This window comes from Acinonyx jubatus, chromosome A2, assembly GCF_027475565.1.
Source record: "Acinonyx jubatus isolate Ajub_Pintada_27869175 chromosome A2, VMU_Ajub_asm_v1.0, whole genome shotgun sequence".
Taxonomy (NCBI): Eukaryota; Metazoa; Chordata; class Mammalia; order Carnivora; family Felidae; genus Acinonyx; species Acinonyx jubatus.
The window spans coordinates 139,889,912-139,962,000 of NC_069383.1; the positions used below are offsets into that span (position 1 = coordinate 139,889,912).

At 43.9% G+C, this 72,089-nt stretch overlaps 1 protein-coding gene across 3 annotated transcripts; it reads right to left on the reverse strand.

Moving 5' to 3' along the window:
- Positions 1-4,522: 4,522 nt before the first annotated feature.
- ABHD6 (abhydrolase domain containing 6, acylglycerol lipase) lies at positions 4,523-58,612 on the reverse strand. 3 transcript variants are annotated; one of them, XM_053219171.1, is made up of 10 exons: positions 58,212-58,612; positions 45,647-45,711; positions 38,302-38,453; positions 25,043-25,199; positions 22,514-22,627; positions 20,943-21,075; positions 17,144-17,301; positions 13,292-13,346; positions 12,977-13,077; positions 4,523-5,662 (listed from the first exon to the last, which is right to left on the reverse strand). In XM_053219171.1, exons 3-10 carry the CDS (start codon positions 38,418-38,420, stop codon positions 5,486-5,488), a joined length of 1,014 nt encoding a protein of 337 aa, XP_053075146.1. In that variant the 5' UTR covers positions 38,421-38,453; positions 45,647-45,711; positions 58,212-58,612; the 3' UTR covers positions 4,523-5,485. The 3 variants fall into 3 exon arrangements, with proteins under 3 accessions (XP_053075146.1, XP_053075145.1, XP_053075147.1); XM_053219170.1 differs by having other exon boundaries at positions 58,202-58,611; XM_053219172.1 differs by lacking the exon at positions 58,212-58,612 and adding an exon at positions 51,886-53,313.
- Between the last annotated feature and the right edge of the window lie 13,477 nt (positions 58,613-72,089).

The window sequence follows — 72,089 nt, forward strand, 5'->3', positions numbered from 1 at the left end:
AGCAATGAAGGAAAGGTTCCTCCAGGAGCCAAGGGAGGGGAGCCTTCCTGCTGCTGAAAGGAGTCATCTGATATCCTCTCCCTGACTAGGCTAACAACGGTCACACAAGACCCTCATTCCATCATAGGCAACCCCAGGCCCACATCCTGGTGACTTCCAGTCCAGAGAGCAGCAACGCTGGGCCCCAGAGCCCCAGGGGAGCTGGGGGTACAGAACAGCAGCCCTGCACCGTCACCCTCTGGCTCTGACCTCAGCAGGTAATTTGAGGACATCTCTGCTGCCCCATCTGTGACCACTCCCACCTCCTCTCTACTTTTTCACCTTCTTTCCAGGATGGAGGGTTTGTATGAACATCATCCAACTTTGGGGTGGATGGGAGTGAGGAGAGAAGCCACTGGTGAGAAAGCCCAGTCTGTATGGCTAAAGGAGTGATGCTAGAAGATATACAAGATGAGAGATCAGAAGAGCCAGGCTCCCAACTGTCAGGGGAGAGTGTATCTCTTTGTGCCTGCCTGCATGTGTGAAAGAGACAGACAGACAGATATGAGACAAATAAAGTGATGAAACACATGGGGGTGGGAGGTGGGGGAGGATAGGAGGAGAGACAGAGACAAAGAGTTAAAAAACAAACAAACCAAAACTACCAAACCTGGCCGAAGAGTATTTCAGCAAACATTTTTGGAATAGACCCAGTGAATTGCCACTTTTAATAAAACATTTCTCAATCTAAGACAGGAAGTCCCAAAAGCGGAAAGCTGGTATATGTGGATGTTAAAATTTATATCCATCATCTCAGAACAATGTTAATTAACCAACTGATGAATTGTCCAGAGATCAATATCTAGGGCTTGGAAAGTTAAATGAGGAACCTTAAGTCAGTATTTATGTTTAATTAAAACCTAAAAATTATCTGAAGAGAGTGCGAAAGCCCTGGCTGGTATGAAGTCCAGGGAGTTGACCTTACCTTTCAAAGGGAGCCTGAACTGGTCCCAGGCAGAGCCTCGGGGCTGCCTCTGGAGTGGCAGCTAGGAGCAGAGCTACATCAATCGCCTGCTTTCCAAGCCTGACCCCAAGGGACAACAAACAATCAGAGGAGACTTCTCCCGTCCAGAAAACTGCTTTGGGCAAACAACACTGATGAACATTTCCAGTATGGCAGAGGGAAGGGGGTGTCAGCAAGAGGGAGTGAGTCCTTCCAGGGAGGGCATGACACCAGTCCTGGTTCTAAAAGAGACAGGGAGGAGATGAGCAGGTTGTCCCTTGAGGCACCCTTTGATGCCGCAATGTAAGTAAGCTTGTTTGCTGCCTGGCAGGAGGCTGGGCAATGGGATATACTTAACTATTTGCTGAGTGAACAACTGGGTCATCTTCCTCAGCAGGAGCCCCAGGTGTGGCCTCAGTGATCTGTGGCTGAAGCTGTCACACAGTCTTAGTTCAGGTGAGCCAACACGGCCCCAGGCTCTACTGGAAGTTGGGCCAGAGCTCCTGCCTGAACCAGTAAAAGCATAGTCACCTTCAATCATAAACCAAGAGGCTTCTCTATCTGTGTGGCCTCGGGCAAGATTCTTCACCTCTTAGTGCCTCAGTTTCCTGGCTATACAATGGGCACAAGTTATAAGTACCTTTTAGGGGTGTGTGAAAGCTTGATAAAGTGATTTATGGAAAATACTTGGGAGAGCACCTGGTGCAGTCTTCCAGCTGGCCTGACCTACCTTATAATCTCCCTGTACTTTCTGGGAACTTCCTTTGGACAATGCAACAGATAAGGTCCTCTGGGATGGGGAATACTCACTGGGGTTCATATGGAAGGCAGACGATGGGCAGCACCATCAAACTGATGTGTTTCTTGCATCAGTCTCTCCTGACGCTGCCTCTGTGCTGTACAAGAAGCCAGACTGATGGCAAATTGAGTCCTAACCATGGCCTCTCCCTCAGCTTCCTCGATGCCTGCCCAGCAGGATCCAGCCCTGAGGGACCCACGCCAGACAGTGGGATGTAGAGCCTGCTTGTGATTCCTGGGGCTTTCCGTCGTCATTTCAGAAGCTTCTGGCAGTCTTTCAGGCAAGGCTGTGATGAGTAACCCTTTTCTTCTTTCCAAAACTCTCATTAAAGGCACCCACCACAATGCCCAGTGGGCTGTGGCTTGGGGGGCAAGCAGCAAGTTCTTCATAATCGCAAAGGCAAAAAGTCGGGTGCAAAGGGGAGCTGTGCTTTTCTGCTTTTGAGGCCTCCTAACATGGTGGGGCCAGAACTGCAGGCCCAGAGGAGAACCGTGAAAACCCACTTTTTAGGTTTGTCCAAATGACTCTTTCATATGCTCCGCTCAGGACTCCCAGTGGATGCTTCCCAGTGACAGCGAGGGAGGTGGGAGCTGCATCCCACTGCAGACCCTGCCCACCATCCTCTTGGTGGGATGGACAGTACGGATGACCCCACTGAAGCAATTCTGGATGTGATCCTTAGCTGCCATCCACCCAGGGCATAACAATTCCTGCACCAATAGCGTTTCCCATCTGCAGTACTCACTCCAGGCCTGGGGCTTCTTCAGCTACCCCAGGCACCTCCCCTCATCACGCAAACCCATCCAGACTAACCCCTTCCCCCGGGACTGCACCAAGTTCAGAATTCTTGGTGAATATGAAAGATTGGAATTGGCAGCATGTCTAAGATCTACTTTCTTTTCTATGTCATTGAATTTTGCTCTCACTTGTATTATTTCTATTTTTTTTCTAGGCTTATTTTTGATTTCTTTTTATGACTTCTTTTAAAGATTTTATTTTTATTTTTGTTATTTTTTAAATTGTCTTAGTGTGAGTGGGGGAGAGGGCAGAGGGGGGGAGAGAGAGAGAGAGAGAGAGAGAGAGAGAGAGAGAGAGAGAATTTCAAGCAGTTTCCACACTTAGCACAGAGCTTCATGCAGGGTTTGATCCCATGACTCTGGGATCATGACCTGAGCTGAAATCAAGAGTCAGATGCTCAAATGACTGAGCCACCCAGGCACCCCAAGATTTTATTTCTGCCCCCGACTCAGGAAGTCCCCCTTAAAATTTCTTGCAGGGCTGGTTTAGTGGTCACAAACTCCTTTAATTTTTGTTTGTCTAGGAACCTTTTAATCTCTCCTTCTGTTTTGAATGACAGCCTTGCTGGATAAAGAATTCTTGGCTGCATATTTTTTCGATTTAGCACATTAAATATATCCTGCCACTCCTTTCTGGCCTGCCAAGTTTCTGTGGATGGGTCTGCTGCAAACCTTTTCCCTTGTATCTTAAGAACTTTTTTCCCCTTGCTGCTTTCATGATTCTTTCCTTGCCTGAGTACTTTGTGAATTTGACTATGATATGCCTTGTTGATGGTCAGTTTTTATTGAATCTTATGGGACTCCTCCGTGCTTCCTGGATTTTGATGTCTGTGTCCTTCCCCAGTTTAGGAAAGTTTTCCACTATGATTTGGTCACATAACCCTTCTACCCCTTTTTCTCTCTCTTCATCTTCTGGGACCCCTATGATTCTGATGTTTTTCCTTTTTAATGAGTCACTGATTTCTCTAATTCTTTAAAAAATTTTTTTAACATTTATTCATTTTTGAGAGACAGAGAGAGAGCATGAGCGGGAAAGGGGCAGAGAGAGGGAAACACAGAATCTGAAGCAGGCTCCAGGCTCTGAGCTGTCAGCACAGAGCCCGATGCAGGGCTCAAAGTCACAGACCGTGAAATCGTGACCTGAGCCGAAGTCGGACGCTCAACCGACTGAGCCACCCAGGCGCCCCTGATTTCTCTAATTCTTAAATCATGCTCTTTTGCCTTAGTCTCTGAACACTTTCCTCTGAACACTGCCGTTAGCTGCAGCCCACAGGTCTGACACATCACATTTTCATATCTTCTTTTTTTTAAGATCTGTGTTCCACTCTTCTCAATAAATTAAAATATTCAGACCAAGTCCTGCATTCCAACTTAAACTATGAAGTTCATCTCACTTTATTTCTAGAACTACTTGGCTGCAGACTCTCTGTAAATAGATTCAGAAGAATGAAGCTCCAAGGATTTTAAGGGCTCCTAAGTGCAACAGACAAGTGTCACAAGGAACAGTTTGATGACTCTTGTCTTTTGTTTCTGATATACAATTTCAGCTGAATAAAACTTGTAGAGGTGCCTGGGTGGCTCAGTTGGTTGGGTGTCTGACTTCGGCTTGGGTCATGATCTCGTGGTCTGTTAGTTTGAGCCCCGCATCAGGCTCTGTGCTGACAGCTCAGAGCCTGGAGCCTGCTTCGGATTCTGTGTCTTCCTCTCTCTCTTCCCCTCCCCCACTCGTTCTCTTTCTCTCTGTCTCAAAAATAAATGAACAATAAAAAATTTTGAATAAAAATTGCAAATAAGACTTAAAAGAAAACTAATAACCCATCCAAACCAGGCTTTCCAATGCCTTAGAATAAGCCTCAAAACAAACAAAACAAAACGCCCTTTTTAAAATTGACACGAAATCTGCCAACACTGCACTTAAATAGGAGCTTAGGAATGGAAACTGTGTGCATGTTGCTGATCTAGATTTATTAAATTTATGTCATGTCATTGTGATCACTTTTACAGCTGTTTAGACTTATTTTCAATCACATTACTGTTCACAGAATTCACAGAATTCATTAACAAACTAGTATTTTACACCCAAGGGTCTTCAGTAGCACAGCAAGATAGACACGAGGCCCACGAGGTGCTTTTGTGTGATTATTTAGATACAGATGTCTAGAACATTATTGCTTTATTAGTCCTATTTTTAAAAATAATAAGTTATTCCCAGGAAACCCACCCTGCCGGGTGCTCTTCGCACTATGACTGTTCTAGGCTTCCTGGTGATGGAGCTGACATGTGGGGGCCCATCAAACCACCCACCTGTGTTCCCCACTGCTCTGGCAGGTGGGAGGGCTGGCAGCAGTGGAAACACACCCCTCCTCGCATGTTAATGTTTTTCATAGCTTGCTGTTTCCCTCCCTGATCTTGCAGCTGATGAACTGCATTCATATAGGGGTCTCTAACATAAAACTTAAACTAGACATAGACAAGAGGGGCTCAGCAAATGGAGACTAATGCTCCTAAAACAGCCACTGACCATGCAGGGGAGGATGTTGAAGCAACAGAAAAACCTCGAGTCTCAGTCTGTGAGGGATGTTTTGAAAGAAAACGGTCTCGGTGATTAGGGTCCAAGGCAGCCGCTTTGCAACATGAACTTGAAGACTTCTGGGTAGATTTCATGGCTGGGTTTTCTTAATTTTGTTCCATGTGAGTTTCTACATTGTGAAAAATATCTTGGAGATCTGCTCGTGGCTCCCGAAGCTCTGTGGATCTGTCGAGACTGGGGATAGGGGACTGGCTTCCTCAGGGACGCTGGCTCTCTGACCGCGTTTGGGGCAGGATCCCTGAGAAGTGGTGGCCGCGTCAGATTTTGGAGATGGGGGCAGATGCTCAGTGCCAAATGCAGGCTGCGGTCGTGGGGCCTCAGTCCAGCTTCTTGTTGTTGCTTGTGTTGTGCACAGAAGCTAAGAAGTCGACAATGAGCTTGGCTGTCTTCCGGGGCCTCTCCATCACCACTGAGTGCCCACAGTTTTCCAGAAGTTCCACCTGGCAGTTGGCAATCGACTTGGCCAGCATGTCTGCCCCAGACACGTCGAGCACCTGTAGGCAGGACGAGAGAGGAAACCAGATAGAAAAGACTCAGATGCCTGAGTACACGCTTTCGGGGAACGGAATGCCACCTGAAGCCTGGCAGGGGTGATTTGTGGGATCAAGTCACTTCGGTGTTGGGGCTTGTGCCCTCTGACAGATATGACTGCATGCCTCACGTTTTCTTCTGCAATTTGGTGCTAGGAGTTGTGTCACTGCCAGCATTACTAAAGTGGAAATACACAGCCCCTGCCTGGTCTGGTAGGGAAGCCAGACTGGTCAGCAGGCGAGGGTTCTGTTGGGGGAGCATCCTGGGAGCTGAGAGTGCACAAGGGAGAAGGATTCATGGATGATGCGGGACAGGGGGGCACATCATGGCAAGAGCAGGAGACGGCAGTTAGCTTGGTGCTGAGACACAGCACGCAGGGAGTGGGGAGTGCATGGTGGAGAGATGGGGTAGGGAAGAGGGGCCTGTTCCCCCACCCATGGTTGGGGCTCAGGCCTCCATCTGACAGCAGTGGGTGTCTGCGGGGCTATGTTAGGGATGGACATGATCAGTCCAGCTGTGGGAAAGACACATAAACAAGATGCAAGAGGTGAATGCTAATTATCCCAAGCTGGAGATGGGGGAATAGTATCTCTTTGAAGGTCTTCTGGGGGTCCCCAGAGCTGTGTGACTGAAGGCCTTGAAGTTTGTGAATAACGGGGAACGCTCTTCTGATATGAAAGCCACCACTCTCCAGGGCTGACCCTTTCCCAATAAGGCATTTAATTTCATTGTTGCCCTAGGTTACCTGGCCATTTACACCAATCCAGTGTTTCCTCCCCAACACCCTATGTAGTCTCAGATTTGCATTCGTTCCCTTTCATGGCTTTCACCTTCGACTCATCCCACACAAGAGGACTCCTCCCCTCATCCTCAACACAAAAGCAGGACCCACAACAAACTCAAGTGCTGTCTGTTTTCTTTTTTCCTTAAAAATTTTTTTTAATACTTATTTTTTTTTTGAAAGAGAGAGACAGAGTGCAAGCTGGGGAGGGGTAGAGAGAGGGAGACACAGAATCTGAAGCAGGCTCCAGGCTCTGAGCTGTCAGCACAGAGCCGGATGCGGGGCTTGAACCCACAGACTGCGAGATCATGACCTGAGCCAAAGTTGACCCTCAACCAACTGAGCCACCAAGGTTCCCCAAGTGCCTTCTGTTTTTGAGCTTCATTTTCATCAGTCCAGACCATTAGAACCAAGATTTTCCACCCAGGAAGTGGAGCAAGAAGCATCCCTCAGCCAAGGCACAGAGCACAGCAAAGTACCCCCGGGGCCACAAATAGGAGCAGCTAATGGGGAGCTTAGTGAGGGGGGCACCCTGCAGAGGAATCAGACACCTCTGTCTTCCCCTCACTCACAGGTAAGGCTGCCGTGGCACCTGTCTGAGCAGAAATAAAGTCCAGATTCTGTGGAAATGCAAGTGGACTCAACTAGTCAAAGTATGAAAAAGTAGAAACTCCCAACTGAATATCCTACAGAGAGCTCAAAAATACCCACATGAGCCTCTAGCTTTGACCCTGTTATGCTGGCCAAATCCAGCATTCCCTACGGTCACTCAGAGGTACATGCAATAACAGCTGTGTGGACCCTCATGCACGTCTACGGGAACCACACCAGCTGTTTCTTAGGCAAGACATTCATATAGATGGTCAAACAATCTTCCTCCATCCCATTTCAGGCCAAGGCCAAAATTAGGGTGAAGAAAGTGAGGCACTGGCCTTGGGCACAAAACCTAAGCAGGCTCCAAAAAACTCAGTCATCAATATGGAGATTATTATTATTATTATTATTTTTTTAATTTAGATTATTACTTTTTTAAGTAAGCTCCAGGTGGAGCCCAACGTGGGGCTCGAACTCAAGACCCTGAGATCAAGAGTTGGATGCTTAACCAACTGAGCCACTCAGGTGCCCCAAGATAAAGATTATTTTAATGCAGTATTTAAAACAAACATTAATGCAAAAAGATCCATCATGAATAAAATATAAAAATTATAAAGATAGGATCTAACCTTAGTTTGAGCCCTGTCAGGCATGATAATGTAAGTAGACCATAAGCTGCTGGAGGGTAGGATCTGTCTTGGTCCCTGCTATATTCCCAGGGTCTAATATGGTGTCAGGCACATACTAGGTGCTCAATATAAATCTGTTAGCTGACTTAAATGCATAGGCAGTCAGTTAGTGGGTTTGTCCCTTTGCTAGTTTATTTACTTTTTTTTTAAATAAGGCATCTTTTTTTTTTAAGTTTATTTATTTATTTTGAGAGAGCCAGAGAGAGGAGAGTGCTAGCAGGGGAGGGGCAGAGAGAGAGGAAGAATCCCAAGCAGGCTCTGTGCTGTCAGCTCAAACCCACGAAACTGTGAGATCATGACCTGAGTCAAGATCAAGAGTCAGATGCTTAACCAGCTGAGTCACCCAGGTGCCCCTATTTACTTTCTAACTTGCTCACTCATTCACTGTGTACTCTGGGTCTCCTGCATACCAGGCACTGTGCTAGCAGGATGAAGGGACATGAATAGTAATAAACCTTGTGTATTTCCACAAGGCCCTCCCACTCTGTGGGACTGAACACAGAGGGGAAATACTTAAACTGCTGTGCAGAAATCCTCTCAGGTTTAGTTGTGCAGGCTGTATACTGGCCAAATCCAGGGGGCATGACTGACATAAACAACAATGTGCATAGCTCCCTGCAGTCTACAGTACAGCAGCTAAGGAACCTACAGGGGTCCAAAGAACAGGGAGACTGCATTCAGCCTGGAAGGGGCTGGCCAGTGACACCAAATGTTGATGATAGAGCAGGAAAAGAGCCAGATGCTTGGGAAGCAAAAGGCTATGAAATAAAGGGCCCCTAAAGCCTTTGCTATTTGGATTCTGCCCTGGGGATGGTCCATAGAACACACAGAAGATCTGATTGTATTTATAGCAGGCCCATGGAACGTTATGCTCTTTTTTCAGAACAAAATGGACTCCAGAGTCCTGGAAGAAATTCTGGACCCTAGCCAGAGGCCAACTATCACAGGCAAAGGACATGAGTAATAAACAACTTATTTTTGTGTAACTGGAGAAAGATCACCCTCATATGTATTCACTTAAGCCTCACATTCACCCTAGTAGAAGAGAAACACAGGATTTGGAGTGGCTGAGTGGCTTGCTCAAGGTCACGGGCCAATACAGGGCAAAGGCAGGGCTGGAACCTAGACTTTGTCTAAGCCCAGCAACCTGGTTTCTGCATTGTCCCCTTGTTGGTCCCTGAGAGCCCCAAATAACCTTTGGGGTTTCTAGAATGAAGAAAGGCCTTCATTGTTCTAACTTGATTCTGATTGAATAAGCCCCTGCTGGCCTACTCTGTGTCCTGCTTCTCCCCTCAGATGTACACAAAGCTTCTTTTAGTCCTTTGGCTGCTGCAGAAGAGATCATGTGAGCCCTCCCTCCTCTCCATGCCCACCTCCCTGCACTATACATCCTTGACACGCCTGGCCGATCTGGGATAGCTGCACACTGATGCTATCACCGCTCCCTCCCCCCATGTGCTGGGCACACAGTCCTGGCTTCTCCTTCCAGGAGACCATCCTGACCTTAGAAAGGCTCCATTTCTGGGGCGCCTGGGTGACTCAATAGGTTGAGCATCCAACTTCAGCTCAGGTCATGATCTCGCGGTTCATGAGTTTGAGCCCCGTGTCAGGCTCTGTGCTGACAGCTCAGAGCCTGGAGCCTGCTTCGGATTCTGTGTCCCCCTCTCTCTCCACCCCAGCCCTGCTTGTGCTCTCTCTCTGTCTTTCAAAACTGAATAAACATTAAAAAAATTAAAAAAAAAAAAAAAAGAAAGGCTCCATTTCTCATTGCCTCCTCTTCCTTTACATTTTAGAACAACTCTGAGTTAAGATACAATTTCTAAAGAACAGTTGCAAACAAAAAACATAAATCAGTATGGAGGCTCTATTATCGCTTGTGTCCCCCCTAAAATTCATATCTTGAAGTACCAACTGCCAATCCTTCAAAAGGTGACTTTATTTGAAAATAGGGTTGTTGCAAATGTAATTAGTTAAGATGAGGTCATACAAGTGCAGGGTGGACCCCTCACTCAATATGATTGGCCCCCTTACAAAAATTTAAACAGAGACACACAGGTATAGGGAGAATGCCATGTGAGGATGAAGGCTGACAGCAGGGTGAGATATCTATTAGCCAAGGAACACAAAGATTGCCAGCATCCACCAGAAGCTGGGGAAGAGGCATGGTACAGATTCTCCCTGACAGCTCCCAGGAGGAACCAAATTGCTGACAACTTGAACTTGGACTACTAGCTTCTAGAACCCTAAGATAGTCAATTTCTATTGTTTAGGCCACCCAGTTTGTGGTACTTTGTTATGACTATCCCAGCAAACTAATACAGAGCCATCTAATAAAACCTATTAAAACGTTATTATTAAAAAAAAAATTTTTTTTAAAGTAAGCTCTATACCCAACGTGGGGCTTAAACTCACAACCCCGACTTCAAGAGTTGCATGTTCTACCGACTGATCCAGTCAGGCACTCCTAACACCTATTAAAATTTTAAAAAGCACTTGCCTTTTGACCCAGTGGGTCCACACCAAAGAATTCACACTTTGCGTATGCTCTCACACTCCACAAACTCATACCTGTACTGATGTTCACTGAGGTACTGTTTAATAGCAAACAACTAGAAATTATCTAAATGACCATTAGTAGGGCACTAATTATATACACTGTGGCAGAGCCATAAAATGGAGTACTATGCAGCTGTTACAAGAATCACGTAGGGGCACCTGGGTGGCTCAGGCAGTACGTGTCTGACTCTTGATTTCCACTCAGATCATGATCTCACCGTTCACAAGATCAAGCCCTGTGTTGGGTTCAGTGCCGACAGGGCAGAGCCTGCTTGGGATTCTTTCTCTGCATCTCTCTCTCTGCCCTTCCCCCCACTCACTCTCTCCCTCAAAATAAATACATAAACTTAAAGAAGAAAAAGAAAAGGGGTGTGTAGGTGGCTCAGATGGTTGAGTATCTGACTTCAGCTCAGGTCACGATCTCACAACTTGTAGGTTCAAGCCCCACAGTGGGCTCTGCCCTGACAGCACAGAGCCTGCTTCAGATCCTCTGTCTCCATCTCGCTGCCCCTTTCCTGCGCATTCTCTCTCTCTCTCTCTCTCTCTCTCTCTCTCTCAAAAACAAACAAACATTAAAAAAAAGAAGAAGAATGTAAACTTTGCTTGGGGCAAGAATCATTCACAGATGGTAAATCTGGGGGGGTGGGGGGAATGTTTGATGAGGAACAGGATATTTCAAAGTGTCTCCAACAGACTCCTTATCAGTTGCAAGGAGAGAAACAGTAACTCTACAATGAAGAAATGAGACATCTTAACCAGGAAATCAACATTAACATCATGAGGATGGGCAGAAGGACACTGTGTGTCCGAGATGTGAAATCTTACCATGCATGAGCTATTCCAGTGGTGATACAAAACCTGAGTTTAATCATGAGGAAACAGCAAAGTCAAATTAAGGAACATTTCATAAAATAACTGACCTATACTTTTCAAATATCTCAATGCCATGAATGACAGAGTAGGGTATCGGTCCATAATAAAGGAGACTGCAGAGACATGACATTTAATATGTGATCCTGGATTAGATCCTAGTTCAGGGAAGCAAGAGAAGGAGAAGGATTCCATATAGGACCTTGTTGAAACAGCTGATGAATTTGAAATATGGATGGTAGATTAGACAAAGGCATCGCATCAGTGTTAAAATTCCTGAATGTGGGGAGCCCGGGTGGCTCAGTCGGTTAAGCATCTGATTTCAGCTCAGGTCATGATCTCACAATTCATGGGTTTGGGCCCCACATTGAACTTTGTGCTGACAGCACTGAGCCTGCTTCGAATTCTCTGTCTCCCTCTCTCTCTGCCTACCCCCCCCCCCCACTTTGTTCTCTCTCTCTCTCTCTCAAAAATAAATAAACTTTTTAAAAAATTAAGAAAAAAAAGCAGGATTTAACCACTGGTCTTATCATTTTTGTGTGTGTATAGAAAAACTTATTACTTAAATACATGAATAAAAGTCAGGAAAATAAAAAAATATATATTAAAAAATAGAGCAGTACATCTGTGTGGGCTGGTATGAAATGATTTCCAAGATACATAAATTCCTACATATATGAAATAATAATGTGCAAAACAGTGCATATAGCATGTGTGAACAACTTACAGATAAAACTTATCTATGTATGTATATGTATGCTTAGCATAGCAGTAAGTAAATAATGGTCCGCTGCCTGTTTTGGAAATAAAGGTTCATTGGAACTCTGCCAGGTCACTTGTCTGCATATTGTCTATGGCTGCTTTTGCACAACAGCAGAGCTCAGTAGTCGCGACAGAGATAGTCACAACTAAGTAAAAAATGTTTGCTGCTGTCAATATCTGCCTAAGAAAATTTAAGAAATAAATGTAACACAGTAAGAACTGCCTCAAGGAAATGGGAATTGGAATGTGGGATGGAAAAGAGATCAAATTTTCATCAGAAACCTTTTGGTATTCTTTTTTTAATGTTTGTTTATTTTTGAGAGAGAGAGAACATGCGCGTGTGCGTGGGGGAGAGGTAGAGAGAGCGAGAGGGACAGAAGATCCGAAGTGGGCTCTACACTGAGAGTAGAGAGCCCAATGAAGGGCTAGAAGTCCTGAACCACAAGATCATGACTTGAACCAAAGTTGGACACTTAACAGACTGAGCCACCCAGGTGCCTCTACCTTTTTGTACTCTTTAAAGTTTTTTGTAGGGGTGCCTGGGTGGCTCAGTCGGTGAAGTGGCCGACTTCGGCTCAGGCCATGATCTCGCGGTCCGTGAGTTCTAGCCCCGCGTCAGGCTCTGTGCTGACAGCTCAGAACCTGGAGCCTGCTTCAGATTCTGTGTCTCCCTCTCTCTGACCCTTCCCTGTTCATGCTCTGTCTCTCCCTGTCTCAAAAATAAATAAACGTTAAAAAAAAAAAATTAAAAAAAATAAAGTTTTTTGTACTATGAGGCTACATGGCTTTGATAAAAGTAATCTGTAAAAATGATTTTAAATTGCCTTTCATTTTAAAAGATCAATGTCATTGCTCTCAACTCAGAGAATGACATCCCTCATAAATATCAGCACCTGACCCAGGCGTGTTCCATCTCTTGCTGGTATCAGAAACCAGCCGATGAGGCTCACTTTTTAAATGACCTCTTGTTTTTCCTCAAAGACCAGTGCAACTGGCACAGGTGGCCCCAGGGACACACTACATACCTGGTCTTGTTTTCCCCAAATGATCTGCGTTGGGACCTTGATCTTGTCCATGTTCTGATGGAGGGAGTATCTTGACTTCTCACTGACGATTTCCAAAAACACTTCAGAAAAGGAAAACAAAGTGAGCACACGCTGGGTACCCACTGCAGAGTTCAGGGACAGGCATTGAGTCCAGGCCACCACTTTCTGTGGCCCCAGAAAACTATCAAAGGGGCCCCAGAAAACTATCCAAGTCTCAGAAATGTAAACTAGAAGAGCCAGCCACCCATAAAGCTTCATTTGTCATGAGCAAAAAGCTTAAACAGCACTACTTACGCTTTCGGTAGAAGTTGTTATGAGGGATTCGGACGTCAACAAGGCCTTGCAGGATCTACAGAGAAGTGACCCATAGTTAGAAGGCAGGAGATAATTTGTTTCCTTGGGCCCCCCAGGGCTCTGGGACAGTGAAGGAAATAAAGTCCAGCAATTTACAGCATTGGCATTGTCAAGGTTTTAAGGCCTGGTCCTCCAAATTCCCACAATGTAGTATGCATTGTAATTGACTCAGGGTCATATGATGCTTTTTCCTTTGTAATTAAGGAGGAACGTGGGTAGTACTGGGAAGCCAAAGCATGTAAAAAACACCTGAGATGGGGTCACAGCCACTTCATCTTGAGATTTTCTGCTAAGCTTAAAACACAATCTGGCTGGAGATAATATCAAATAACTGTTTAATAATATCCACATGCAGAACAAGGTCTATTAAAAAAAATTAAACTATTGGGGTTGATGAGCCTCTTGAACAATAAAGAGATAAACTACTGAGAAAATTCTGGGAAGGGTTCCATAGTCCTTTGCTTATTATTCAATGTTATCTTTGTCTTCCTTGCAGAGGGCTGGAGAAGGCTGCAGCCAATGTGGGCAGGCCAGATCTCCTGGACCCGGAATCCTGACCCAGAGACATGCTATGGGCAGAAGGAACACAGTCCTCCTCTTCCTCATGCCTCAGGAGTTGAAGTAGAGTACAGTCTTCACATTAGCACTGGCACTCATCTACCTGGGAATGGTTCAGGCCCCTTAAATGACTCTATGGAGTCCTGTGTGCTGACTGAAGTGGGAACATCCAGCCAGAACTGCTCTAAACCAACCGTCTGGAGCATGACTAGAACCTGACCATTCTGGAAGTGGAAGCCTAGAGGTGAGACCAATGGCAAGCTGTCCAACACACTGTCTCAGCATCAGCCATTTTCTTTGCTCTACTATTGTCTTGCCCCCATGTATCTATCCATCTTGCATCCTCCACCCATCCACCTGCTCTACCCATTCTGCCACCCATCCACCTATCTTGCATCTCTGACTCATCCGTGCATATATCTATCCGTGCATCCACCTACCCCGCATGTACCCATTCGTCCAACCTCCATCCCTGCTTCATGCAGATATCCGTCCAACCACCCTGCATCTCTGGATCATACACCAATATATCCATCTATCCTGCATCCACCCATCCAACCACCTTCCATCCCTGCATTCTCCAGGCAGCCTCCCATCCATCCATCCTGCACTTTTAATCACCTAAGCATATACAGGCGTCAATTCATGTGTCCATCTACTCCTCTGCATCTACTCACATGTCCATAATCCATCTCTGCATTGTCCGGGCATCTTCCCGTCCTCTGGCCCACCCAATCTATACCCAGGACCTATTTGATGCAAGCACTGTGCTAAAGGCTGCAGGGGGGGTGGGGGGGGAGGGGGCTGATAAAACAGCCAGTTAAAACAAAATTCTTGATTTTGCTGAGGTTAGAGTGGAAAACACAGGCAAGTAAATAGACAAACATAACAACATGACACAGAAGGCAGAGTGCCTGATGCTCCTTGTCTCCTAGAAGGGAAGACTTTTAGAGCTGCCGCTTACTTTCTCCCAGTGTTTTCATATCCCTGACAACTCAAAATGTGGAATTTTCTTTTTTTTTAACGTTTATTTATTTCTGAGAGAGAGAGAAAAAAAAAACAAGTGGGGGAGGAGCAGAGAGAGGGGGACAGAGTATGCAAAGTGGACTCTCTGCTGACAGCAGCAAGCCCAATGATCTGCGAGATCATGACCTGAGCTGAAGTCGGATGCTCAACCGACTGAGCAGTCCAGGCACCCCAAAACACGGAATTTCCTAAAGCGCTGTTTGACTACTCTAGACTGGGAAGAGATCACAGCTGGGAGGGGATCAATGCAAGCTCACAACTAAAAACAGGATATCAGGGATAGAACATACCCCAGAAGCAGACTCTGGGTGCTTCTACACCCCTTAACTGAGTCGTGTTCACACCATCTGAACAGAGTCCGTTCCCTCAACTCCTAGGAGGCCCCACCCCAAGGCAGAGTCCAGTTCCTACACTAGAAAAAGATTAGTTGCAGTTATGAGACTGAACCATGCATTCTTATCTCTTGGTTCCCACACCCCTTCTCCAGATTCACAGCTTCATTCAGACCGTGACCTGCCACAACATCCTGCTGATGGCTCTAACCAGTCCCTCAGCTCTACCTGTATATCCAATCTGCACCTCCAACTGTCTGCTTGACATCTACACCTGGAGCCCTTACAGACAGCTTGAATAAGTCCAAATTGGAGCCTGTCCCCAAGACCCACCCTCCCTCCCTCCTTCCCCTACTCAGAAAATGCTGCCTTTATCCAACTCAAGTACCAGAAATCACTTGTGACTCCTCACTGTCCCACATTCTCCACTTCCAATTTGCCATAAGTGCTGTCTGTCCTTCCTCCAAAGCATCTCTCAGGTCTCTAGTCTCCACTGCCACTGCCTTCGTCTACACCACTGTCACCTCCCAGGTCACAGGAGGACCCCAATGGTTCTTTGTTTCTGTTTGAGCACCCCACAGTCCTTCCTAGAACTCCAGGCTCTTTCCCATCACCTGTTGGGTCCTAGGTGATCTAGCCCAGTGGTTCTCAAAGCGGTTTCTGCTAGTCCAAGAGGTCAAACTATTTTGACCCACCCTCCCTCCCTCCTTCCCCTACTCAGAAAATGCTGCCTTTATCCAACTCAAGTACCAGAAATCACTTGTGACTCCTCACTGTCCCACATTCTCCACTTCCAATTTGCCATAAGTGCTGTCTGTCCTTCCTCCAAAGCATCTCTCAGGTCTCTAGTCTCCACTGCCACTGCCTTCGTCTACACCACTGTCACCTCCCAGGTCACAGGAGGACCCCAATGGTTCTTTGTTTCTGTTTGAGCACCCCACAGTCCTTCCTAGAACTCCAGGCTCTTTCCCATCACCTGTTGGGTCCTAGGTGATCTAGCCCAGTGGTTCTCAAAGCGGTTTCTGCTAGTCCAAGAGGTCAAACTATTTTCATTGTAATGCTAAATATTACTTGCTCTCTTCAATTTCATTCTCTCAAAAGCATTGTGCTTCTCAGAACCTACTTGTCGAGGGATAGTGTCATCATACTGATTACGAGTGCCTGTAGGTATGTTCTCGTGTTTTGCATTTTCTGAGTTTTACTTTCTGATATGGTAAATGTCAATAGTCAGAACCTCCATAAACAAAAGCTCTTTGGGGGGTTCTTAATAATTCTTAAGAGTGTAAAGCAGTCCTGAAATTAAAAAAAAAAAAAAAAAGGAAAGAAAAGAAAAAGAAAAAGAGAAAGAGAAAGAGAAAGAAAAAGAAAAAGAAAAAGAAAAAAGAAAAAGAAAAAGAAGAAAAAGAAGAAGAAATCTCTGCTGTAGCCCTTGCCTCCCTCCCTCCCTCTCCCTCTGGGCCCCATTCACCCAAGCCTCCTTCCAGTGCCTTAAACTTACCTATGTTTTCCCCATCTCTGCCTACGCTATTTCCTTAAAGAGGTTGATCAAAGTCTCCACTGCCTCCCTGCTTTCAATCACTATACACCAGCTTCATTTCCTCGATAGAACTTACCACAGTTTGTATTTGTTTACTTGTGAGTTGCCTGTCTCCCCGCCACCCCCCTCCAGGCCAGTGTCTGCACAGGTGCCTTCTCGGTCTTATTTCTTCACCATTGTGCTCAAACACAGTGCCTGACATGTCACAGGCACAGTACAGACATGCGCTGAGTGACTAAATAGATGAGTACGAGATGCAAGAACTGTGTGAAGGAAGCCGGCCCTGGACGCCCAAGCCTCTGGCAGAGGGCACGCAGACTGCTGCTGAGATCACGTTACCTGCTGGGGCACCTTGAAGCGGACGTAGGAGCAGAGCTGGAGCATTTCACTCATCTCTTCTGGAGTGGATGGGATCAAGGGGATCTTCTCCATGGCGGCCGAGTCCTGCAGTTCTTTGAGCCGCTGTATAAATTGATTATCAGTTGAGTACTGCAGGCCTGTGGGATTCAAACCAAAACAGCTTGGCAATGTATCTTCCTTCTTACCAACTCCCATTTTAGAAGGAAACCTCCAATATTGGCCCAGAGCTAATATATTTCAGGTGTTTTTCACCAAATTTCTTTTTCATCAGTACTGCCATCCTTGCTCAAGGTCAAAACCACACTCTGAGAAACACAGAAAAAAAAAAATCCTTCAGGATATTTTAGGGACTGGTTACTCAAACTGTGGTCCATGGACCAGCAGCACTGGAAGCCCATAAGAAATGCGGAATCTCAGCCCTTCTCCTAAGACTCTTGAATCAGAATGTGCACTTTAACAAGATGCTGGGGAGGCATATGTATGATAGAGTTTAAGAAGCATTAGTTGATAAGACAACTTGCCTGAGCCCCTGCACATTCATATCGTTAAGGGGAAGGCTGGTAAAATACACGAAGGAAAGAAAACACAGGCCTGGAATGACTGACAACTCCTTCCTTTGGCCTGGACCCACTTAGTAATCTCTTTTTTGGGGTCAATATGTATACACAGTGAAAGAGAGACCCCTTCTGAGCTGTCTGCCATGTTGCCCTCCACACAGTCCCTCCTTGTCCAGATCATTAGGTGTTCACTGAGACTGAACGGCCTTGAGACTGACCATCATTTCCTATCTCCCTGGAGCAAGACACAAGAAAATTCACATGAGCTGATATGCACAGGAAGGCAAAACTAATTTTCACTTCCAACACTGAGCAAATGTCTAGATGTTTAACTTAGCTGACAAGCTACATTTCAGAAAGAAAGGCAGTGACATCAATACTGTGCTGCAGAAATCCACACTTTATAAATCTCCTATATTCAGCAATTCCTTTAAAGCTAGCATGGACATCATGTGGCTTTTGCGATGCCATGGGGCAGATTACACGATCTATTTCCTTTTACTTTAAAAATAATCCTAGATTAAATGTCATGTGGTATCCTGGACCGGATCCTGGAACAGAAAAAGGACATTAGTGGAAAAACTAATGAGATCCAAATAAAGCCTAGAGTTTAGTTAATAGTACTGTACCAGTGTTGGTTTCTTAGCTGTGACAAATTTACTGTGGTAATGTGAGCCGTTAACAATGGGGGAAGCTGGGTAAAGGGTATATGGGACTCTCTGTACTATCTTTGCAACATTTCTGTAAATTTAAAATGATTTCAAAGCAGGGAGCACCTGGGTGGCTCAGCTGGTTAAGCATCTGACTCCTGAGTTTGGCTCAGGTCATGATCTCACAGTTTGTGAATTTGGGCCCTGCATCAGGCTCTGTGCTGACAGCGTGGCGCCTGCTTGGGATTATGTTTCCATATCTTTCTGCCCCTCCCCTGCTTGCTCTCTATTTCTCTCTCAAAATAAACTTAAAAAACTTTTAAAAAATGTAATTATTTCAAATTAAAAACAAGTTTATCTTTTCATTTTCACACACAAATAATCTTAACTTTAAATTTCCAATTGAAACTCAGGTGTCAAACTCTTCTCTGAGTCATACATTCAAAAAAGCCAGTTAGATCTGATCTTCCACAAGCGACCAAAAATCTAATAACTTCCACAGGAGCTGTTTTTCCGTTCTCAAACTTTATTATTAAAAGCCCAAGTGATTTCAGACATGGTGCTTGGGAAAAAGAGAAAAGAAAACACTTTGGGAGTTTACCTTCAATTTTAATGTCCTCGACAGACCTCAAAATGACTTTGATAACTAAAATATTTTAAAGGTCAATTTAGTTAGGTTTCAGTAGAAGGTTCAACTCATGGTGGGTTCTAGCAGATAAAGGAGGTAGTAGGTAAGAGTCACATAAAAGTAGTGGATGTTAAAGGATTTCCAAAGAAGCCACAGTTTGGGCTCTAGAGTCAGACATCCTAGGATCTCTTCTTACCCTGGCTCCAGCATTAACATAATTTCTTTGTGCCTCAGTGTTCCCACCTATAATACTATCTTGATCTGGATAGTAAATGCACATGTAAAAAGTCATTGAGATGTACACTTAAAATTTGGGTGATTTACTATGTGTAAATCATACTCCAAGAAAGTACCAGAGAGATGGGGGGAGGGAGCAGAAGGAAAAAGAAAGAAAAATTAAGATTTTTTTTCTCTAACACATTACAAATCCAAGTTTGAAGACATATAAGAAAAATGAATTTTAAAAATCCAACTTCAGGGGCGCCTGGCTGACTCAGTTGGTGGAGTATGTGACCCTTGATCTTGCAGTTGTAAGCTCAAGCCCCATGTTGGGTGTAGAAATTACTTAAAAAAATAAAGTCTTTTTTTAACTAAAATCTTTAAAAAAATCCAACTTTAGAATGTAATTTCTGGGGACATATTACAGCTCAAGTTGACATATGCATATATACATTGATTGAAAAACAAAAAATAAGGCTTATTATTTTTTTTATTTTAGAGAGAGAGCACACATGCATGCCCATGAGCAGGGGAAGGGCAGAGTGACAGAGGGAATCTCAAGCAGGCTCCATGCTCAGCACAGAGCCTGACAGAGGGCTTGATCCCATGACCCTAAGATCATGACCTGAGCCAAAATCAAGAGTCAGATACTCAACTGACTGAGCCATCCAGGCACCCCTGTTTGTTGATTTTTAAAAAAAAATCTTGTTATGTATCAAGATTTCTAAGTTTTCATCAAAAAAGGAGAAGCATGAGAACAGCACTTTCACCTCATAAGGATATGACAAGAATTAAATCCATATAGGGAACTTAGCTCTTAAGAGCTCAATAAATGTTGGATATTAATATTATTGTTATATTTCAAAGTACTGTATTTAAGTGCTGCAAAGTACTATACACATTTTAATTAACCACCTTGAATTCTTTGTGGAAAAAGGCTGGCTCTACATTTTAAACGTTAGCATGTACGACCCAGCAATTTATCCAAGGGATACAGGTATGCTATTTCGAAGGGACACATGCACCCCCATGTTTATAGCAGCACTATCAACAATAGCCAAAGTATGGAAAGAGCCCAAAGGACCATCAATGGATGAATGGATAAAGAAGATGTGGTATATATATGCAATGGAGTATTACTCGGCAATCAAAAAGAATGAAATCTTGCCATTTGCAACTACGTGGATGGAACTGGAGGATATTATGCTAAGTGAAATTACTCAGAGAAAGACAAAAATCGTATGACTTCACTCATATGAGGACTTTAAGAGACAAAACAGATGAACATAAGGGAACGGAAACAAAAATAATATAAAAACGGAGGGGGACAAAATTGAAGAGACTCATAAATATGGAGAACAAACGGAGGGTTAAGGGGAGGGGTTGTGGGAGGGGGCATGGGATAAATGGGTAAGGGGCATTAAGGAATCTACTCCTGAAATCATTGTTGCACTATATGCTAACTAATTTGGATGTAAATTTAAAAAAATAAAAAATAAACAAGTTAATAAAAAAAAAAATCTAAAAAAAAAGCATGGTTACGATTATGGTTATACAACTACTGTTTGGTTAGTTATCTTTAAAGCACTGTATATCTCTAAAGTAGACGTTGAAAAAAATGATTCTAAAAGACAGCCATAGCAGACACTGCCATCTGCTCCCTAGAGATTCAGACCCTGCTGTGCTCAAGTCACACATGGGGTTATTTTAGCCTTGTTACTCACCAGCAGGGCATACAAGACTTAGACTGCAGACATCTGAAGGGTAGTAAGCAGCATATACCCCAGCCACGTGGCCACCCATGGAGGTACCTATCAGGTGGAAGGGTTTTTTGTTCAGCTTGAGGCATTCTACAAACTAGGAAGAGAAAAGAGAAGGAGGCTTGGTTATATAGCTGTAGTCAACAACAATAGTGATTACGCAGCAGAAAACCACTGTACCTCCTGTGAGGACAGCTGACAAGATCTATTAGTGAAAGGGGGTCTGAAATCTACTGGATCCATTATTCAGACAAGCCTTATGGCATATAATACTCTTTACCTGACACAGGTGATTGAAGGGTCATTTATAAGTATAAAACCAACAAGAATTCTCCTAATTCATGAGCCAGCAAACTTTTTTATAAAGGTCCCGAGAGAAAATATTATTTGCTTTGTGGGTCATATGTTCTCTGTTGCAGCTACTCAACTCTACTGTTGTAGCACAAAAGCAGCCAGAGATAATACGTAAATGAATGAGCAGGGCTGTATTCCAAGAAAACTTAGCTTACAAAAATAGGTGGCAGGCCAACCACAGTTTGAAGACTCTTGCCCTAATTTAAAGCCCTTTCCATCCATCTAACCATCCATTCATATGACAACCAACCTGTCTATTCAACCATCCAACCATTCAACCAACCATCCACACATCTCAAAAATATTTATTGGATATCTATTATGTACAAGGAACTACGGTCAGCTCCTAAGGATACATCAAAGACCCCAAAAGATAAGGTTCCTGACCTCATCAGAATACACAATCTAAAGGGAGGTGGGGTGGGTACAGACATTAAATAAACATCCTCAGGGTACCTGGGGGGCTCAGTCGGTTAGCGCCAACTTCAGTTCAGGTCATGATCTCACAGTTTGTGATTTGAGCCCCGCAGTGGGCTGTGTGCTGACAGCTTGGAGCCTGGAGCCTGCTTCATATTCTGTGTCTCCCTCTCTCTCTGCCCTGCCCCTGTTCACACTCACTCTCTCTCTCAAAAATAAATAAACATTAAAAAAAAAATCCTCATCTGGGGAAAATATGTACTGTTAATCTGAAACTTACAGACTATTAAATTCTGAACTGGTTCATGAGACTCATGATTTTGAAAGCTCAGCCAGAGGGAGGCTGAAGCTAGATGCTAAAATAGAACAAAATGCAAAGAGCACCCTCCCCATCCTCCACAACTAGGCAGAGGGGCTATCATGATATTGTGTCATGTAGGTGGTAAGCAAAAAAACAGACTCTAGGGAAATGATCTTGAGAATTATAAACTCCTTTTTCAAGAGCTAAAAAAAATGTCCATACCATATTTCTTGAGAAACAACTAAAACAGGCTTAAAGGAGAACAATATGCAATAGGTCCTGGCCCTCCACAGCTGACCAATGATACCATTTGGGTGCCATTTTGTTTGTAAATATTTGCAGACAGAATGGATTAGAGACTGGTTACAAGTCAGCATGGAACTCTCTTACCTGCTCTCCAGGTTTGGGCATGTGAGGTGGGGAAGGCCCAGTCTGAGCAATTTTGGTAGAGCTTCCGGCTTACCTGGTGTATCCTCTTCACTTGACCATCTATGGACAGGTCATCCAGGGAGGACCGGGTGGTGCCCTCATGTCCCGGCATGTCCACGCAGACCAAGTGCAGGTTCTTTGGAAGGAACTGAGGACACATGGGTGCAGAGAATCAGTATGTGGTATGCAGGTCATGTCTGCCCACTCTTCTAGGGAGGTTGCCCCCACTTACCAAGTGACCTGACAGCCATCCCTGAGGATGGTGGGCCTACGCCACCCAGTGTCTTACCCCAGTAACATCTGATACAAGTACTGCCAGTAACCTCATAGGGAGCAGAGGCCCCAAAAGATCAATATACAGATGGGAGGGGACTCAGGAGATGTCTGGAAAAGGGGGACAAAGGTTAAGGTAGTAAGCTGGAATTTCTTGTTTTCTTTTTTTTTTTTTTTAATTTTTTTTAAAAGTTTATTTATTTTTGAGACAGAGAGAGACAGAGCATGAATGGGGGAGGATCAGAGAGAGAGGGAGACACAGAATCCGAAACAGGCTCCAGGCTCTGAGCTGCCAGCACAGAGCCCGATGCGGGGCTCAAACTCATGGACCGCGAGATCATGACCTGAGCTGAAGTCAGACGCTTAACCGACTGAGCCACCCAGGCGCCCCTCTCGTTGTTTCTCGATGCCGATCGGCATCTACTATCTCCTTCTCCTTTCCCTCACCCCTTTCACACTTACTCAGTTATGCAGCCACTGACTTGGAACTAAAAAACAAGCCTCTGTTCTCCCAGAACACAGCCAACTGGAGCAGCCCCAGAGCCAACAAAAGCAAAGCTTTCTCTAAGAACCATGACTGTCTGATCACCCTACCTCTGGTTTCAACTTTTTTTGTTTTTTGTTTTTTGCATTAATGTCTAAATCCTGGGATGATTATTATCCTAAAATACCTTCCACTTATATTTGTGCCACTTTGAACCAGGAAACTGAGAAACATCAGTTACCAATAAACAAATACCCAGTTACATAAAAAACATCTGAGGGGCATCTGGGTGGCTCAGTCGGTTAAGCACCTGACTCTTGATTTCAGGTCAGGTCATGATCTCACGGTTCAAGGGTTTGAGCCCCACATGGAGCTCTGCACTGACAGTGCAAAGCCTGCTTGGGATTCTCCCTCTCCCCCTCTCTCTCTGCCCTTCTCTCTCTTGTGTGCTTATTCCTCATTCTCTCAAAAATAAACAAACAAACAAACAAACTCAAAAATAAACAAACAAACATCTGAGTTGGGGCAGGAAGCGAGAGGTTCATTAAGGCATGGGGATGCCTGTCCTTCCAGTGGAATCTGGGGATGAGAACACAAGGAACTACAGGATGTGTGAGCCCTTTCCCCCTCGTGTAGATCATACTTGGAATCATTCAGGTATAGTTCTGCTTGAGGTGGGAGTCTCTCTCAGCCTCCACCTGCACCACCTGGTCCCTCTGACCAATAATGCAAGTTGCCACACCCAAGGAAACCAGGACAGATTGGAAAACCAATCTCAGGAAGCTGCTAGATAAAGATGGTTTCTCTAAATGACTCAGGAAAATTAAAAAAAAACAAAAACGAAAGTAGAAGGAAGGGAGGAAGGGCAAGGGAGAAAGAGAAGAAGAACAAAAGGGAGAATGAGGAGAAGGAGGAGGAGATACTTGGAGTATAAAAGAATAAATGATTTTGAGGCACCTGGGTGGCTAAGTCGGTTAGGCATCCGACTTCGGCTCAGGTCATGATCTCGCAGTTGGTGAATTTGAGCCCCACGCCTGGCTCTATGCTGACAGTTCAGAGCCTGGAGCCTGCTTTGGATTTTGTGTCTCCCTCTCTCTGTGCCCCACCCCCACTTGCACTCTGTCTCTCTCTCTCAAAAATAAATAAACATTGAAAAAGAATAAATGATTTTGTTAACCTGATCTTGATAATCATGACAAATTCTGAGAGGAAGGTGAGTGTCAGAAACCTTAAGAAATATTCATGAGACGAAAGTATTTCTAGGGTACAGATTTTACAAATAACATTCAACTCAGTAACTTTTTCTGAGAAAAGGATCTGAATAATACAGTTGACCCTCAAACAACACAGGTTTGAACTGTGCAGATCCATTTATACATGGATTTTTTTCGATACAGTACAGTAAATGTATTTTTTCTTCCTTACCATTTTCTTAATAACATTTTCTTTTCTCTAGCTTACTTTATTGTAAGAATACAGTATATAATATATATAACATACAAAATATGTATTAATCAACCATCTATGTTATTGGTAAAGGCTTCTGGTCAACAGTAGGTTATTTGTAGTTAAGTTTTGGGGGAGCAAAAAAGTTATACATGAATTCTTGACTGCATGGTAGGTGGGCTCCCTTAACCCCCATGTTGCTCAAGGGTTACGTGGATACTGAATTAGTTTTAAGATGATTTGAGCCACAGTTCTGGGTTCCCTTTGCTTTCCATCATTGCTGATGACATCACATGCAAGTGGACACCCTTTTCTTTATTGAGTGACCCCCTCTTGAGAGAGAAGAATCTAGAACTGCACCTTGACCACACTGAGCCACATATCCTTATGTGCAGAGAATCCATGGAGCATGAGGATGGAAGGTTTGTGCCCCGGCCTGCCCCGGAAGGAATAACAGAACTGATAATCTTCATGGTAAACATAGCAGACCTGCATGCCCAACGTTCTCCGCCAGTACCTGGGGAGGAAACATAAAGGTGAAACAAAACCAGCAAGCTCCAGAAAAGTGGTTTGGGAAGGGGCACATGCCCTCTTCCCCATATGTCCTTGGGGTCCCCCACCCTCAGGGAACACTGAGTGAAACCATTCCAGGAAGCACCTTAAATGAATATTCTTGTATGTAATTTTCTAATAACCTCTAACTAGGAGGAGAAAAAAGAGTAAAAGAGTGTTTTCCGAAGAGGCATGATATATAATAACCTCTTGTTGATATATATATCTTTTTGGCATTTTAAATGGCGGTATGACGAAGGAGTAGGTGGTGAGATCTTTCTAGGTGTCTGATTGGCCTTTCTTTGCCTTGCTTGCTTGAGCTACAGCTGAATTCGAAGTAGCTGGTGGCAAGGTTGGGAAGAACTCCAGTAAGGTCAAGACAAAGGCAGGTTCCTCTCGTAGAGAGCTGGCTTGCAGTTCCTGGTGGGTCATACTCATGGACACCTGAAATCTAGGACGAACAGCCATGGACGTGTGGGCACAGCTGCACCATGTACAATGCAGCCATCCTGGAGTAAGTACGTCACCGCAGAGGGGCTCTGACTGGCAGGAAATGATCAAAAGACTTGAAGGTAAAGCATATTACCACTCATCACTTGCAACTTGCTATTTGTGGAGATGAAGAATTAGACTCGCTCCTTAAGGCTACAATTGCTGGTGGTGGGGTCACATCCACAAATCTCTGATTGGGAATACTTGTCCAAGGACAAGAATTCTGTCCAAGGACAGACTACTTGTCCAAGAATGCCTGGATTCCTTATGATCTCAGGACTAAACACTCTTGACAGCTGTCCAGTGTTGGTGAGTCCAGTGGACTCTGTCTCTGTGAAAAACACAATTCTGTTCTTTTGTAATTCTATTTGAGCAAGTAGGAAGTTTAATTAGCTTTCCAACCAACCAAATTTCTGCTTTTGAGTCTTAACCTTATTTAAGTGTTACTGTGGCTTCAGAGAAGCTATTGATTCTAAAGTATTTTGATAGAGTTGACTGGATTTTATTTATTTAAAAAAATTGTTAATGTTTATTTTTGAGAGAGACAGAGCACAAGCGGAGAAGGGGCAGAGAGAGAGGGAGACACAGAATCCACAGTAGGCTCCAGGTTCTGCGCTGTCAGCACAGAGCCCGACGTGGGGCTCAAATTCATGAACCGCCAAGATCATGACCTGAGCCGAAGTTAGATGCTTAACTGACTGAGCCACCCAGGCATCCCTAGAGTTGACTGGATTTTAATTGTGATGTAGAAGTCATAGTAACAAACATTTTGTTTTATACAGACATTATTTCCACTCTGGTGGATAAGCTCAATAAAGGTCATATCCCTCTACCCCAAACATACATACATACATACACATGTATTAAAATATGTATATTTAAAAATATATATTAACATATATATTTTATATATATAAGTTGGTTTCTTCCCCCTAGAGATTTTGAGAGTGAGAACGTGACTGTTAAGAACCATCTGCATCGGTCCTCTGGTTTTATTCCTCACAGCATATGGCAGTTGGTTGGAAGCTCAGGTTCTGTTGGTTATGTAAGACTTGGCAGTGCTGGAGTTTGGCCCGAATTTGATTTCAATATGGAATTACCATCAAACAAATGTAACTCTCTGCATGAAGAATCTCGCCGAGATGAAAGATAATTAATTCAATCAGAGATTCACTTTGTGGTATACTTTGCACCAGAGAGGTAGCCAAGTCTTGCAGAAAGCAAACAGCCTAAGCTGAACGGTGGTAACTAACCCTTGGTATAAAATAAAGGACGAAGGGGATGAGGATATACATGCATATTTACTTGCATCTACATACACAAAGCAAGAGAGCATACACAATACACTATCAAGATGAGTATCTGGAGTGGAGGTGGGATTATAGTGAGAAGTAGGTGGAAAGAGAATAGGGCCAGGAAGGAGACTTTCATTACTTTCTTTTTTCAATGAATGCATTGCCTATTCAAAACATTAAAAATAACATTGGCTAGCTTAAAAGCTCTTATGACAGAGCAAGCATATGTCAAAATTCTAAACCCTGGCACCATAAGATGAGTTAGTTGGTTCGTTCGTTCGTTCATTCATTCATTCAATCATTCATATCCCAGCTCATTCATTTATTAAGTGATCTTTTTAAAAACTTAAATATAGTGTTTTATTAGTTTCACGTGAACAATATAGTGCTTGGACAGTTCGATCCGTTACTCAATGCCTGCCATCTGTCACCACACAACACCACATAACATTATACTGCTTTTATAGTATTCTTGACTATATTCCCTGTGTTGTACTTTTCATCTCTATATTTATTTTGTAACCGGAATGTTGCACATCTTAATCCCCTTCACCTATTTTACCCATCCCCCCCCCCACTTCCCCTTGGGCAGATACCAGTTTGTTTTCTGTATTTATGATTGTTTCTGTTTTCCATTTGTTCGTTTGTTTTGTTTTTTAGATTGCTCACATAAGTGAAATCACATGGTATTTCTCTTTCTCTGTCTGACTTACTTCACCTAGCATACTACCTTCTAGGTCCATCTACGTTGTCACAAATGGCAAAATCTCATTCTTTTTGATGGCTGAGCGATTGATACTCCGTTGCGCGCGTGCGTGCGCACACACCCACACCCACTCACCCACATACACACACACACACACACACACACACACACACACACACACACACACACACATACTTCCAGGGTCCAAACCCTTCATCCTACAAGTCTCAGACTTACTAGATTACAAGAACCTCTAAAGAAAAGGACTTAAATATTTCTCTTTTTTTTTATTGTGGCAAAATATACATAACAGAAGATTCACCATTTTAACCATACAATTCAACGGCATTAAGTACATTCACAATGTTGCACATCAACCAACACCATTGCCCATTCTAGAACTTTTTCATCATCCCAAATAGAAATGCTATAACCATTAAATAATTACTCCCCATTCCCCTTCTCCCCTCAGCCCCTGATAACCTCTATTCTGCTTTCTGTCTCTATGAATCTGCCTATTTTAGGTACCTCATATAAGCAGAATCATACAAAATTTGTTCTTTTGTGTCTGGCATATTTCGCTGAGCATAGTGATTTCAAGGTCCATCCATGTTATAGCATGTGTCAAAATTTCCTTCCTTTTTAAAACTGAGTAATGTTCTCTTTTATATAGGCACCGTATTTTGTTTATCCCTCATCTGTTGATGAATATTTGGGCAGTTTCATTTTTTGGGCTATCGTGAGTAATGCTGCTATGAACGTCAGTATACAAATATCTGTTTGAGTCCCTGCTTTCAATTCTTTGGAGTATATACCCAGAAGTAGAATTGCTGGATCATATGGTAACTCTATGTTTAACTTTTTGAGGAGCCACTAAATTTGTCACAGCAGCTGTACTATTTTACATTTGTACCAGCGATGCACAAGGATTTCTCTATATCCTCACCAACACATGTTATTTTCCGTTTATTTTTTTTCTGAAATAATAGTCACCCTGACAGGTGTGCAGTATCTTATTGTGGTTTTGATTTGCTTTTCCCAAATGACTAGGATGTTATGTATAGATTTCTTTTTATTGAGATATAATTGACATACCATTAAACTCACCCTTTTAAAAGATACAACTGTTTTTTTTTTTTTTTTTAAAGCATATTCACAAAGTAGTGCAACCATCACCACTCTCTAATTCTGGAACATTTTCACCAAAAAGAAACCAGATTGAACGGTACACTTTAAAATGGGTAGAAAGATGGGGTGCCTGGGTGACTCAGTTAAGTGTCCAACTTCGGTGCAGACCATTATCTCACGGTTCATGTGTTTGAGCATGCATCGGGCCCTGCGCTGACAGCTCAGAGCCTGGAGCCTGCTTTGGATTCTGTGTCTCCCTCTCTCTCTGCCCCTCCCCCACTCATGCTCTGTCTTTCTCTGTCTCAGAAATAAACATTCAAAAAAATTAAAATAGGTAGAATGCTAAATTTTATGTTATGTATATTTTACCACAATTAAAAAAAGAAAGAAAGGGGCACCTTGGTGGTTCAGTCAGTTGAGCATCTGACTCTTGATTTCAGCTCAGGTCATGATCTCATGGTTCATGAGCATGAGCCTCACGTGGGGTTCTGTGCTGATGGTGCTGAGCCTGCTTGGAATTCTCTCTCACTCTCTGCCCCTTTCCCGCTCTCTCTCTCTCTCTCAAAATAAACTTTATAGAAAGAAAGAAAGAAAGAAAGAAAGAAAGAAAGAAAGAAAGAAAGAAAGAAAGAAAGAAAGAAATCCATACCAATCAACATTCACTCTCCATTGCCCTCTCCCTACAGCTCATAGCAACTACTAGTTTCCTTCTGGTCTCTTTATGTTTACTCTATGGATCTGCTTATTCTGGACATCTCATATCAATGGGGTCATTCAATCTGTGACTTTCTGTGTTTGGCTTATTTCACTTTAGCATAATGTTTTCAAGTTCTTCTGTTATGGAATGTATTCGTACTCCATTCCTTTTTAAGGCTAAATAATATCCCATCACCTGGATATGCACATTTGTTTATCCAGTCATCAGCTCACAAACATGTGAATTATTTCTACTTTTTAGCCATTAGGAATAATACCACTATGAACATTCACATACAACTTTTTCTGTGGACATATGTTTTCAGTTCTCATGGGTGTTCTCAGTTCACCAAAGAGTAGAATTGCTGGATCATATGGTAGGGTTTTTTATTATTATTTTTCATTTTTATTATTTATTTTGAGACAGAAAGAGAGAGAGCACAGGAGTAGGGGAGGGCAGAGAGAGAGGATCCTGAGCTGACAGTGTGGAGCCCGACGCAAGGCTCAAACCCATGAGCTGTGAGATCATGACCTGAGTTGAAATCAAATTCAGACACTTAACTGACTGAGCCACCCAGGCATCCCATATGGTAGCTTTTTAAAAAAACGCATTTTGAGGAACTGTCAGAAGTGGTTGCACAACTTTACATTCCCACTGGCAGTACCTGAGAGGTCAATTTCTCTAAATCCTTCATTGCTAATTTTTAGAGAAACTTTTAATTGAAGTATATAAATCATATAGAAATGTGTACATATTTTAAGTGTACAGCCTGATGAATATGCAGAACTGTCTTGAACTACCCAGGTGCCCCATTTGGTAGCTTAAAAAAAAATGAACCCAGTATCTGCCACCCAGATTAGGATCTAGAATACATGACCAGCAACCCAGATGCCCACCTCATGTCTTTCCCCATCAGCACCCCCAAAGGTAACCACTACCTCACTTTATCTCTTCAGGAAAGTTTTACTATTTTAGAACTTTGTCATACAATAAGTATTTGTATCAGATTTCTTTCACTCAGTATTGTGTTTGTATTATAGAATACAGCACTAGGTCTTTCCTTTTCATAGCTGTATAGTATTCCGCTGAATACTCTATGAATAATTTTACAGCTATGCTTTTATTTATTTATCTGTTAAAGTATTTTTTTTAATCTTTATTTATTTTTGAGAGAGAGAGACAGAGAAACAGAGCATGAGTGGGGAAGGGGCAGAGAGAGAGGGAGACACAGAATCTGAAGCAGGCTCGAGGCTCTGAGCTGTTAGCACAAAGTCCGACACAGGGCTCGAACCCACAAACCATGAGATCGTGACCTGAGCCGAAGTCGGACGCTTAACTGACTGAGCCACCCAGGCACCACTATCTGTTAAAGTATTAATGAAGACTGGTGTTTCCAGTTTGGAGGTATTACAAATGAAACAGATATGGAATATTCTTTTATATGTCTTCTGATCTCTGTCTCAGTGTGTGTGTGTGTGTGTGTACATATATATATATGTACACACACACACACACACACACACACATATACACACTTCTGTTGTATGAAGTGTGAAGTGTATGAAATTAGTATGAACTAATTTACACTTTCATCAACAATATGCCAGATTCTTGTTGCTTCACATCCGCACTGGGTTGAATAGTATTCCCCCCAAATTCATGTCTATCTGGAACCTATGGATATGACCTTATTTGGAAACAGGGTCTTTCCAGAAATAATCAAGTTGAGTTAAGGTCATACTGGATTAGGGTTGGGCCCAAGTCCAAGATGACTGGTGCCCTTATAAAAAGAAGGAAATTTGGACACAGAAACACACAGAGGGAAGAACACCATGTGAAATACAGAGGCAGACAGTGGAGTGACCCATCTACACATGAAGAACACATCTACAAGTTACAGAATGCCCAGGATTTCTTACAGTCACCAGCAGCTAGGGATGAGCCACTGAACAGATTCTCCCTCAGGGCCTCCAGAAAGAACAAACGTTGCCAACACCTTGATTTAGTATTTCTAACCTCTAGAACTGTGAGAGAACAAATTCCTGTTGTTTTATGTCACCCGGTTTATGGTCATTTGTCACAGCAGCTCTGGGAAGCTAATACAACATTCTGGCCAATACTTGGAATTATAGTCAGCTTGCTTCACTTCAGCCATCCTGGTGGCTGTGAAATGGCATCTCATTTTGGTTTTAATTTATTAAATTCCCCTTATGGCCAGTGAAGTTGAGCACCATTACATATGTTTACTGGCCATTTTAATACCCCATATTGTGAGGTTTTTCTATGTTTTCTTTTTTAAAAAATATTTATTCATTTATTTTGAGAGAGAGAGCACATGAGTGGGGAGGAACAGAGAAAGGGGGAGAGAGAATCGAGCACACGAGTGGGGAGGAACAGAGAAAGGGGGAGAGAGAATCCCAAACAGGTTCTGTACTGTCAGTGCAAAGCCTGACGTGGGGCTTGATACCATGAACCATGAGATCATGACCTGAGTCAAAGTCAACAGGTGAACGTGTAACCAACTGAGCCACCAGGCACCCCATGGTTTTTCTATGCTTTCTTATAAAAGCTTTGTTTCCTTTAGATCTATAATCCACCTGGATTTGATTTTTGTGCATGGCACAAGGTTGTAGATGAGGCCGTATTCTTTTTTATTGCTACATTACAAATTACCAAGTTGAGCAGCTTAAAAAAACTCATTTATTAGCTCACAGTTCTATGGGTCAGGAGAGAGCTTACCAGAGTTCTCTCCTGAAGGTATCACAAAGCTGAAATCAAGGCATCAGCTGGCACTGATCTAGAAGCTCTGGGAAAGAATCAGCTTCTAAGCTTATTTAGGTTATTAGCAGAATTCAGTTCCTCGTGGTTTAGGACTGAGATCCCTGCTGCCTTGCTGGCTGCCAGCCAGGGGCTGTCTGCTCTCAGAGTCCACTGGCATTCCTTCTCATGGGGCCCTCTCCGACTTCAAACTAGCCATAGCACTGAATCTTTCTCATGCTTTGAACCCCTTCACTTTTTAATGTTTATTTTTGAGAGAGAAAAAGAGAGAGAGAGAGAGAGAGAGAGAGCGCGTGTGAGTGGGGAGGGGCAGAGAGAGAAGGAGACAGAATCTGAAGCAGGGTCCAGGCTCTGAATTGCTAGCACAGAGCCCAACAGAGGGCTCAAACTTGTGAAGTGCGAGATCATGACTGGAGCCAAAGTCGGATGCTCAACTGACTGAGCCACCCAGGCACCCCTGAACCCCTTCACTTTTATTTTTTTTTCTTCAATATATGAAATTTATTGTCAAATTGGTTTCCATACAACACCCAGTGCTCATCCCAAAAGGTGCTCTCCTCAATACCCATCACCCACCCACCCCTTCACTTTTAAAGGCTGATATGATTCAATCAGGCCTCCTTGGATAATCTCCTTATCTTTAGGTCAATTGTATACAACAGAACTATGGAAATGATTTGCCATCATATTCACAGTTTCTGGGGATTAGAGAGGTAGATCTTTGTGGGGCTGTTGTAATTTTGCCTACCAAAGAGGTCAAGATTAACTTTTTTTCCGGATGGATATCTAGTTGACACAGCCCCCTTTCCCCACTGCAAAGCAGTGCTACCGTTATCGTAATTCAAGAGACTGTATCTATGTGCATCTGTCACTGCGCTCTCCTGTCCCACTGGGTTTTTTTGTCCTTCTTCTTCCTCTTCTTCTTTTTTTTTTTTTATAGAGAGACAGAGAGAGAGAGAGATCTTGAGCAGGGGAGGGGGGGCCAAGGGAGAGAGACGGTGACAATTTTAAGCAGGCTCCACACTGAGCATGGAGCCCAATGCAGGGCTCGATTCCATGACCCTGGGATCATGACCTGAGATGAAATCAAGGTGCTCAACAAACTGAGCCACCCAGATGCCCCTTTCCTTCTTTATGCCCCTTTCCTTCTTTATGCCTTTTTTTTTTTTTTAACATTTATTTATTTTTGAGACAGAGACAGACAGAACATGAACGGGGGAGGGTCAGAGAGAGGGGGAGACACAGAATCTGAAACAGGCTCCAGGCTCTGAGCTGTCAGCACAGAGCCCGACGCGGGGCTCGAACTCACGGACTGCAAGATCATGACCTGAGCTGAAGTCGGCCGTTTAACCGACTGAGCCACCCGGGTGCCCCTCTTTATGCCTTCTTTACAAAGCCTGGACTTACTGTTGCTTTATAATTAGGTTTGACAGCTGGTCATGTAAATCATCTAGCATTGTTCTTCTTCAAGACTGTCTTGCTTGGGGCACCTCTGGGCTCAGTTGGTTAAGCATCTAACTCTTGGTTGTGGCTCAGGTCATGATCTCACGGTTCCTGAGATCAAGCCTGGTGTCGGACTCTGCGCTGAGAGGGCAAAGCCTGCTCGTGATTCTCTCTCTCCCTTCTCTCTCTCTCACTCTCTCTGTCTCTCTCAAAATAAATAAATAAACTTTAAAAAATGTTTATTTATTTTTGAGAGAGGAGGGAGCAGAGAGAGGGGGGGACAGAAGATCCGAAGTGGGCTCTGTACTGACAGCAGGCAGCCCAATGCGGGGCTCAAACTCATGAACGTGAGATCATGACCCGAACTGAAGTCGGACGCTCAACTAACTGAGCCACCCAGGCACACTGTTAAAAAAATTTTTTTAAAGAGAACAAAGACTCTTGCTCAACTGGCTCTTTACTTTTCTTTATACATTTAAGAAGCAGTTTATTAAATTACATTAAAAAAAAAAAACCCTGCTGGGATTTTAAATGGGTGTACATTGAATCTATACATCATTTCAGGGAAATCTGACATCCCTATGATAGAAAGTCTTTCAACTCACAAATACTGTCTACATCTCCATTACTTTAGGTCTTTCAGAATTTCTCTAGTACTTTGTATTTTTCTGTCCAGAGGCCTTCTACATTGTTCTTTAGATTTATTCTTAAGATAAATTCGGTATTCTATATTTGTTGATACAATGGTGATTAGTATCATTAAAATTTTTTTCATTTTCTATGTTTTTGTTGCTGTCATATAAGAATATAACTGATTTTTGTTTACTTACCTTATATTTAGCAATCTTGCCAAATATTTATTAATTCCAACAACTTATCTATAGATTCTTTTGTACTTTCTGTGAACACAATCACGTCATCTGCAAAAAATGTTAGTTTTCTTTTTCAATTCTTGTCCGTTTTTTTCTCTTATATTTATAATTCCTTATCTTCCTTTCACAACTGAGTTTCTTTGGGAAGTAAAAATCTTTAAAGATCTCTCCCTCCTTCATCCTGTGAACAGTCTTAATATTTGGCCTGATGAAAATAAGAGCTGTCTCTGATGTCACCCACAGTGGCCCCAGCCCCTCTAATTGTGGTCCTCTGCTGACTCAAAGCAAAGCATCTGATGCCTCCTACAGGGGCGACCATGGTCCACATCACTATGCAGACAGGCTCGTCATGCTCCAGGGACACTGAGTCATAGAGCTGTTCTGAAGACCAGCCATGGTCTACAGGGGATGCCTGTTCCTGTTCCCTAAGGGGCTCAGAAGACCCCAGGGAGAAGTCCAGGAGACAGCCTGCTGTGATGGTCACACCACACCCTCATGGGCATCTGGCAGGGCAGCTTGGGGTGTTTGGGACGCCTAGCTACCTCTACTGCCTGCTGTTCCTGTTCATGTAGTGACCCTGACAATTAACCTGGCTGACCTAGCTCTGCAGAGTGAATCCATCCGTGGTCATTATGGGCAGCTGAGCAGCTAAAGGCATTTGGAGAAATAACTGTGGTTAAGGAACATAAGTTCCTCACGGTAAAGCTGTTCATCCTATGACACCCACTGTGTAAATGTCACCTGCAATGAGGTGAGTTGAAGGAAATTGGCTGTGCATTTCGGTGGGGCGGGAGGAGCAACTCACAGGATTTCCAACAGCTCTCCGCAATGGCATCATGGGTTCTAGTACCATAATCACAACCCCCATGTTCCAACATGACCTGGCATGAACCAAAAGGTTTTCTAGGATTTTCATTCTCTCCAACCAGTTGGGTTTCTTCTTGGCCTGTGTGCCTGAGTGCATAAAATAAAGGGCAGCACTGTGTTTGTCCTCTGGCTACAGCTCTAAGCCGAGTGACAGGCATGAGCAGGCTTTAAGATCACATGCCTCTGCACTGTCATTTAATAAGAGACTGAATGTTCTGCTCTGTGGGGCCTCTCAGTGCTTTCCTGGTATTATTTGTTAATAAAAATGAATTATTTGCTATATGGCATTATTCGCAATAGCCAAAAAGTGGGAACTACACAAATATCCATTTAAATAGATAATATGTGTATAACCATACAATGGATAATTATCCAGCCATAATAATGAATGAAGTACTGATACATGCTACAACATGGATGAAACTTGAAAACATGCTAAGTGAAAGAAATGAGACATTAAGGGCCACAAGCTGTATGATCGCATGTATATGAAATGGCCAAAACAGGCAAATCCAAAGGGACAGAAAACAGTTACAGTTGCCAGGGAATGAAGGGACGGGGAAACTCTGAGTGACTGTGAACAGTTATGGGGATTCCTTTTGGGAAGATGAAAATGCTATGGAATTATTTGGTGGTAACAGGTACACAACCCTGTGAATAGATTTATATTTTTTTAAGTTTTTATTTTTTATTTTTTTTTTAGTAATCTCTATACCCAACGTGGGACTCAAACTCGCGACCCCAAGATCAAGCGTCGCAAGCTGTTCTGACTGAGCCATCCAGGCACCACAACGCTGCGAATATATTAAAACTACTGAATTATATACACTTTAAAATGGTGATTTTTATGTTATGTGAATTATAACTCAATGAAAAAGTGAATTATTTGCTATGAGGTCAAATGTCAAAATTATTCTGACCGTCTTGACCCTGAAAAGCCTTCTCCTTGAAGGAGTTTGGAGGTTGAGGGACTATGCGGCATGGAGTGGGATTTCTGCACGTGGTGGGTAGAATTAGCCTTTATATAATCACACCTCTGTATGTAGCCATATCCATGGTTACAGGCCACATCACCGAACTGCATTCTCTGCCTTGATTTAAGAAAGATGGCATTTGTGTGTGGAGGTCCATGGTGCCTCTGCAGGGCCACAAGGGGTACACGACCCTGGCCTCTCCTTGTCAGGGGTCACACGGGAGCCTTAGCCCCAAAGGAACCCTGCTGTCAATGCTGCAGGGCAATGGCACTTAAGTGGCCAGAATCTCAGCCCGTCATTGCAGAGGTACGTCCCGGGTGACCCTCTGAAAGGGTCACCACCACTGCACCCTCCTCCAAGAAGGAGAAGGAGAGCACGGGATGAAAAGCTCCCTTCGGTTCAATTAGCTTCTTTTCAAGGATCGGAGCCTGGCTGGCAGGCGGAAAATGCCACACGCTAATGAAACAAAAGGGAGCCGGAAAGGAGAGCAGATAAAGGGCACAAGCTCAACCTCCCTGCATTCTTTTCTCCGTGCCTGGAAGGCAATTCTAACCGCCAGGGTCCTGGTTAAATCTCCTTGTGCTTCACTTTTCCCGGCGGCACAGAGAGGAACCAGGTCTATTTCAGTACTGCCTTCGCCAGGGGACACACACCACTGGGCACGAGGGGTGATTTTATTTGGTAAATGGACCATGGCATGAAAAACCACCGAAGCACATCATGAGAAAGCAAATCTCCCTTCACTGTTAATCTTCTGATTCCATCAGTGAGGAAGGCTGTGTTCGGGCTGCCGTATCTTTCACACCTCTCTAGACTTTGTAACAAAGAGAAAGGAGTGGCCGTATTTTTGGCAGGGTAGAATTAAAACACTGTTTAAGGACATTGTGCTTATTTAATTTTTTAATATTATTTTACTATTTATGGCAAGTAGAGCAAACAGATATTTCTGCTTTACAGTAGTGATATTGAGATCACTCTTAAATTGATTTAAGGTAAAAAGAGGGACTTAACTCTAAAGAAAATACAAAAGGAAAGTAGAGATGTTATACAGATAGGACGAGAATCATAAAGATGGTACAAGGATGATAAAAATTTTGGAAACTTCTTTTTCTTTCTGTCACTTTACTAATGAACATGTTTAGAACATATCTAAAACCATTCTGTCCCACCCAGGCCATCTCCTTGGCCCTGGTCTTTCTAATTCATTTTTCAGTGCACATCTCTACACCTGTCAGGATACCACTGGGTTAGCATCCAATGGCCAAGATGGGGCACTGGGTGGCTCAGTCAATTAAGCGTCCGACTTTGGCTCAGGTCATGATCTTGCAGCTCATGGTTTGAGCCCCTTGTCAGGCGCTGTGCTGACAGCTCAGAGCCTGAAGCCTGCTTCAGATTCTGTGTCTCCCTCTCTCTCTGCCCCTCCCCCATCACACTTTATGTCTCTTTCTCTCAAAAATAAATAAACAAAAAAAATTTAAGAATCCAATGACCAAGAAAATATCAAAGGAGCTCCCATAAACATGCACAATTCTTGCCTGCAGACAGAATCAGTGACTTTGGGAGTGAGGGCAGCCTCCCAGGCAAAGATACTATCAGAAACCAGAAAGAATTTACCTGGTGAGGAGTTACCACCAATTCTTCAAGAATACTCCCCAAACTCAAAACAGGACATCTTTGAACTTTTCTGTATATTTGAAATAGTTCATGGTAAAATGTTGAACAACCACCACCACCAAAAGGGCAAAAGTCACCACCAGAGAAGATGACACTATTATTATGATACTCTTGAATACTTCAATTATAAAATTAACTTACCAGTAATAGATCTTTATCAGCGCTGACGGCCAAAGGAGAAATGAGGCCACAAATGCCAGGATGGGGAGGGCCAGCGTCCCACCTGCGATCACAAACATGTTGACCACATCAAGATCCATCCTGCTCTTTAAGGCTGGCAGACACCTGCAGGGCTAAAGAGAGTGACAGCATTGAAACTCTGTCTCAAGAGAAAAGGGGAAAAGGCAAAGTGGAAGAGAGAAGGACCCAGAATGAGGGTTAAAGTCAGGAGGAAACAAAAGCTGACCACGTGCTCAAAAAATCTAAATAGGCATAACAACTAAATATAATAAAGAATCCTTGAGAGGATCCTGAATTTTTTTTAAGCTATAAAGGATGTTGTTAAAACAAATGGGGGAATCTGAGAACAGATATGAGATAGCATTACTGTATCTGTGACACAATTCTTGAGTGTGACAAAATTGTGGTTACGTTTATACGTAGAAAATCTTTGCTCTTAGGAGACGTCTGCTGAAGTATTAAGGGGTGAAGAATAGTGATATCTGCTACTCAATGTTCATTTCTGCTACTCACTTTTAAAAATTGAGAAAAAAAGTCACTGGGGAAGGGGAAAAGAGAAAACATTAAAGCAAATGTGGCAAATGTTAACCTCTGGTGAATCCAGGTGAAGGTTACATGGTAATATTCTTCCAGCTTTTCTATAAGTTTGCAATTTTTAAAAATTAAAAGTCAAGGGGTGCCTGGGTAGCTTAGTCAATTAAGTCCTGCATCAGGCTCTGCACATCGGGCAGTGCACAGCCTGCTTGGGATTTTCTCTCTCTCCCTCTCTTTACCCCTGCTCCCCAATAAATAAATAAACTTTAAAAATAAATAAATAAAAATTAAAACTTAGGACAGAGAACCTAAAAGACAGACAGAAATGGAAACCATCTATGTGTGCGCGTGAATGCTACTATCACGGAAAGGATGTGTTAACAAATCAGTAACAGTTCATCTAAGGTGGGGAACTAGTAGCTGGGGTGTTAAGGATAGAAGGAAAACTTGTTTTTTTACCATGTACCTATTTAAACCTTTTGGTTATTATCACATATATGTATAATAGCCTATTCAAAAATAAGTCCCATACAATAAAAAGTTAAGAGGGAACAAATCAAAACGGTAGAATTTGCATTGTACTTTCTGAGGTCTTCTTGAAGACTAGATGAACACATCTGAAGGCTAGAATGGGAGCACCAGGAGGGCAGGGACTATCGTGTGTCCCCAGCTCCGAGAGCAGGTCTGACACAGCATGCAATAAATGGGAGTGACTATTCCAACAAGACTTTGTTAGAAAGAGGCTGCAGGCTCTTTGGCCTGCTGGCAGAAAGTGATCAACCCTTGGTATAGCACACCAGTCCTGTCAAACAGGCAGGGTGTTTTATTTCATTTTATAGGCTGGGAAAAGTAAGGCACAGAGAGGCTAAGTAACTTGCCCAAAGTCACTCAGCCGGTTGAATCAAGATTACAAAACAGGTTTCTCCTTGGACCCACCCCCTCTGCACCATGCTATACGTCGTCTAATTTTTTTTTAATGGCCTTTTTTTCAATCTTCATAAGCTCTCTGCTGTTAAATACCTACACTTGTCATCACTCCTAATTTCTCCATGAAGCTATGGCATCTCCATCTATGTTCTGTCCTCTACAAGGGGTTGGTGAAACAAGCCCCTCACAGTCTAGGGGGAAGTGGAGGAGACAGACGAATATATGGGTGGGTTAGATGGTTCTTAGTCACACGCACAGGCTCTTTGTGGGTACCATGCTGAATCTGCAGGAAGGAAAGCCCTCTCAGGGACAGAAGCACTGTCTGTGTTTCTGATTCAACTGGCCTCTCAGCTTCTCAATCACTATAAACACTTTTCAGCACACTTAAGTCACTGGCCTGTTTTCTCCTAGAACTAGAGCTCCTTGAGGGTCAGGCCAGTCTGTATGTTCTTTCTCAGCGCCCCAAGAATAGTACAGGACACAAATACGGTGCAAATGAATGAATGAAAAACTAAGTTACAAAATGGGCTCAGTCCTGTTTGTTTTGGGGACAGTCAACCATTCCCAATGATGCTGTAAGAGAGCTGACTTTTTCCTTTCAGTAATTACAAAACTCCCTGGAGGAGTCACCTATTTAACGCAGGGTACAATTCACCATGCTAAAAAGGCCTCACTGTCAAGGGGTAAGCAAATTACTTTCAGACTGAAGAGAATTTTAGAAATCTGTTTGAACATTGGTCACAAAAGAGTCAATGAAAATAGGAACTGTCACCTTCAAGAGGACTTTTCCAAATCACACAAAGTCCCTAAAAACTGCTGAGGGTTACTATGAATTCCGATTCCTGAGCTGCAGGAGGTTAATTACGTGATGTTCCTTTTGACTAGGAACTAGAACATTTTATGCCCAAAGCCATTATTTCACTGACCCTGACACTGGGGATGGTAGCCCCAAGGTCTAATCATCAAAAAGAGGCATCATGGCTTTGCCAATGACTGTTATGGACCTCTCCATCACTTTGGGGGAAAGTTTTATCTGGCTCCACCTCCCATTTAATTGCAGAATGAACTTCAATTAGGAGTTTTTGTAGAGCCTGATCAATTAAAGAAAAAAATTTTTAACATTTTATTTATTTTTGCAAGACAGAGAGAGACAAAGCCTGAGAAGGGAAGGGGCAGAGAGAGAAGGAGACATGGAATCTGAAACAGGCTCCAGGATCAGCACAGAGCCTGACACGGATGGGGCTTGAACGCATGGACCGTGAGATCATGACCTGAGCAGAAGTCAAATGCTTAACCCACTTAGCACCCAGGCACCCCTAGCCTGATGAATTTAGTAAAGGCATGGACTTATAGAGAAGCCTGTTTTACACTTCCCCTGAACAGGTCAAATATGGACAGGCCCTGGGTGAAGAAACTAATGCTTGCTTGCTTGCTTCCTTCCTTCCTTTTTTAAAAACGTATTTATTTTTGAGAGAGAGCATGCATAAGGGGGGATGGGCAGAAAGAGAGGGAGAGAGAGAATCCCAAGCAGTCTCTGTTTTGTTAAAGCAAAATAAACGGTGAGATCATGACCTAAGCCGAAATCAAGAGTCGGTCGCTTAACTGAGCCACCCAGGTGCCCCGAAACTAATGCTTTCTGACTCTTCTATACACATAGTATACATAAGGAGGAAGTGATGATCCCTACCTCTGCATCATCCTTCATTTTAAAGAGGACTTACCCCAGCCTTTCTTTAAAAAGGAAGCTCTCCTACCCTGCTGAGGTTTGTTTATAGGATACTCTATTGTACCCAAAGGAGAGTCTGGAGACAGGAAAACTGAAACCTTGTGAACCTGGAACCGCCAATGACTGAAAGTCAACTAAGGGGTGGAGAGTGGAATTTCCCAAAGGATGGGACCCATACAATTGATGTTTGCTTGCAAGATGACGTTAGGGAGCAGGAGAATACTGAATAATGCTCAGGGCTACACAGCATTAACTGGGTAACATAACACTGACATGCATACAGAGAAATCAGCTTTCAGTTCTTATTCAGTTCTGTCTAGGTCAAAGAGAAATTCTCAGTATGGTGTTATTAAACACCTCTCTAAGCCTTCCCCTCCTGCAAGCAACAGTAACTAGCTACTTAATAACATGGTTTCTTTGTGTTGATTTTTTTCCCTCCCTCCTCTTCCTTCCTTCCTGCCTTCCTTATTTTTTTTTAAGATCTAATATTAAGCCCTTCATGAATGGGCCAGCATTCCATCTAGCAAGTAGAGGGATGCTTTCAATTTATGAAAATTAATTTTTAAAATTAAGTTAAAAGCAGTCAATTTAAAGAAAAATGCCAAGTAGGCGATATATAGGTCTGGTGAAAATCATAATGGTGACACATGAATGGCTCGGGCGCCAACCAGGCTGAGGGGGGGGCACATTCCCGCTGCCTCTCTACCAGGAAGAGAGCTTGGTTTCCTCAACTATTAAATAAGAACACTCATCCAAATCACCTCTTCTGTCTTCTCCTACTCAGACTTAAAACATTTCTCAAATTATACCAGGCAATTAAAGAGTAGGATCTGGCTTGCCCCCTCAAGAATCTTACTCCTTGTTACATGTTCCCAGAACCTAAAACAGTACCAGGCAAATATCTGTGGCTTGACAATGCTTATTGCCTGAATTCTTGAAAAAGATTGAAAAAGAGAAAAAAATTGCACGCATTTTATGTATCTGTTGTGTGAAAGCAAGGCACCCCAGTGTTATGGACAATGACCTCTGTGGCCTTGTGGCACAGAGCGAAGAGAAGCTACATTAGGAAGAGAGCTGTCCGTTCTGACACCAGGGAGAGTCACACAGGCTCACAACCCAGACTGAGCCTGCCATCCGGCCTCCTCCTGTTAGCATCCAAGCTGTGCATGTAGGGCCTGTATCTCTGAACACAGGGATGAAGACTGATTGGATAGAGGAGACACCAGTGGATCCACATAAACAAACATTGCATCTCAAAGTCCCTCGTCTGGGGGCTAGGAGTAAGGCATAATGTGTCACGACTGTCTTTTCACATTCTCACTGATTTGGAAAACTGGGAATCCTGAGTTCTAACACCTTAATCTCAGGGTATAAAACCGAATTCCAAGAGAAAACAGAATGTGAGACACTTTCAAAGAATCTTGCCTTTCCCTAGATATTTTACTCATACACCATCAAGTCTGACAGACTAAAGTTCTGGTCTCTTCAAAATAATGATTATTGTAACAACAATAGCAACAATAATAACCAGGACCATCACAGCCAAAGATACAAGACTGACAACCTCCACCTATTAAATAACTACTGTAAACCACCTCCACCTATTAAATAACTACTGTAAACCACGCCCCACACAGGCAGTTCATATACATCCTCTCATCTCATCCCTCACAACATTATGAGGTAGAAAGCATTTCTCCCACTTTATTTCTTAATAAGTATTTTCTTATTTGTTTGTTTATTTATTTATTTATGAGAGTGAGTGGGGGAGGGCAGAGGGAGAGAGAGAATTTGAAGCAGGCTCCACACTCAGCATGGAGCCCGACACAGGACTTGATCCCACAGTCCTGGGATCATGACCTGAGCCAAACCGACTGAGCCACCCAGGAGCCCCTCTCCCACTTTAAAGATGGAGAAACTAAGGCTTAAAGAATTTTAAAGTGCCCCACAGGTCACCTGGCTGGTGAACAGAATGGTCTTTATTTCAAACCAATCCTACAGATGTCCCTGGTTCATGCTCTGTTGGTTTTCTCTCAGGGTTTTCTGGCTGCAGGATTCACTGTGCATCCACTATGCACAAGGCAGGGGGTCCAGTGTCCCCATTGGCGCTCTTTGCACTTCTCTAGAACTGTTTTAAGAGCAAGTAACATGCTAACTTTATAAGTTACCCGTTAACTTATTACCCTATTCCTGCTGGTATCTTTTAAAAAACTTCCCAGTGCTGCTTACAATTTTTTCCCTTAATTCAGCAATATGAAAATGCCTTCTCCAATGTTTTCCATTAGGGAAATACTAAGCTCCTAAAATCTGAATATACTATCCAAGCTCTTAAAGATTGTTCCATCTACCCAACGCTGCTTTCTGAAACTAGGCCCTTGTCAAGATAAACCAATCCTTCAAAACTATCACTAATGATCAACAGTTAGAAAAAATACAAAGATGTTAAGATCCTCTTACGTGGAAGCCCCAGGACTGAGGACACAATAATTCAAGAAATGGCCAGTTCTAACTCTTATCGTACATATCATCTTCATCCTGGAAGAAAATCACACTGAAATTTCCCACCAAGCAGTTAAGCTTGCTGAGGCATCACTGAAAGTGTGGCATGACCCCCAGGAATACTGCTGTGAGGTGCCCAACTCTGCCCGCCTCAGTCTGGCTTTGCAGCTCTCACAGCCCTGCTGTTGAAACCAGCATGCGGGGCCTGGATTCTGAGATGTTCTCCTCTCTCTCCCCCTAGATATTCCCATGGTGCTCTCCTCACTCTCTCCATTGGATATTCCCACGATGCTCTCCTCACTCTGTCTCCTGATATTCCCATAATGCTCTCCTCACTGTCTTCCTCGGACAGCTCTCCATCCCTACATCCTCCTCCACCATTCCCTTCCTCGGGGAATTCCAAACTCAACATGCCTGGCCAGTACCCCCTTCCAGACTTTTCCAAAAGCCTTTTGACTACCACATGACTCAGAAGTCCCACATCTCTCCCCCTTCTCCTGATTCATTCATTTGTGCCCATCCATCTAGCTTCCCAGACTGTGATACATCTTTCACTCTTCCTATGTCCCCCTCCACTCCTGTTAATGCACAGGTGGAGAGGTGCCAGCACTGAAGCCAACTTGTGAGTCTAGACAAACTATGCCGTTCAATACATGACTATTTAAATTTAAATTAATTAAATAAAATTCAGAGTTCAGTTCTACACTCACACCTGTCACATTTTAAGTGCACGGTAGCCACACAGGAAAAGGAGCTGTCCATATTGGACAGCACAGCTTTAGAGGGTCTATACCCCTGAAAGCCTCTTGCAACCAATTCCTTAGGCCAGTCTGGTTCCACATTTACTAGGAATGTTGGGTGGGAAGAAAAATTCCCACTGGGTGTGAGATACCAGGTGTGAGACAGATCACAGCTCCCTCAGCCACCACACTGGGTCCGGGTCATCCTTTCTTCTTGCTCCCATTCTGTCACATCCCTAACACTAGTTGCCAGGGGAATCTTCACAACTCACATCATGCATTAGGCTGCCCAGGTCTAATGTGAACTCAGACTACTTGATATGATCCCAACCCAACTTCCTGGGCCAACTCCCACATCTCTGCCTGCACCCCAAATAACCAACTCCTGTCCCCACGCCAGCCCTGCACAGCCTCATGCTTTGTCTTTCCCCAGGCTGCCCCCTTCATGTGAAACACTCCCATGTCCTGGCTGCCAGATGAACCTCTCTGCCTCTCTGCCTTTGGGGCTGATTCGAGTATCACACTCCCCAGGTGTGCATCTTGGTTCCCAAAGGCTCAGTTCTTCTAGACCTCCAAGCTTCGTACCTTGCTCCTGGCACACTCTGAGAACTGTCCATAGGGGGCTTCTGGGTATGTATCTAACCTGCAGGTGCCCAATCTCCTCCCCCCAGACCACTGAACCAGAGAAATCACCACTGCAGGTTGGCCTGGAGAGGGGTTTTTGGGGGGCTTATAGAGGAGCCTCAGGCTCTTTAAGAGCTGCCTTCTTTCTTTCTTTTTCTTTTCTTTTCTTTTCTTTTCTTTTCTTTTCTTTTCTTTTCTTTTCTTTTCTTTTCTTTTTTCTTTTCTTAAAGCAACAGTGTTAAAAAGCCATACTCACTCTTCAAAGAACACAGCCTTCTTTCCCAACTGCTCCTGGCTCTGGCAGAAGCTGAAAATGAGATTCTGGAATCACAAGAAAGAAAATGACAAAGCATTAAATCGTAATGAGAAGGTAAATGAATTGCTAACAGCCAGAAAATTGCTGGCTTCACCAGAGACGGCGCGATGGCTGGCATGGCCTTCTCTCCTCCTGGGCACGGGCACAGGTGTGGCTTCATAGCCCACCTTGTGTTTGGCTCACCTACCCCAATTAAGAAACCAGCACAAAGGGCAGGGCACAGCAGATAATGAGCCAGGCCTAGGAAGCCATGAAGGAGGTCAAAGAAGAAATGTGCAGTGACAGGACAGAGCTGGGAGTGAGTTGGTGACTCCTGGACTGCAGTGGGAGAAAGGCAAGAAGCAGGGTGTGTGTGGGTGGGGGTGTGGGGGTGGGGGGGGACAGGCACACTCAGGTGAAAGGGGGCTCTGAGACCTACAAACGTAACTAAGACCCCCAAAGACTAAAACTTGCCTTCTCCCTTCGTCATTAGGGTTTCCCTAAAAGTTGTACTTAGGAAGGAATGAGAAGGGGCGCCCGGCTGGCTCCATCGGTAGAGCATGTGACTCTTGATCTCGGGGTTCTAAGCTCGAGCCCCACACTGGGTGTAGAATTTATTTAAACACTTTTTAATTAAAAAAAAGAGGGGTGTCTGACTGGCTCAGTTGGTAGAGCATGTGACTCTTGATCTCAGGGTTCTAAGCTTGAGCCCCACACTGGGTGTAGAATTTATTTAAACACTTTTTAATTAAAAAAAAGAGGGGTGTCTGACTGGCTCAGTTGGTAGAGCATGTGACTCTTGATCTCAGGGTTCTAAGCTCGAGCCCCACACTGGGTGTAGAATTTATTTAAACACTTTTTAATTAAAAAAAAGAGGGGTGTCTGACTGGCTCAGTTGGTAGAGCATGTGACTCTTGATCTCAGGGTTCTAAGCTCGAGCCCCACACTGGGTGTAGAATTTATTTAAACACTTTTTAATTAAAAAAAAGAGGGGTGTCTGACTGGCTCAGTTGGTAGAGCATGCGACTCTTAATCTCAGGGTTCTGAGTTCAAGCCCCAAGTTGGGCATAGAGCTTACTTAAAAATAACATAACACAACATAACAACATAACACAGCATAAAGAAAGGAATGAGAAGGTGGCAGCCAGGGAACAAATGAGGATAATGTTTCTACCAGAGTGGCTGCTAGAGGGACCCCACAGCTCAAAACCAGGGCTGGAAAGGGAGACACAGTGCCAAGGCACCATGGCAGAAGAGTGGGAAGGTAAATCCACACAACCCCTGAATTATTTCAGAGGAGTCAAAGAGTTAAACCTAAAAAAGTAAAATAAAACCATGGAAGTTCTGTAAGACAACATAAGAACTCTGTTTGAAAATATCTGAGCAGGGAAAGTCTAAGTAAGATAGAAGGTCCAGAGGCCATAACAAAAAGATTAACATGTTCACTGCATAAACATGTTTTCAATGTCCACACGGAAAGATACACCATGACCAAGATCAAGATTTGTCAATACACACTCAGACACAACAGACTAATTTCCTGAATGCACAAAAGGTTCCTAAAAATCAAAACAACAACAAAACCCAATAGGAAAATGGGCAAATGATCTGAGTAGATAATTTATCAGAAAGTAAACACAAATGACTTTCGAACATATAAAAAGACCCTCAAGCTCATTTATAATAAGAGAAATGCAGATTAAATTGACAAGCTAATGGCAGTCTTAATTTTTTACAGTGGTATCCTTTTTTTTTTTTTTTAAGTTTACTTATTGATTTTGAGAGAGAGCACACAAGGGAGGGCAGAGAGAGAGGGAGAGAGAATCCCAAGCAGGTTCCACACTGTCAGCACAGAGCCTGATGCTGGGCTCAAACTCACAAACTGTGAGATCATGACCCGAGTCAAAGTCAGCCACTTAACCAGCTGAGCCACCCAGGCAACAATAGCAATCTTTATTTACCGTACCAGCAAAAAACAAAAAGTTTAGAAACAGTCTATGTTGCAGAGACTGTGGGCAAATAGATGCTCTATACAATTTATAAATTTATAAATATATAAATATATATAATATATATATTTATATATATAATATATATTTATATATATAATATATATATTTATATTTATTTATATATATTTATTTATATATTTATATATTATATTATATATATTATATTATATATATTTATTTATATATATTATATATAATATATATATTTATATTTATATATATTATATATATTTATATATATTATATATATAATATATATAAATATATATATATATATATTTATATATATTTATATATATTATATATATAATATATATAAATATATATATATTTATATATATTATATATAATATATATATAAATATATATATATTTATATATATAAATATTATAAATATATAAATTTATAAATATACCAATTTATATTCCCATGAACAAACTCTGTGCATGGCAATTTGTTAAAATCTGTGACATTGTAAAATGCACATACCTTCAACCTAAGAATCTCTTCTAAGAGTTTATGTTTGTACCTAGTGTATGAAATCATGTTTGTGGAAGGTTACGTGTCACGGTAGAATCTATCATGGCAAAGGTGTGAAATTAACTCATATGCCCACTTATAGGGCATCTGTTAAGTAAACAATGGTATAGCTTTATAAGGAAGTATTACGTATAGCCATTAAATACAAATAAAATTAAACATAAGCCATTAAAATAATGAGGCAGTTCTATTTGTCTTTATGAGTAATGACCTCCAAGGTTCATTCTTTTTTAAGATTTTAAAAAAATTATGTATTTATTTTGAGAGAGAGAAAGGGAGAGAGAGCATGAGCAGGGGAAGGGCAGAGGGGGAGGGAGTGAGAGAATCCCAAGCAGGCTCCACAGTCAGCAAAGAGCCCGATGCAGGGCTTGATCTCACGAACCATGACCTGAGCTGAAACCAAAAGTCAGACACTTAATCCACTGAGTAACCCAGGTGTCCCCCAAGATTCACTGTTAACTCAAAAAAAAAAAAAGCAACACCAAAAAACAAGAAACAGCAGAGAATGGATAGAATAATACCTTTTGCATTAAAGGAGACAAAGACAGAAAGAGAGGAGAGGGAGGGAGAAGGATACACAGGAAACTGGTTACCATGGCTGCATCTTGTATCTTTTGACCTTTTTTTAGAGACAGAGAAGGAGCAGAGGAAGAGAGGGAGAGGGAGGGAGGGAGAAAGAGGGAGAGAGGGAGAGAGGGAGAGAGGGAGAGAGGGAGAGGGAGAGAGGGAGAGGGAGAGGGAGGGAGGGAGAGAGAGAGAGAGAGAGAGAGAGAGAGAGAGAGAGAGAATCTCAAGCAGGCTCCATGCTCACCAAGGAGCTCAACAGGGGCATGATCCCATGGCCCAGGATCACAACCTGAGCGGAAATCCAGAGTCGAACGCTGGACCGACTGAGCCACCCAGGTGGCCCCCTGTTATATCTTTTGAATTACTATCATATGCATGTGTAAGGCTTTCTCTATTTAATTACAAAATATAATATAAAGTCCTGAAATAGAATGGTCTATCCTGCATTGTCCAATACGTTGCCACTAGCCACATGTGGCTGTTTAAATTGATCAAAATTAAATACAATGTAGAGTTCAGTTCCTCAGGTGCACTAGTCACATTTCACCTGCTCAAGAGCTACATGTAGCTAATGGCCACCATCCTGGGCAGGGAGCATAGAGAACACTTTCATTAGCACAAAAACTTCTTCTGGCCAGTTCTGGACTCTAAGCTAATTAAAAGGCCCACAGCAGGGGCTCCTGGGTGGCTCAGTTGGTTAAGTATCCGACTTTGGCTCAGGTCATGAGCTCACGGTTCATAAGCTCAAGGCCTGTGTCAGGTGAACTTGAGAACCATTCCGGGCTCCACACTCTCTCTCCCTCTCTCTTTATACCTTGTGGGATTCTCTCTCTCTCTCTGCTCCTCACTCACTCCCACTCTCTATCTCTCTCAAAAATAAAACAAATAAGTAAGTAAGATACAGGAGTTCAATTTATTAAAAAAAAAAAAAAAAAGAAAGAAAAAAGGCCCATGAGAGAGAGAGCGACCAAAGCTTAATTGTTTCACATGATAAGGGAAGAAACAAATACAAATATGAAGGCCGGTAGCCTGCCTCCCTCTCTCTCTCTCTCCACAAGCTACACAGGCTGCCTACTAAGATAACAAAGACTGGGAGAGCTCCTGCCTTGTGTGACTATCCAAAGGTTAAGTCAGTTTGACAGGAACTTCAGTCCTTGATCAAGTCCAGCATTCTAAGACAAAAGATAAGGATTTCCATTCTGGAACCATACATGTGCATAAACTGGAAATGCATATCTCCTTTGTGGCTCTGGGAGAGGTACTGATAAGAGGAGAACTCTGTCTCTCTAGGTTCCAAAGTGCTAGCAACTGGTTCCCCTGGGTGTTCTGGCTCAAGAACCAGCCAAGCCCACAACTCCCTCCCCTGCTTCTACCAGCTAAGGCAGCTTGTCGGGCAAGGAAATTCAGCCTAGCCTGGCTGGTCCTGTGGGCAGGGAATCAGAGAACCAGATAATCCTGTTACCCCGATTGCCTGGAGAAGGGGACACAGTCAGTGGGGAGAAAGTTATGCAGTTCAATCAGGACTTCTGCTGGAAGGGAAGTAGCTCATGTGTCTTGCAGCTGTCTTCTAAAAAATTGTATCAGTCAAGAAACAAGCAATAAAATAGGCAACGTATGCCCTGACCTAGCCTAGCATCTTCAAAACACCACTGCTCGGGTTAAGATGTAGACTATGGTGATCGTCTGAAATAACTGCCTGCCAAGAAAGCCCAGAGGCGCCTGGGTGGTTCAGTCGGTTAAGCATCCAACTTGGGCTCAGGTCATGATCTATCTCATGGTTGCAGGTTTGAGCCCTGCGTCAGGCTCTGTGCTGACAGCCTGGAGCCTGCTTCAGGTTTCGTGTCTCCCTCTCTCTCTGCCCCTCCCCCACTTGCACTCTGTCTCTGTCTCTTAAAAATGAATAAACGTTAAAAAAATTTTGTTGTTGTTTTTTAATTTTTTTTTTAATGTTTACTTATTTTTGAGAGAGAGAGAAAGCATGAGCAGGGGAGAGGCAGAGAGAGAAGGAGCCACAGAATCTGAAGCAGGATCCAGGCTCTGAGCTATGAGCACAGAGCCCAACATGGGGCTCGAACTCACAAACTGTGAGATCATGACCTGAGCCGAAGCTGGACGCTTAACGGACTGAGCCACCCAGGCGCCCCCAAAACTTTTGTTTTAAACAAGAAACTCTACAGAAATACAAGACAGTCTCCTGCTGGATAAATGAAGAGCCAAAGTCACTTGACCTTTGATCTCCAAAGATCCCAAAGCCTTCAGGCTCTCAGGGAGTCCAGAACAAATTTTTATTCCAGCACCTCTCTTACAGATTAGTGCAAATGCATGCACTGTCATCAGCTGAGGTCACCTCTCAAAGGTAAAGTGCTAGAAAGAGCACCGCTTAAGTGACTATCTTCCACATGACTGAAAAGAATTAAAATAGCCTTCTATATGGGTATGCAATAGCAGAGGGCCTAAAATAGAACCTCAGCACCCCAAAGAAAAACATTCTCCCATTGTGGAATCTGTGATTCAAAATAAAAGGAAAAGCAAGGAGATTAAAGAGGGTTTTGTCACTTCTAAAGGAGGTGAAGTTGGTCGACAGCATTTTCTAACTGCAGGAACAAAGTCGGAGTTCCACAAAAAGGAGCCCTGTTATCAACAGCCAGGAGGTTTTTTTTTTTTTTTTTTTTTTTTTTTTTTTAATCAGGACAAGATTTCTGGCTCCCAGCAGAGGCCCAGCATTCAGGGCCCTTTGTGAGCTGGTCCCCACCTTCTTTCTAGCCAGAATCTCCTTCCGAAGGACATCTCTATAACCCAGGAGAATCAGCATCAGAAAAAGGGACGTGGTACGGGAGAGTTCACAGTTAAGAGGAAAACAGTTCTGTTTAGAACTTAATCCACATTAAAAAAAACCCAAATCCAATGTATTTTAAAAGCAATAGTAAACATTAAACAAAATTAGGTCATAACTGCAATCCTGTGCTAATTCTTAGAACAAAGAATAAATCTCACGTGGATCATTTTAAAGCCTGATAAATCCTTCCAGTTAACATTTGGTGACCAGTGCTATTGCAAAAAGGACATTTTTGCAAACATACCCAATTGATCTCTCAAGGGCTTGCTTGTTTGATTTTCAAGCCTCTTTCCCCTTTTCTTCATCAGGTGTCACACTGCCAGATCCTCATCTATTACTGCCTTGACATGTCATTCCAGCAGTCCTCCAACATCGCTTGCTTTCATTTCATGAAGTCTTGCCTCTCTCACAAGAGTTACAATTTCAGTGTTTGTCCTGTATGTATTTGCAAAACATCCTACGAGCTGGGAGAGATGACCAAGATGTAGATGGTCCCGGAGCCTGGCTTGAATACAGAGGGAGGGGTGATAGAGTGGAGGCTCAGTCTGTACGTGGCAAGTTCATCACTGAATATTTTCGTACTATGATGACCTCTGCTTCCCCTCTGTAATCTGGAAACCGCAGGGAATCAGATACCAGAAATGCTGATACTCTGACCCTCTGGGTGACCGCACCTGAACCGGTTTTTTATTTTTCTCTATTTCCCCCAATCTCTCTACCTGGAAGATGCCCATGACTTACCCCGATCTTTTCCTTCACGAATCTTTCTGGCAGAGTTAAGAGTTATCTCCTTCAGTGTACCTGCCCTTGGTCCCCCAGGCATTAGGAACCTCCATGCCTCCGATATTTTGTCGGAATACTCGTCTCTTGTGGCCCTGGGGATGTGTGTCTTTTATCACAGTACCCGTGAGAACACTCACTGCGCCCTCCACGAGGCTGCAAGTCTTCAACATGAGTCTTACTACATCTCTACACCTCGCCACAGCACTTGAGGACACACTGCCTTGCCTGTGGCAGGCACTTTGTAAATAAGGATAAGCCAGGAGGTCACAAATCAACAGGGCTGTCCACCAGTGCCACTGCAGGCCACTCTTTCACTCTGTTCCTCATGGTCACCAACAAAATGAACAATCTTCGCAGTGCTGAGTTTTAGAGGCCTTTCCCAGATGGGAGGCTGGGGCTCAGAGAGGTTAAGCAAGCTGCCCAATGTCACACAGCTCTTTCTCTGCCTCCATCCCATTCCACCAGTGGCTCCCAGTGGTCCTCAGCACGATTCACATGGCTACATAGGATTTCATACCTCCCCGTCTCTCAAGCATCATCCTCTCCTGTCACACACACCCCATCTCTGAGTGAGCTATAATCCCTGACATGTCATGCTCTTTCATACCTCCACGGCTCTGGCACGCATGATACCCTCTCCCCCATGTGCCTTTTCTCCCCCCTGCCTGGTGAGCTCCAGCTCATCCTACAAGTCTCGGCTGGGAGGCACAGCCCCAGTCTGTAAATGCTCCTCGGGGGATTCAGTTCTGCAGTTCTACAGCCTGGGTTCAAATCTCTGCTCCGCTACCCACCAGCTGTGTGACCTTGGCGAATCAGCTGACCTCCTACAGCCCCTGTGAAAGGACAAAATGAGAGGATGCGTGGAGACTGCCCCAAGCAGTGACGGGCAGATACCAAGTGCTCACTCTGTACAGCCGGGAAGACCCTGCCTGCCCTCCATCCCCTCCAGTGCCACTCAGATGCGGGAGTCAGTGGGAGTGTCTGTGCTGCTGTCTTGATACTCCCAGAGTCTAGCCCATTGCTCCATTCCCAAAATTCATCACACACAAGGCTCGAATCTTGTTTGGGGTATATCACAAAGTAAACATCCAACGCCAACAGCCACAGAGCCACAGCTTCTGGAAAACAGCCCAAGGCAAAGGCTGCTATTACTTTATATAATTGCTTCACAAAAAGAAGAGGATCCCAACCTGCAGCAGTGTAAGAACCTCTCCCCACGTCATCCGCAGACTGCCCTGTGCCCCTGAATCAGCAGTTTCCTTGGTGCAGCCCCAAACGCATCCAACGACAGGCAGTGACACCCTACGTGGCTTCTGGGATTGGAAAGCCTGGAATACGATCCAGAGGGTTTCTGAGGGCCCAGTTTAGGAGCATATCTTGACCTTCTTTCAAGAGACAACTACATCCAAGGTCAGATAGGACTTTGGTTTGCAAAAATTGTGTCTAGATCAGGGTTTCTCAGCTGTGGCACAACTGACATTTTGGGCCAGCTAGGTCTTTGTTGTGGGAGGCTGTCCTATGTATTGTAGGATATTTAGCAGAATCTGGGACCTCTACCCACTCGAAGCCACCCCTAAGTCGTGACAAAAAAAATGTCTCCAGACACTGCCAAATGCACCCTTGGGGACAAAGCTGTCCTCAACCGAGAGCCCTTTTGAAGGAAGTGAACCCACTGACCTCCAACCCTGGATTTATTGCTAAAGTAAATCAACAAGGAGCATTCTTAGCCACTTACTATATCTACCTTGAAACACTGTCTTCCAGTCCTCAGGGATTTTTTTTCTTTTAAGTTCACAGTCTTGAAGGCCTGGCTGCACAGACTCCCCCAGGTAGCATTTTAAAAATATAGATTCTGGGAAACCATCCCCAGAGATTCAGATTCATTTGGCCTGGGGCAGAGGCTGGACATGGGTATTTTTAAAAAATTCCCTAGGCGGGGGCGCCTGGATGGTTAGGTTGGCTAAGTCTCCCACTCTTGATTTTGGCTCAGGTCACGATCTCACGGGTGTGAGATCGAGTCCTGCTTCAGGCTGACCGGGATTCTCTCTCTCCCTCTCTCTCTGCCCCTCCCTTGCTCCTGTGCATGTGAGTTGCACGCGCTCTCTCTCACTCTCAAAATAAAATAAAATAATTTAAAATTCCCTAGGCCATTCTAACACGCAGCCAGGATGGAGAAACACTGCTAGAAGACATTTCATTTGATTCCATCTTCTCCCTAATCCTTTGAACCTGGCAGGGTTAAACGACAGTGAACCAGAAAGCGAAAATGAGGCTAAGGGGATTTAAGTATCATCCTAATTCTTGACAATGAAATATCCTCGGCACATTCCATTTCTTGGTTCGCAAGTGACTTGCCAGAAAGAATGGAACTTAACCCTGTTCGCCCATGGCCTTTTTGATATAAACAGCGCCATCCTGCAAAACTTTCTGGAAAGATGGAAATGTTCTCGATCTGCTCTACCTAATACAGTCACTATTGAGCACTTGAAATGTGGCTAGTGTGACTTAAGAAGAGAATTTTTAAATTTATTTAATTTGAAGTTGATAGCCACCATGTTGACAGTATGAAAAGTATTTATGTCCCTACAGGGTCACAGAGATAAAGTCCTATAGCCTGCTAAATGCCACAGAACCATGAAAACTTACAAAAATGTATGACTTAAAATATCTAAGCGCAACAGTCTTGAAATTATCAAAGGCAATCGTAACTTATGCCAATAATCAAATTAGGAGAAATTTTAACGGTTTTTTTTTTTTCAACCCACCGAGCCGGTTTTCCAGCATATTCCAAACACTTAGCTTTGAGGGAGACATTCCTGGTCCTTTTCTTTTGAACACTCATCACTGTAAAAATTGACCTAGTCACCAAAACAATCAGGCATTGGTAAAGAATATGACTGGTAGGGAAGCTGATTTCTACTCTGAGCTGCTTACTAGGAAAAAACACTCACTGTTATTTTCCTTCCCTCCCTAATCCAAAGTAAATCTTTGATTCAAACCTTTTGCCCCAAGGATAAGTCTGAACCAACACATAGTGCAAACCCATGTAACCTCTAAGAACGAGTGTTTTATCTTACTATCAGTGCAGCCTCACAGCCTCACAGAACTCAAAGCTCAGATTTTTAAAGCTAAAAAACAGAAAAGGCCATTCTTTTTACCAAAGCAATGGACGGTGTAGTGTCGAAGAAAGCTTCAGAGGCCTTTCTGACCACACACACAAGATGCTTATCTCAGGGTGCCTGGCTGGCTCAGTCAGTGGGGCATGTGACTCTTGATCCTGAGGTTGTGGGTTCAAGCCCCCTTTGGGTGTAGAGATGATTTAAAAATTAAAATCTTAAAAAAAAATGCTTACCTCTTCTTGGTTGGGACTCCTCTGGCCCACCTCTAAGCAGAGTCAATATGAGCCAGTCAGTAACGATTGAATACATTTCCAGTAATTCAAAGTGGAGCCAACACTGTCTCACTCTCCATAATAGTTGGTGCTTACTGAGTGCTTACCACATGCTGGACCTTGTGCTTTATCTAAATCTTACCATTGCCTTCTGAAACAGGTGCCATTACCAGAAGCTAAGACTCAGAGAGGTTAGATAATAGGCCCATGGCCACACAGGTAGCAGTGGTAGCAGTGAGATTTGGACCCAAGTCTCTCTGATTCTCTGGGGGGAATCCTCTGGGTCATGAACAAAAACAAACCTGTAATCATAATGTTAGGTACCATGCTGAGCCATTCTCCCTGTGATCAGGCTGTAGCTCAATGAAGGGAGTTTGGTGTTGCAGGGTTCAGAAATTCTGAGTCTATCGTTACTTTGGAAACCATGTCATAACTCTCCCCACCACCCCCCCCACCCCGGATCTCTCTTTCTCTCTCTCTCTCCCCTTTTGTCCTGGGGCTTCACCAGGCAGATGGGAAAAAGGGTCTTGAGGAACGCTTCTGATCCCACCAGCATAGCTGCCCCAGAGAGCATAGGCAGACACATGCAGACAGAACTTTCCAGATGCCATCATGAAGGTGGAAGGCAGTAGGATCCCAGTTATAAGATCCCAGGGGAGAAAGGAATCACTTTCAGTTGGGGCCAGGGGAGGAATCAGAGGTGTGTTCCTAGAGGGGACCGCTGAGCTGGAGCTAAGGTAAGATTTAGACTTCAGAGATTCCAGGGAGGGCATTCCCAGAGAAGGGAACAGCCTAAGCAAAGGCAGCAGGTCACCTGCCTGGATTATAGCACAGGAGGCAGGGGGTGGGGGAGGGGGGAATCAGGATACAAAGAGGGAACAGAATCTCCAGGGGCCTAGGCTGATGGGCTGGGGCAGTACTGGGAACCCAGGAAGTGAGGACTGACCATCCCAGGACATGTTTAGCATCCCAGCCCTGGTACTTCTTAGCTGTATGGCCTCCAGCATGTCCCTTCTCTTTGGGCATCAGGCTCCTTGAGGAGGACACCCAGGACCCCTCGTTGGTCTGAGAAAATATTTTTAGAAAAATAAATTGGTGCTAAGAACATAGATTATTAATTTCTCTTATTTCTGACTTCCTATGTTATAAAAATGTTGATAAGAATTTATTAGTTACAGTTGGGTAAAAATAAGTCTAGTGGTTCAGAATGGGGGCTTTGAGGTCAGATTCACTGTGCCCTGGGAAGGGGGCACATTCTTCCTCTGAGAAATGGGCATAACATTGGTACCTACCTCTGGGAGCTGTTGGGAGAAGTAAGGCAGGTAATCCTCTAAAGGTGCTTAGCACATGATCTGGCAGCCAGTATTTATTCTATGTCAGCTATTATTTATAATAACTTAACTCCCAGCCAGGTAGAGCCAGCCATTAGGGTTTTCTGGACAGGTGAGAGGTGAGGCAAATGCTGGTCTCCAGTCCAAGCTGAAACCTCTTCTTAATCAACCAAACCTCGGAGCACAAAAAGGGCTCAAGGCACATATCCCTGGATGCACAGCCTCTAGACCCTCTGGCACCCTCTTCCTCTCTCCTTATCTCTCTTGTCAACTTGGTCTCCTCCACTCATCTGCATGTGCTCTGCCCTGCAGCCAGCGTTACACAATCCGAATTTCCAAGGCTGCCAAGAAGCCAGTGAAAGTGTAGGCGGGGGATGCTGGGGGTTGCCGGGCGGCACCGGGCTGTTGGGATGGTTGTACCAGCATCTTGACTCAAGGGTTGCTGGGAGGAGAGGGCATGAGGCCAGGGGAACTGGGGTGGGCTGAGGAAAAGTGAGCTAAAAAGCTGCTGGGGGTAGGTATTGGCTGGGGGAGGTCCCGAGGGGCGCAGATATCTGGGGACCGGACGGGGGTTGGCGCCATTAGCTGGGAGGTCGAGCTGCAGCCTTTCCTCGGGAAGTGGAAGGAACGAGGGTGCAGGAGCCTCCAAACCATCCAGCCACCCGGAGGGACGCAGAAGGACTGGTGCCGGAGCCAGCGGTGGGAGGCGGAACAGGAAAAAGGGTGCAGGTCCCCGACCCAGCCTCACCTCGTCCCTGGGCTTAGGGCAGCAGGCCGCCTGGGAAGTAGGGGCATCTGGGATTCGGGGAATGTCAAACCTATCCAGGCACTGGAGGGGAGCGTGCAGGGGCTAATGCCGGAGCGAGAGAACCGAGTAGAAACACGAGGTGCAGGTTCCCGACCCATTTCGCCCCGTGCGCCGCTTGCGGGGCGGCCAGGCAGCCTTGCAACGAAAAGTGGAGGGCAGGTAACAGGGCCGGGGCGGGGGGGGAGGGGAGCCCCCGGATACCCTCCCTTTCAGGTGCGCACCCCCCGCCCGGCCCGCCGGCGCTCACCTGACCTGACCTCAGGCGCCCGGATAGTGCCGCGGGATCCAGAGGCCAGTCCTCGTCCCCCAGCCGCGCTCGCGTCCGGCAGCTGCGCTCGTGCCCGCGTCGCTCGGTTCCCCGCGCCCGGCTCAGCCGGACGCCTTAAAGGCGCGCCGCGCTGGCCTGAGTCAGCCGACGGAAAAGCCGGCTCCGCCTTCGTCGCCCCTGGCGCAGCTCCGCGGCTGCAGCGTCCGGTCTACTCTAAGCTCCTCTGCGCCCCAGCTCAGAGCGTTAAACCCGGAGGGGCAGGAGTTAGTGGCTTCCACAACCCGACCTCCGCAACCTGTCTCCAAGCACTTAAGAGCCCAGGCCCCAGTGCCAGCGCCTATTGCTCTCCGCGCTCAGCGCTAAGTGCCGAGGGCAGAACCCGGCCGCCCCGCCCCGCCCCTAAACAGCTCACTTAGGGCAAAGGCTACGGACTGGGACCCAAGGAGCCACAGTTCCACAAGGCACCGCCAGAGTTCGTCGAGGCGTTGTTTCATTTACTGAGCAGCTACTATGTGCCTAGTGCTACTGGGCACGTGGCTCCAAAGTGACTCTGGCTGGATCTCTGCCCCCCAAAGGCTCAGAAAGATAGGCACAGGCTCACAGGCAAGCCAAGCAACACTGCCTTACACATGTCGTCTCATTTAATACTGTAAGGTACGCGTTGTGATTGGCTTCCTTTCTCAGAAGAAAGGTGAGCCGCTTGCCCATGGGTTCAGCCTATAAAGGACAGAATTGGGAATTCAAACCCTGCACCTGGTTCCAAAGCTGGGGGTGGTGGGGGAGAGGGTGGGACACAAAATAGTAATCTTGGAAAGGCTTTCATCCACTGCTGGTTGAATCCCCACTATGGTCATTTCTTCTTTTTAAGGACAGTTAAACCTAATTAGGCAAATAAATAAAAAATTAGGAGGGGAGCATAAAAGTTATCACCCATTAAATTCAAATGGTGTTGTTTGACTAGCTTATCTACCACAAAGCGGGATTTTTGAGCATCTGGCCTCAGTTTACCACTGCACCCTCATCTAGTATTCTGAGGGTGCCCAAGCTGAATTCTACCACTTTGGCCTTTGAATGGGCTGTTCCCTCCACCAAGAACTCTTCTTTTTCTTCTTGGCCTGACTACTTCCTCTTGACTGTGCCTCAATTTATTTATTTTTTCTATGCCTCCATTTAGATGTCACTTCCTCCAGCAGGCCCACACTGCACTAGGGACTTCTTCCATCAGAGTGTTTATTCATTCATATAATAAAATCTTACTGAGCACTTACTATGTGCTGAGCAGTGTGTGAGGGGTGGGGGTGAGGAGTGGTATCTTCTGCTGCCCTGAATGAAGGCTTCCTTGTCTGCCTCTTGCTCCAGACCTAGGTGGGACCAGTGCCCAGCAGGACTCTCTTGGTATTTAACTCCACCACAAAGGCAGCCTCCCTCCTGCCAAACCCTCCAGACTGGCAGAACCTGGTTGAGTTGGGCAGGTCCTGGTTTTTAAGAATGGGTCATGGACAAAAAGCTTCAGAGATGTGGCAAAGGAACATCTCTGAGGCCACTGGTAACTACCTCGTAAAATCTGCCTCTGTTAGGGCTGCTGGAATCCATCCAGAGTTAGGGACAATCTCCCTGGCTTGGGCTGAAGCATCTTCCTCTAAGACGTTGGCCATCTCATCATTCAGATTTCAAGAGTTGCATTCGACATGCTTCATGGAATTGTTCTCAGAGCTTCAGGGATAGTGTACTCATCAAAGAGTAAGTTGCTCAGGATTCTCATGGATCATGATTAACCAAATATGGTGATTTGGAAGACCTATCTGAAGAAATTAATCAGAAGACAACAGAGTGATATGACATGAAAAATATGAAAACAAGATATTACAAAATGTGCAGAATAGACTGAGTAGATCTAAAATCCATTTAAGCAGCATCAAAGGAGGAGAGGCCAGGGGCGCCTGGGTGGCTCAGTCAGTTAAGCAGCCGACTTCGGCTCAGGTCATGATCTTGCGGTCCGTGAGTTCGAGCCCCGTGTCGGGCTCTGTGCTGACAGCTCAGAGCTTGGAGCCTGTTTCAGATTCTGTGTCTCCCTCTCTCTGACCCTCCCCCGTTCATGCTCTGTCTCTCTCTGTCTGAAAAATAAATAAACGTTAAAAAAAGTTTTTTTTAAAAAAGAGGAGAGGCCATATTTGAGGTGGTAAAGGGTGAGAATTTCTAAAGCAGAAAAAAGACATGAATCCCCAGTTTTAGGAAGCATAACACATCCTAAGCAAGATAAATAATAGGAAATCCACACCAAGAGACATTGTAGTGAAACTGCAGGACACTAAAAACAAAGAAGGGGTGCCTGGCTGTCTCAGTGGGTAGAACATGTGACTCTTGGTCTCAGGGTTGTGAGTTCGAGCCCAATGATGGGTGTAGAGATTACTTAAAAATAAAATCTTTTTAAAAATAATTTATTCATCCATTTTGAGAGAGAGAGAGAGCGCGCACACATGTGTGTACATGCGAGCAGAGGAAGGGCAGAGAGAGAGGAGAGAGAATCCTAAGCAGGCTCCACACTGTCAATCTGCACTGTCAGCACAGAGTCCCACATGAGGCTCAAACCCACAAACCTGAGATCGTGACCTAAGCCGAAATTAAGAGTTGGTTAAGCATCCAGGCTCTTGATTTTGGGTCAGGTCATGAGACCGAGCCCTGTGTTGGGCTCCATGCTGAGCATGGAACCTGCTTGGGATTCTCTCTCTCCCTTTCTCTCTGCCCTTCCCCAACTTGCCTGCTCTCTCTCTCTTAAAATAAATTAAAATCTTAAAAATAAATAAAAATAAATAAAAATAAAAACAAGGAACTTAAAAGCAGCTAGAGATAAAAAAGACAGATTATTCCCCAGAAAAGGAATTAGATTTCCTGCAGATTTCTGAATGGCAACATAGGAAACTCAAAGGCATTGAATAGTATCTCCAAAGACCTGTGAATTGGATCCTCAGCCTTTCAGGAATAAGGGTTAAATACAAATAAAGTGAATTTACAACTGGAAGACTTGACTAACTGAACTTCTAATGTATACCTCAGAAAGAAGAAAAAAAGACCCAATTAAGAACTGAAATGAAAGAAGGCATACTGAGTGAGGAAATTGGTAAATAGAGTGAATCTAAACAAAATTGTCAGTACAAAACAATAATGATGACATAATGCATAATCCATAAGTTTATTTTTAATTTTTAATTTTTTTATTTTTTTAGAGAGAGAAAGAGCAGAGGAGTGGGGCAGAGGGAAAGAGAGAGAATCCCAAGCAGGCACAACACTCAGTGCAGAAATTAAGAGCTGGACACTCAACCAACTGAGCCACCCAGGCGCCCCCATAATCTGTATGTTTACACAAGGTCAGAACTAAAATAAGAGACAACAATCAATTAGGAATGAGGTGGTAAAAAAAAAAAAATAGTGTCCCAGTGCTTTTGCATTTGTGTGGGAAGGGAATTAAGATAGTAATTTTGGCTTTATTAATTATGTGTGGTACATTGTCAATGGTATTCACTAAAGTAATATAAATAACATGTATAACTTTCAAACCAGTAAGGGGGGGATTACATAAGCCAATAAACAAATGCCAACCAACCCAAAGAATTGTAGAAAAAGTAAGATTCCTCCCCCCAAAAAGGTAATTAAAAAAAAGTCCAGATTTACTAATAGTCATAGTAAATTAACTAAACTCATCAGTTAAAAGTCAGAAATTGTCAACTTGGATGTTACAAAAATCCAAGAGGTGCTGTTTCAAGAGGCACTCCAAAAAATATAGGAATTTGGGAAGGTTAAAAGTAAACGTGTGGAAAATGATACACCTCACAAATAGTATCCAAAAGAAACACCACCACTGTGTTATGGTGACTGACTAACAAAAATCATTAAGGATGGAAAGGGACACTACATAGTGATAACAAGTTCAATTCACCAGCAAACTCTATCAGTTGTCAACTATAGAAAACATGAATCTTATAATTATTAGAGAAATTGGTGAAATATTTAGTCAAAGGAAAAACTAAAGCCTGATGATTCTAGAAGTGAGTCTAAACTTTCAAGACATATATCATATTACTCTCTCATAAGCCCTTCTAGAAAATAGAAAACGAGAGAACACATCCCAATTCACCCTATTATACCAGTCTAAATTCCATACCAAACAAGATCAGACCAATATTACTCCTAAATCCCTCAAAAACATAGAAGTAAAAATCCTAAATAAAATATTAGTAAATTGAGTCCAGCAATATATAAAAAGGATGATGTATCATTACCAAGACAGGTTTATTCTAGGAACGTCAGGATAGTTTAACATTAGGAAATCTATTCCTGTAGTTAACCACATCAATATATTAAAGGGGAACCATAAGATCATCCCAATGTTTGCAAAATTTTAAAATTCAACAGTCTTTCTTGGTAATAACTCATAGGAAACTAGGAAGAGAACTTCCTTGCAGGTTAAAAGGCGGCCACCAAAATTAAAAACCTACAACAATTATCATTCTCAATAATGAAAAGTTAGAAATGCTTCCTTTAAAATCAGAAATGATTCCAATCAAAATCTCAACAGGGCTTTTCAATAATTAATTAGGAATGAGGTGGTAAAAAAAAAATTACGAGCTGGTAAAAAAGAAAATTATGAGCTGATTCTAAGATTCATATGGAAGAGCAAAGGTCCAAGAAAAGTAAAAATATTTGCAATGAAGAAGAAAAAACTAGATATCAACACTTGTTATAAAAGTATAGTTATTAGGGCAGTGTGTATTCATGTAGGGATAGATAAAAACACTAATGAAACAGGGGCGCCTGGGTGGCTCAGTTGGTTGGGCGTCCGACTTCGGCTCAGGTCACGATCTCACGGTCAGTGGGTTCGAGCCCCGCGTCGGGCTCTGGGATGATGGCTCAGAGCCTGGAGCCTGCTTCCGATTCTGTGTCTCCCTCTCTCTCTGCCCCTCCCCCGTTCATGCTCTGTCTCTCTCTGTCTCAAAAATAAATAAACATTAAAAAAAAAATTAAACAAAAAAACACTAATGAAACAGTATAAAAATCACAGAAAAAGAAGCACCTTGGTGTCTCAGTTGGTTAAGCATCCGACTCTTGATCTCAGCTAAGGTCTTGATCTCACAGCCTGGAATTGGACTCCATGCTGGGCATGAAGCCTACTCAAAAAAAAAAAAAAAAAAAAAAAATCACAGAAACAGATCCACATACATAAGGAAACTTGACTTATGAGGGAGGTGACATTTCAGATCACTGGCGAAAGGAGGGACAATTCGGTAAAAATGCTAGGACAATTGATTATTCATATAGAAAAACATGGAATTTAACAACCCACCCCTCTCCATATTAATTCAAGATAAATTAAAGACTTTAATATAAGAAGCAAAACTAAACTTTCAGAAGGACAACATAGGAGAATATCTTCAGGATCTTGCCAACACTTGGAACCATCAGACTGACTGCTTCTAATCTAGTAGGTCTGAAGGGGTATCTCATTGTGATCTTAATCTTTACACCTATCATTAATAGGCTTGAGCAATTACTCATATATTTGTTTGCCATTGTGTTTCCGTGTCTGTGAAATATCTGTTTGTGTCATTTCCTCATCTTTCTAATTGTCTGTGTCTTAATGGTTTGTCGTTATATGTGCTGCAAAGCCCAGTTTGTGGCTTATCTTTTCACTTTCTTTAGTGCTTTTGGACAAACATTAATTTTGTCAAATTATCCTTTGTGTTTAGTGCTTTTTACGTCCTGTTTAAGAAATCCTTTCCTACCTCACCTAAACCACACTGACTGAGGTTAGGGGAGATAGCAGTACCCCAAGGACACTGGGGATACAGGTACCAAATTGGGACTGATGGCTGGGCTAGCCAGGTAGCAGGTGAGCAAACACGAGCTCCAAGTGTCTGAGTCACTGGAACAACTCTCAGGTGAAGACGGCGGATCCAGGTCCAGCTCTGCCACTTACTAGCTATCTGTCTATGTAAACACCGTAGGAGGTGATGACGAACAATTGATGATGGTACCAACCTCACAGGGTTGCAGACAAGATCAAGCTGAATAGTGTGTTTACAGGTTAGCACCAGACCTGGCACAGAGGACGTGTGCATAATATCAGCCATCAGCATCAGTGTGGTTCATACACCAAGCATTTACTGGGCTCGCCCAGTTCTGAGAGGGGCTTAGAAACCATCTTTGAATAGTCAAGGATCAGTTGGGGAACAGAGATTATGAAGCCTCCAGCGTGAACCGAGAATCAATGGCTGAAGGCTACTAACGTGTGTGTGTGTGTGTGTGTGTGTGTGTGTGTGTGTGTTTAGCACATAGTTCTTCTTGCTAAAAAAACACATATTTCTTAAGGTCCTCACAGGTTTCATTTCAGCATCCACATCACTCATGACACTGTCCTGAGACCTGTCCCTCTTAGCTGTCCCTGGTGTCTCTCCTGGGACCCTTAAGCATCCCACCGGGTAGCCACTTAGATATAAACATCTTAATGACACTTTCAAAGGCGTATGTTACATTATGCCATCTAAATCACGATGCCCTCTAATCTAATTTATCAAAAGGATAATGCTTCTTCATTTGTTTTTATCTTGTCTCCTTTCTGAGCTGTGAGGTCATGCAGGGAGCTGGATCACACATCCATGTGGATGGATTATAGTTTGGTCACCCTTCAGGCAGTGGTTCCTGATGCCCCAGTTGGGGTTGTAGGGACTGGAGGTACTGGGTACCCAATGGGACTGGAGCAGGAGGTACCAAGTTTGGTCATCTCTTCCCAGTGGCACACAAGTGGCTGGAAACAGGCCAAAGAGCCAGAGGTGGAAAGGACAATGGAGGAAGTAGAGAGGTGTGGGGCAGACAAAACAAAGGGGAGAACACAGCTGTGGGGAATAGACTGTCATCTGCTCCTTTGTGTCAGTTCTCAAGTGGATTGTTCTCATTTAAAAACATAGGATGAGCAGATGTTAATTAACAGGTAGTGAACACTTCTTCATTCCCTACCCTGTCCTGGGCATTGTGCTTTTCATGCACTATCCCATTTGTTTTCATCTTTACAACAGTGTGCAGTGTGGATATTATGACTTCCACCATTTAACAGACAAGGAAACTGGGCTCAAGGTTAGGTAACTTGCCCAAGCTTGTGTAGCCAGCAAGTGGTGCAGTAGAGACAGACCTGTCTCCAAATCTGTGCTCTTAACCACAGTACTCAACGAACACCTTCTACACTTGCACATGACTCACATTTTGCAGGCTGCCGTGGAGACTCCACCAAAGTCTTGAATGATAGAATGGGCGTTGGTGGAAGCTCAGGAAATTGTTACTGAGGGTCTTTTTCTTAAGAAATCCACCACATTTGAATGATGGCAGCTCTCCGCTGCTATGGCTACATTTAAACGCAGCTTGGCTGGATCTGATTGGGTCTCCATGGAAACATGACTTCCACTGACTACTGCTTCCAGAGGAGTCTCCTTCCAGTCTCTGAGAATTCATCTCAAACGTCATCCGAGACTTCATCTGCACCACATTTATACATGAGACCACTGAGGCAGTGCAGAGTGATGGCCGGGAACACAGGATTTGCTCTCTGACAGGCCTGACTCTTCATTTACCAAGTATACACTTCTGACAAGTTGCTTCCTTTCTTTGGGTCCCAGTTTACACCTCTATAAAATAGGGGTAATATAGTACTTACTTCATAAATTTATTCTAACCATTACAAAATTCTTTCTTAAAAATTGTTTTTAAATGTTTATTTTTGAGAGAGAGACAGAGACAGAGAGAGAGAGAGAGAGCAGGGGAGGGGCAGAGAGAGAGAAGGAGACACAGAATCCGAAGCAGGCTCCAGTCTCTGAGCTGTCAGCACAGAGCCCGACGCGAGGCTCGAACTAACAGACCACAAGATCATGACCTGAGCCGAAGTTGGACACTCAACTGACTGAGCCACCAACTGAGCCACCCAGGCACCCTAACCATTACTAAATTCTTAAACAAAATAAATGTTGACTATTGTTATTACTCTCCCACTTGCTCATTCTCTTCCTGCTGCCCTTGTTCCCAGCTAAACTAGGGTAACCAATTCATCCCAGTTTGCTCAGGACTTTCTCTGTGTTTGCACCAAAAGCCCCCCTCAGTTTTGGGCGAACTGGGAGGGTTGGTCACCCTTCCTGACTCTGCAGAGAGGTCATAATGGTCCAGAGAAAATGGTGGCCAATGGGGCTCAAAGAGGTTTGAGTCCAAGATTTACATTGGTAATTCATATTCATAATTGTTTTTTGGCCACTGGATACACAATGAAGACTCAGAGGCACAGAAAACTGAAACCAAAGGCAAATCCAATTAACTATCCAATTTTGAGTCCCCAAGAGCAAGAGCTGCCTTATTCATCTCTGTATCTCCCTCCACATTTAGTAGGCTGTTAAATGAGTGAATAACAAATCCCCTAAAACACCCATGATGCAAAATGATCCCCGGTTCCAGGCTGGGACTTACTTGTGGCAACAAATCTCCAGGGCTGAATTCTTACAGTCATGTCTTAGGAATGACACTGGCCTGCACGTAAATCTGGTTCTTGGCTGACTTTGGAGCAGGCTCTGCCTGTAGAAGAGAAATGTCATCCTGCAGTAGGATTCCTGCATCAAGAATCATTTATGAGTCACTGTTTGGTTGAAGGTTGACCCCACCTGGGTGGCTCAGTCAGTTAAGCGCTCAGCTTATGATCTTGTGGTTTGTGAGTTCGAGCCCCATATCAGGCTCTGTGCTGACAGCTCAGAGCTTGGAACCTGTTTTGGATTTTGTGTCTCCCTCTCTCTCTGCCCCTCCCCTGCCCACACTCTGTCTGTCTCGTCAAAAATAAATAAACATTGGGGCGCCTGGGTGGCGCAGTCGGTTAAGCGTCCGACTTCAGCCAAGCCACGATCTCATGGTCTGTGAGTTCGAGCCCCGTGTCAGGCTCTGGGCTGATGGCTCGGAGCCTGGAGTCTGTTTCCGATTCTGTGTCTCCCTCTCTCTCTGCCCCTCCCCCGTTCATGCTCTGTCTCTCTCTGTCCCAAAAATAAATTTAAAAACGTTGAAAAAAAAATAAATAAACATTTAAAAAACTTTTTAAAAAGATTGACACCTGCTCATAGCCGCACTCCTCACCCTGTCTTTGGAGCTGATGTAATTTTCAGTGGATTTGTAAATAATTGTCCAATGGGTGATGACTCAGGAGGGATATCTGCCCCTGGAGAACACCACACCCCCTACTGAGGTCCCCTACTCACAGCATGGGGTATCTCCCAAGTTCTCATGCTCCTTATATGTGGGGTAAGTGGGGGAGTTCAGAATATGGGAGAGAAAACATCCCAGCTTGCTGGGAGTCTAGGGGGTGGGACATGGATTGTTCTCAGTGTTCTGACCTGGAATACTGGCAGGGCCTTGTCAGTGCTACATACCAGAGAAGAAATGGTATAGGGGACCAACTAAGTGCTCATACTCTGGTGGCAAACAGTCCCAGCTTGGTAGCTCTGAGAGCTTGTGCAAGCGACACCCTCTCTGAGGCTAGTTTCCTCATGTGTAAAATGAAGATAATAGTAGTGTTTGGGTGGTAGTGAGACTTAATGGACCTTGTGCACGAAAAGAAGATGGACAATATGGGGCCTAATAAAGCTCAACACCTGTACTGCTATTATCGTTTTATTGTGATCCAACATAAGCACCCGGTACAAGGAGAGAATAGTGCCCAAATCAACAAACACAGAGAGGCGTGTCAAACAGCAAGCACTCAATAAATGTTAGCGACTGTTATTAAGAGCTTTTAAATCATAATCTACTTCCTGTGTCTGAGTCACCTGACTTCCCTGTGACTACCATGAGATGCTTATTTAAGAACTTCTGTGAAACACCTAAGCAGTATTCCCACTCATAATGCATCACCTGAATCTAATCATGAGGAAGCCTCAGACAAACCCAAACTTAGGGAGAGCCAACAAAATAGCTAGCCTGCACACCTCAAAAATGTCAAGAATATAAAAGACAAAGGCTTAGGAATTTTACAGGTCAGATTAGAGGGGGTCAAGGACATAGGACTGCTAAGTACAATGCATAAGTGTGGATTGGATCCTGCACTAGAAAGAAAAAATTGCTATAAAGGACATTATTAGAGTAATTGGTAAAATTTGAACAAGGTCTGTAGATTAGGTAATAATATTGTATTGTTGCTAAACCTTCTGGTTTTGATGTGTTAATTGCCTTGCAGTTATATAAACGAATTACTTGTCCTTAAGAAATCACTTGAAAGTATTTAAGGATAAAGGATCCTAATGTCTCTAACTTACTCTTGAACAGTTGAGGGGAAAAAAATCTGTATGTATAAAAACTAATGAAAAATTTCATTAGTAATGAAATTTGCATTTCATTACTAATGAAATAATGAAAAACTAATGAAAAAATGTTCATCGGTGAACCTGGATGAAGGGGATACATGAGTTTTCAAGCTATTTTTGCAACTTTTATGCATATTTGAAATTATTTATAAATAAAAATTAAAGCAAAATTAAGTCAAATGAAAAAATCTTGGCACCAAACCCTTAGAAGAAGAAGAAATTGTGCAGTTAGGCAAGCAGCCAGCTCCCTGCTCAAGACCCACCAGTCAGCAGCTGTGAGAAGCCTTACACCTCTTGGTCCTGTTTCCTCACTCCCCTCTCATGGTCAGCCTGGAAGGGCCAACTTTACACAGGTAGCTTTAGAATCGGCCATAGAAGCAGGGAGAAGTCCTTGGGCTTGTTCGTGCGTGTGGCAAGGAGAGAAAGGCAATGGATCCAGCGCAGTGCAGTGGCCAGGGGGAAGCGTTGGGGTGATGGGGCTCCAATGGCATCGTGTGGCCTGCCCGCAGCCTTGGGTGTCTCAAAACAGCAGGATGAAAAGCGCTGAGGTACCAGAAGAGACTGTTCTAGCAGTGAGATGCTGCTCTAAGGAGGAAAGAAGATGAACGTGGCTCCCCAGGAGAGGAGCAGTGCTCGCTATCAGCCAGAAGAGGGCGCTGTCTTCTCCCGTGTCATTCTCTGAATCAACAGGCATTGTGCTCTGAGTGTGCCCACAGTGTTTTTCAGATCTGCAGATCGCAGGAGCAGGACTAGGATGAGGTGAATGAGGCAGGATCATGAAAGTGAGGGTTGGATTCCGTCTTCATTTAATATTTGATACTTTGTTCATCGTGGATGTTCTGTGTTAGTTTTGCTTACTCAAGATTAATTAATTAGTGAAAATATTGCAATAAAAGATGATTTATCTTGATTACTGAGTTGTCTGTCACCCCCTTAAATGTCCCGCCTGAGACCAGGGCATCATTCTCCTCCTTCTGGTCCCACCCTGGGAGATAGAAGCCATTAATTGCAAATACCACTGGCTCAGAGTTTGCAATTGTTCAGATGATGTCTGGAGTTAATGGGCCTTTTTGTACCATAAAGAAAGGGTGCCTAAGGGAATTAATCCCGAACACCTGAATTACTCCTTTGATGTTGCTTCACAGTCAATTTACAGGCTGGGGCCTGACTTCATTATCTCTAAACCTCAACATTCTCATCTGTAAAATGGGGATAACAGTCCCTTCTTTGTACAGTTTATTCTAAAGGCAGAATATCACCCCAGCTGAGTACTTCCTAAGGGCCAGACACTGCTGAGTCTGGCCTTTATTTATAAACTCACAAGATGGTCACAGCTTTACAATGTAAGAGCTATTATATCCCCATTTTTGACTATTTTTTTGTTTTCAATTTATTTTTGAGAGAAAGATCGTGAGAGAGGGAGGGGCAAAGAGAGAGGGGGACAGAAGAGCCAACTGAAGCAGACTCTGCACTCACAGCAGGGTATGAACCCATGAACCGTGGGATCATGACTTGAGCCGAAGTCGGACATTTACACTGCTCCCAGCTCTGCTCCAGAGATCTGCTCCAGCTGTATGAGAACTTAGTACTCCGTGCTTCCTGAAAGGCAGACGCTATGCGCAGGTGGCTGCTGTATTTCTTTTGTCTCGGTGGTCTGGGGCTTCCCTTGGTTATCCAGGGACCTGAGTTCCCCTGGATCAGTGTCCTCACAAGCTGGTCGAGAAGCTGGGCTCTGGAGTCAATCAGAGCACCATATCATTCATTCAACAATGATTTACTGAGCACCTGCTACATGCCAGTCCTGTCCTGGGCAGTGCAGACACACGTAGGTGTCCTTGTCCCCGCAGAGGTGTGTAGGGGGAGACAGACAACACACAGCCCATAGATAACCATACATTATGATACATGCCATGAAGCAAAAGACACAGGCCCCATGGAAGAGAATAAAAGGGAAGACATTGATGGGCTGGGGGGCTCTGGCAAGGTTTCTCTGAGAGAGTGGCATTTAAGCTGAGACCTGGAGCGGGGAGGAAGGAAGGACAACATGGGTGGAGCGAACAGCTGTGCAAAGGCTCTGAGGTGGGAACTAAAAGCCTCTAGGTGTGAAGGGAGGCCAGGGGAGGAAGAAGGGAAAAGAACAGTGTTACTTTGAAGAGGTAGGTAAGTAGAGGCCACAAGAATCAGCTTGGTCTTTAGGTCAAACAAAGGGCCTTTGAAGGGTTCTAATCAGAGCAGTGACTGAGCCCTGAGCCCTGTTCTTCGGAAAGTAAAGGACTTGTTTGAGGTCCAGGAACAGCCTCGTGTGGAAGAACCTGTGTGAGGTCAAAACCCAGAGCCTGCTTCATCATTTGTAAATCATCATACAAAGGTGAGGTGTGTCACGATTAAGCAAATTTAAATAAGGCGCCTCCCCTCACGGTTGGGGTGAGGGAAGCTGACTGTGAAATGTGATAACTGGAGCAATTTGCATGCACTACAAGATTATTGCTAGGGTTCATTTATTACGAGATAAAGAGTGACATTAGTCACTGGAAACACCTGTTTGGGTCATGCAGCTTATCCACCCCCCCCCCACCCCCCCACCCCGCCAGGAGTGGGGACTTTCCCACAAGCCCCTTGTTTCTTTTTGCTACTTTTGTTACTTTCTGTTACTCAGCCTGTACACGTTCACTCCTCCTGAAATCTCCATCTTGCCTTCCATCTTTTTCCCAGTGTATTGCCCCACACTGACTCCTGTCCCATCAGGGTCCATGGTGGATGGCTGTGGCTCCCAGTGATGTTTGGGACCATGTGTCTGACCTCCTGATCCTCATTTCTACCCATTCATATGACATGCATGGGACCCTTCAGCAGGGGCTTATTAACAAAGATGAGGGTGTAAGGCTTTGAGGGGACCTGATTGTCCCTGCCACATTAGGATGGTATTTCCCAAGGCAGACATTGTTCGAGATATTGAAAGGAATTATATGAAGAAAAAGTTTCTGTGGACAATAAAGTCAGGACGCCCTGTTTCAGCACAGTGAAGCAGCTTTCCTTATTGCAGAACTTTTCAGAACATTTAAGATGCTAATGTGCATTATAAATCTCCAAGAAGTAGTAATATATATTTGTCCTTTTTCCTAGAAGCATCTTATAGACTAGTGGTTGAAAGTACATGCCCCAGGAAATGTCATCCATAGCCACTAAGTGGCAGTAGGAAGGACACTTCAAACTGTGCATCGTTGGTCAGGCCAGGGTCTGCCTTTCCTTCTGGGCTCCGGGCTCTAGGCTCCTGGAAGGAACTGTTTCAAACTCCCAATTCCCAGCACAGGATGGACGAGTGTGGGGTTTCTCCTTTCCTTGAGCCTGCAGTACAGCCTGGTCACTCCGACCTTTCCATGTTATCAGTGACTCTTGGGGCCAGTTGAAAGCTGCCTTTCCTTGGCTCAGTTGCACAAAGACAGAACACATGTTGCCACCGGCATTGTTTAAACGGTTTAAAAAAAAATAAAAAGCTG

Bases quoted from the DNA above. Each gene is read 5' to 3' on its own strand.
- ABHD6 (XM_053219171.1), bottom strand. From the start codon at position 38,420: ATGGATCTTGATGTGGTCAACATGTTTGTGATCGCAGGTGGGACGCTG. The intron at 22,628-25,042 runs GTGCAGTTCTAG...ATGTGTCCTCAG, and splicing joins TGTGGCTCAGTGTGGTCAAG to TTCCTTCCAAAGAACCTGCA. The intron at 13,347-17,143 runs GTAACGTGATCT...ACTTCTCTGTAG, and splicing joins GCTTCAAGGTGCCCCAGCAG to ATCCTGCAAGGCCTTGTTGA.